The following is a 56,166-nucleotide window of genomic DNA, read 5'->3' on the forward strand; positions in this document are numbered from 1 at the left end:
CGAGTTGCGGGTAAGGTTGTTGGCGTAAGAATAACTATATACTTTTTGTAAGATTTAATTAATTTTTGTGTTAAATTATTATATTATATTTGACTTTTGTGTTTAATACTTTTCGTAAATAAAATAGCTATTTAAAAATCTTGACTTAGCGCAAATATTTAATATTCACGGTGATCTCGAAATTGTGTGTGTGTGTGTGTGTGTGTGTGCGGCTAGAGTCTAGGTTGGACTGCTGGTCCTTTAGTCAATCTTAATAATTAGTGTACGAGCTGGCTAGTGTTTGGGCTTAACCGTCCTTTAGTGGGTATAGTAAAAATTGAATTTTTTTAATGAAATAATGTTACAAAGAAAAATAAATTAAAAAAACAACAATTAAACATAGAAAAAGTAAAAAAAATTTTAGTGGCATACAAATAAAAATTTCAATTTTTTAAATATTAAGAAAATTGTTATAAAATATAAAAATAAAATATCATTCATAAAAATATTAAAAGAATAGTTGTCCAGCAATAATTTCATTTTTGTATCTTAATCTTATAAAAGGCATAAGATTTGCATTTATTGGTGTTGTATCTTCTCGAGACATTTTTTCTGCCAGCTCAACAGTAAATGGCCCACAATCATATCCATTAGTTTGTCAAGATGTCTCGCCTATTTGTAATGTCCATGTCTTTTCAGGTACATTAACCACTGTCCAATGAATCCCATGTATATTCATCGGCACAAAAAGTAATTTTATAAAAGAAAACAGAATTTACACCGACCGGGACCCCCCTACGCCGGTGAAAATTCTGTTTTCTTCGGTGGATTAGACCGGATTTCGGAAGAACAGCACCGAAACAGACAATTCTCCGGTGAAAGTTTCTGTTCTTCCGGTGTAAACAAAAATTCTGCCGGTGAAAGTAACCGGACGACCGAGGAACATCACCAGAACATACAGTTCTCCGGTGAAAATTCGAGTTCCTTCGGTCAGAAACACCACATTTTTGTTTCAAACCAAGGAATGACCGGTAATAACGGAGTAGAACGATCTGAAAGTCGTTCCCATCCGGACAATAGGACCAGGGAGCAACGACACGTTACTTTTAACGAAACGTCGCTACTGTCCCACGACAGTCTAACGTTGGCGCGTGATTCTCTGCCGGAGTTTTCCGGAAAGAAACAAGAGGACCCCAACGCTTTCATTGAAGAGGCTGAAATGGTCCTAACCGAAGCGAACGTACCACACCAGAAGTGGGTACGCGTACTGTCCCCACAGTTAAAAGCAGAGGCAGGTAACTGGTGGGGTACTATACGCTGCTTGAACCCCACATGGACAGTGTTCCGACAACAATTTTTGAGGAGGTTCAATAGCATTGCTATACTTACCCAAGTACGCAATGATCTCCACAGTGCTCACCAAGGCGAACGTCAATCCCTAGGGGAGTTTGTAATGTGGAAGAGCCAGCTAGCCTGTCGTCTCGACTCAAGGCTCACAGAGTACGAGTTGGTCGACCTAATCATAGGGCTTATGCGCAGTGACTATCGGGTCCACGCAAGAGTGAGACGCCCGAGGTCAATGGAAGATCTGCTAGAGCTGGCTAGCGACTTGGACGTTGAGGACCTTTCTCTGGAACGGCGGCCCGAAGAAAAGAAGTATTCCGCGGAAGGGAATAGCTTCAAATGGGCAAATAAGAAACCGCCACCGGAGAAAGAGGTTATTAGACCGGAAAAAAGCCCGTCCGGAGCGGCACGTTGTAAAAACTGCAACCGGACTGGGCACTGGTGGGCGAATTGCCCGGAAAGAAAAACGACGAGCACGGGAAACCGATCGGACAAGAAAAACTAGCCCGCCCAAAGAACCGTAAGCGCAAGCCCGGTACCGAAGTTTCCGACCAGGAACCCAAAAAGGCACCGGAGAAGCGCAAAAATATGCAGCTCGCCGCTATCGAATCCGGAGAAACGGAGTACACACGGAAGAAACGTACGGCAAAAAGAGAAGTTTCGNATACTTACGGAAGAAACGTACGGCAAAAAGAGAAGTTTCGGAAACACAGGAGAGTAGTGCAAAACGTCCTGACCAAGGAACACAAGCGGCTCTCTCCGAGAACAGTTTGCCGAACAAATCTCTGGAAGACCTGGAACAAGACCAGTTAACACATGAGTTGTTAACAGTTCCACAGTCTTTCCCGTTAAAACTTCCGAAGGAGTTGACTCCTATCACTGGTATTGCGCGGAACCGAAGGAAATCTGATACGGACTCACTTTATGACCTCAGGGTCCGAGCCGCAGATTTATTTACCGGAGAAAACTTTCCTAGCGAACAGGGTTATTGTTCAGCGTCCGACCAGGACCCAAAATACAATAAGTTACCCGAGAAAAAGCTGGTGAAAGAAATCTCACAAGGTAATATTACCTCTTCTAACCCAAACACGAACGGTAAAAGAGCTACAACTACCGGAGCACCGAAAAAGTACGATGTGCCACTGCCGGCCATTGAACTTGAGTTTCCGACTAAAGTTGTGGTGGCTCTACTAGATTCACAAGCAACTGGATCTTATGTTTTACCGTGGGTAGCACATGAGTTTGGTAAACCAATAAAAGGAGAGCCGAGTATGGTCACATTGGCTGACAGCCGAACTTTGCAAGTTCATGAGTACGCGGAGTTCACTGCACAGGTGTCTGACATTGAAGTTCAATTCAGAGCCGCGGTACTCGACCATCTTATCGGTGACGTGTTACTGGGCCATGACTTCTTGGTGAAACAAGAAGTGGCATGGGACTACCGAGCATGTACAATCCACATGGGTACAGAAAGAAGAGCGACGGTATGCTGGAGAAAACCGACAATCAAACGGGAAACCGAACCGAAGATGGTTATCCCGGAAGGGGAGTTTCCGGAAGATGTCCGGTTAATATTACTCAAGTACCCGAAGGTTTTCTCCGGAGAAGTCGGGAGGACCCGAGTCATTGAACATGACATCCGGTTAAAAGAGAAAACTCCGGCTACTTTAAACGCATATCCTTATAATCGTGAAAAACAGGATACCATCACACGTATGGTGCGAGAAATGGAGGAGCAAGGTTTTGTAGAACCTAGTACCTCGCCATGGGCAGCTCCCGTAGTTCTTGCCAAGAAAAAAGATGGATCCCAGCGATTATGCGTGGATTACCGGAGACTGAATCTCCAAACAGAATCCGACGCACATCCAATGCCTGACTTACACGAAATGGTCCGTGGAATGGGTGGCGCTAACGTCTTCAGCACCATCGACCTTAAGTCTGGCTATTGGCAGGTCAGTTTGACTCAGGAGTCAAGACCACTCACCGCATTCCGCACACAAATGGGCCTCTACCAATTTAAAGTAATGCCCTTTGGCCTTAAAAACGCCCCGGCTACTTTTCAACGGTTGGTAAACGAGGTTATGCGTGGATATGTCGGTAAATTTGTGTTTGTGTACCTAGACGATATCGTGGTGTACTCGGTGAATATGAAGAAACACCTCAACCACATACAACGAGTCTTGGAACGGTTACAAACACATGGGTTGACAATTCAACCGAAAAAATGCAGTTTCGGTGTAAACCGTATAAATTTCCTCGGACACATAGTTGATTCGACGGGAATTGACCGGGAACCGGAGAAACTAACTGCAATCGCCGAATTCCCCGTACCGAAGAAAGTCAAAGATTTACAAAAGTTCCTCGGAGTATGCGGTTGGTACAGTCAGTTCATGTCGAAATACACCGAACTTACCGCTCCGCTGACTAATCTTTTGGCACATGGAATTAAGTGGCGATGGACGGTACAAGAGTAAGACGCTTTCCAAAAGCTTAAAGAAGCACTTATCTCTGCGCGCCGACTCTATCCCCCACTTCAAGGACAACCGTTTTATGTTCAAACGGACGCAAGTGAAATAGGAGTCGGTGCCGTACTGTTTCAGCGGGAAGAAACCGGCCAGAGAAGGATTATCTCATATGCCAGCCGAAAACTTTCTCCCGCTCAGACACGGTATTCAGCCGTAGAACGTGAGTGTCTAGCCATTGTATGGGCCGTTGATCGCTTCCGACCATACCTAGACGGAAAATTTACTTTGCTCACGGACAGCATAGCGCTTAAGTGGTTACACCACACGCGGGACACCAACAGTAAATTGACCCGCTGGGCGTTACAGCTGGGAGCGTTCGACTTTGATATTCAGCACGTGCCTGGAGTTGAAAATCAAGCAGCAGACGCCCTATCAAGAAGCCCTGTGGAGAAAACTCCGGTAGATGAAGAGCAACTAGAAAGAAACTACCATGATCCACCATTGACCGGAGATTTATCCGAACAAAGTCAATTAGGGGCTATAAAAAAGGATATTCACCCGGAGAATATCGCTATTTCCGACATTAGAACCTGGCAAGCCGAAGATGCAACTTTGGCCCAGTATGTCCGGAAACTCCGGAGTGACAAACCAATTTACCGGCGTTTACACCAGGAATACCACTTGCAAGATGGTATTTTGCTAAAAGGCCCGGTAAATAACGGAACGGACGGAAAGATTATCGTCGTTCCGTCGGACATGTCAGATCACCTGCTATGGAGGTATCATGATCATGTTTCTGCCGGACATCCAGGATGGAAAGAAACTTACCGGAGCATCGGTAATCGTTTCTTCTGGACCGGTATGAGAGAGTCGGTACGTCAATATGTCGCAAGGTGTCACGTTTGTGCTTGCGTTAAACCGTTGAACCGGAAGCAAGACGACCCAATGCGACCAAGACAGCCCCGCCAGCCATGGGAGGTTGTTAGCATTGATCTTATGGGGCCATACCCAAGATCTCAACGCGGTAAGACTTGCCTACTTGTAGCAACTGACTGCTACAGTAGATGGGTAGAAGCATATCCCCTAGGGCAAGCCACCGCTAAGACGATTACCGACACTCTAGAAAGAGAATTTTTCTCACGTTTCGGCTATGCTAGAGTACTTCTCTCAGATAATGGAACACAGTTCGTCTCCAAAACAATGGAGAAAGCACTGGAGAAGTGGGGCACAGAAGGATGGACAACGCCAATTTACCATCCAAGAGCAAATCCTGTAGAACGCCGAAACCAGGATTTGAAAAAAGGTCTTCGGACAGCTTTGGTTGACAAACCACATAGTCACTGGGACAGCTGTATTCCGAATATACTTTTTTCAATAAGAAATCGTCGGAACAGGCTAACAGGGAGCACTCCCTCTGAGCGGGCCTTTGGGCGAGAAGCCAAAGCCCCCGGCGATTGGCTGCTGGACATTATTTCTACGGGTAAAAACCCGAAACAAATAGAAATGACCGGACAGAAAAATATTGTTACCGTAAAGACTCCGGACAATAACAATAACTCCGGTGTGATAACCGAAAACTCCGGTGTCTTCGGTAGGAAAACGAAAATTTCCGGGGGGGGAGAACAACCCTCACAAAAATTCGGGTTATCTTCCGATAAAAAAGATACTGGTCACAAATTACCCCGCGAAAATCACCGCAGACGCTTTAAAGAAGGGGATTGGGTGTATTATCGCGCGCATCCCTTATCCAGCGCTGATAAAAAGTTTCACGCCGGCTTTGCCCCTAAATGGCTGGGGCCAGTGCAACTAGCCAAAAGGCTAGGTGAGGGAGTGTTTGTGACTAAAGGAAGGCGTCAGTTAAAGCTACATGTCACCGCCATAAAATATGACGCCTCAGGAGGTAATCCTAATAAATTTTCTATTTTACAGCATGTCCAGCAACCAAAGACAGAACGCGGAGCTCCGTTCCTTTCGGCCATCTCGCCGGCTTGCGGCCGAAACCGCAAACCTCATGCGGCAACAGGCTCGCAGGTTGATGCGGCAAGCGGCGGCACTGCTGGGGGAAGAATATGAGGAACTCCCAACCTGGACCCGAGAACGAGTCCGTACGGCGGGGATTGGGGAACTTCGGTCCCAACCCCTCTTATGGGCTGCGTTCGATCGGGGTTTAACGGAACGTCGCGCGGAGCAGGGCGAACCTAGCCGGCGGTCGAACCAGCGGCGACATCGACCCGGCCAAACCTCCGCTCGACTTAATCAGCCGGCACAGGGCAGGCTGGAAACAGATCGGCCAAACCATCGCCACAGCCAACGGGACGAACATGGCCGGTTTCGACCGAAAAACACCGCGGAAGCGTCAACCACCCAGGTGACCACCGCGACACCAAGTGGCGTCGGGAGTGAGTCCCATTCCGGCGAAGGTGTGGAACGCTTTATCGGCAGCGTTCAACCAGTTGTTTTCCTTGGGGACGACCAGGTGGACCCGCAGCACATAGATGTAGAGTTCCGGTTCTCGGAGAGAATGGAGACCGAAGATGCGGTTTTGGACGCCCCGATCATCGAGGTTCCCGACTTCCCGGAGTTGGAGGACGGGCAAACGGACCAGCTGTCCTAGGCGCTCATGGGCCGACCGGCCGGACTGGGGGGGGAGTATGTCGCGGTCGCATCGCGACTCCAGCTTTACCACTGGATGGCGATCGCGGCGCTTTCCCTTTACGTCCGGCAGGTCGCGCCATACGGAGTGGCCGACGGACGGCTAGAACCGGTCCAGGCCGCCGGCCACTACCAATAACAAGACACATATAAAAAATTAATGTTTGACCATATAGAATTTTTTCTAGTGTGTTGTAATACTGTTGTTTAAGTTCTTATATATAAAAAGTTAAATATATATTAATATAAAGTTAAATACGGTGTAATTAATTATTATAATTATTAAAATATCACCTAACAACACAACATTGGCGCAGTCGAAAAAGGAATTTTTTTTGCAGACTAAGAAGTTATTAAGGTAANAAACGTTTATTATATTATTTTTTAAAAATTAATTATATTTTAAAGTTGTATACGTTTTATGACTTTTTCATCTTCTTCGGATGAATTTCTTTTTAAATTTAGTCGAGCAGTAGTATTAGAAGATATCTTAAAGTGTTGCTTTTTTATTTCGGATTTTTTGCATTGCAAGATTTTCCTATGAAAACACTTAACGGATCATAAAAATATATTTAATTATATGATAAATTTATTTAAAAAATCTGCTTTAAGTTCAAAAATAGTTTAGGGTATACCCTATAATATTTTTATTGAAAAAAAGCATAGTAAAATATACCTTTTCTAACAAATCAGCTGGTATTAATAGCGGATTGTCTTTTGAAATTGCTATATTTTTTTTTTTGTGTTAAATTTAAAATTTTATTTTTATATTTTCCAGATTTTTCATTATTAATAAGTGTTCCGAATTCTCCTCGCTGTATCAATTTCTAGGTAACCAACGAGATATTTAAATAAACAAATAAACTATATTTAATATTATATTATTATCTTCAATAAAAATTGAATTTTCCATAAAATCTTATTGAAAAAATAGCAGTCCTGAATAATATTAAACATTATTGTTAATACCAGGATGAGAAATGATATCTCGATTACCTGATGATTAATAAGAAAGGTTCTTTGTATTTAAATTTATATAGAAAGAAGACTGTGATTGTTGGTTTACATAAAAATAAGTTTATACAAAACAATAAACAATTTCGTACAAAATGACAAATTTTATAATCAATCCATCCGTGTGGTATAACAATAATCAAAATAACAATAATGAATATAATATGTGCTAATAATTTACATAAATGTAACAGTAATTGCCAAACTCACCAATCAAAATTTTATATACAATTATTATACACCAATGTTCATAGGCAAATACTTAAATCTAATGATTTGCAATTGAACGTATTAAACATAATCCGTGCAATTTAAATAAAATAATAGAAAACGTCATCCGTGTGACTACAAAATAGAAAAATGTCATCCGTGTGACTTACAAAATAAAAAAATGTCATCCGTGTGACTTACAACAAAAAATTCAACAACTGAAAACAACACAAAGAAAAAAGAACACGAACAAATGATACTAACACTTATTAAAAACACATGTCGATCGGCCATGATAACCGGCCGACGACGGCCAGCGACCGGGAGAGGAAGGGAGGACGAGTGGACCGAACTGATTAGCGCGCTATCTTGTATTTTTAAACAGCGCGTACAATTATGTTATTGCAATTATATTAAGGGGGTTGATAGTTTGTTTTACATTTTTGTATCAGACATACCCCAATTACACAGCTAAATCGAATACATTACATTTTTACAAAATTATAATTTTTAGATTTGTTAATGTATATATTAATATAATTATAATTACCAATTTTTCTGAAATCATTTTATCATTTTTATTCTTTTCTCTATACGTGCATTTTTTTGGAATAATGGAATTTTTTATAGGATAAATATTTTTGTTAATAATTACTGCAAATTGAATATCATTTTAATAGGTATTAATTAAATAATCCATTTCAAAAAAGTTTTTTAAAATTAAAATAGTTAAATTAAAGTAAAGCGACTGAATTATTGTTATATATGAATATGAGAACTTATTATTATTTTTTCTTATATTTTATATTAAAAAACTTTTTCTCTATTCGAAATATTTAGTTTAATTATAAATCTTAACAGTGTTAACAGATAATTCATCCACTTTTAGTTGAATTATTTGATATTTGTCCTTTATTTGGATTATTTAAAACGTAATTGGAATGCATGAAAAGACGATTCCATATTTCTTCAACTCTGCGTATGACCTTATGTAAGTTTTTTTCATTTGTTTGACCAAAAATATTTTTTCACTTGTCATATCAATATTTAATTAAATAAATCTTAATATTTACACAAGACGATAGTTTATTTTTCACGGGAAAAAACGAAGTGAACTCAAATGTCGATAAAATCAACATTTACATCTAATTGTCAAGGAAACTTAATTGTAAAAAACCATTAAAAAAATGTATCAGCCAATTATAAATAAATTTAGTATAAACAATAATTTTTTATTTTTATTTTATTATTGGTAAAAGAATACAATGAATTATTAAAGATAGTGATAATTCTCATGATTTTATAATATTTAGTATGATATTTTGTTATGTTAGTTTTAGTAAACTTTTATTTGTATCATCTAAACGGTTTTATTTATTTTAGAACGGTATTTAATTATTCATATAAACGGAGATTATTTATTAGCATTTGAATTTAACCTAACTTAGTATAAAATATTTTGAATTATATTTTATATAAAAACTTATAAATATAACTATAAATGTAACTTAAGATGTTTTCACATGAAAAATTATAGATTCGCTCCTCTTGTATTAGCCTTATTCGAGAATTTTATGAGTTACCTAAAAAATCGTAGTAAAACTACATATTAATGATTTAGAATCGTACAGCTGCAAGTGCAACACGTCAAGAGTTTACCTGGCGTCTAGCGAAATAAATGATTGGAAGTGTACTTTTATCGCCATCCGATAAAGACGTTATGTACATTTAATTTGTACCCGCATTTTATTTCAATATTTTATTAAACACGTTATATTACTATTGTCATTAATATATATATTATTCTATGTCGTTTCGTGTATGTGTTGAAATAACAATATTTTGAATAGTTAATGTTGTATTTTGTAATAAATGTTTGCTAATTGTATACTTAAGTTAAATCTTCAGCAAATTACAATAATCAATCATAAAATTCGTCGCCTTGGAATAAAAAGGTTTTCTAATGCAAATTTTTATATATTCAGGAAAATTATTTTTATATTTTGGTAACCTTCATTAGAAATCTTTGATATTTTTGACTGATAGAATGTAGTGAAACTTACAGAGATTACAGAGGGGTTATCCAACAGGGCCGGATAAGGCATGCTAATCAGGTTTCAGGGGGAAATATAAATAGAAAACTCTAGTGATATACGATTAATATTTCATGTTAAATTAGTTTATTTTAAATTAAAATACATTGATTTTTAATGGAGTAGGCAAAAATGAATATTGCAAGTATTCGCAAAAATGAATAAATATTTAAACTTGTAAATTTGAAAATAATAAATTTGTCATTCGAATAAAACAAATACGAATCAGAAATTAAATGTATAATAATTGACAAAGTAAAAAAGTCACCATGTACGATAATTTCTATGCATAAAATTTAAAATCTGATAAGATATTTTTTTTAATTAAAGACTTTAAAAATAATGCACACATAAAAAATTATTATTATTTTTTCAAATAAAAAAATTATTTTAAATAGGAAAACTCACGTTTCTTTATTGAACAATAATACATATAAAATAAATTCCATTCATATAATACAGTACTCAAGATATAATTTGAATACATTGATATAATAATTATTAATTAATCATCAATATTATTAGAAAAATAAACAATTGCCATGCATGAAATTTAAATTGTGATACAACAATATGTATTAAAAACACTCCGAGAGCAGACTGCACATAGTAATTGTGAAGAGTATCATTCTCCGTTGTCGAATGGCATGATTTTACGGAACTGAGGTTTGACAGGCTGAAAAGTATACAATATAAATGAAAATAAAATCCAAGATAACTAACGAAAAACTTACAGTAACATTTTGGAAAAATCACATCGTGCGAACGACAAAATTGAAAATTTTGTAGCTTTACTAGAAGCTCCGTATAATCTAAAATTTATAAATCATATTAATTAATACGGTCACAACTATAATGCGAAAAAAAAAAGATTTAAATATTTCATTTGCTGTACAATTGTCAATTACACATTTTAATAAATAATCACGTCATAGCCATTATAAATTCATCAAAAAAATATACATATCAACTACAATTGCTGCTTATGTAATAAGAGGAACTCTACGCCACACAATTCAATAAATAATCACATAACTAAACCATAGACGTGTAAATAAATAAATGTATACGTACAAAAAAATTAAAAACGCTTGGATCGTATTGGCCGCTGCAGTATCTATTATATTGTAATCAACAATAAATATAAAAAAACGGTAGCGCAGTGGAGTCGAGCACAGTGTGGACTAGGCATAGACGGGACGAATATTGATAATACCTAACAGTGATTAAAATCACTATCATAAAAAACGCTTCGATGCAAATCTATAGATAATGTTGAATTCTAAGAAATTGGTGGATAATTACAAAAGCAACTTCAAATTCTATTTCCTTAATTATATCCAGATTAGTAATTCTTTTACTTATAAACTATATAATTTTTATAATTAATTGTTTTCAAATTATTATTGATTTTAAATATGTTAAAAGTTTAATAATTTTTAATCTACTTTTGTCCTTTAAAGTGAAAGTTTATAATAAAAAAAAAAATTACAATAACTTTTAGATCAATTTGCAAGTTTGAAATTGACATCATTAAATAGAAAAAATGGTATTGTTAAGATTAATATGCAATCAGGAAATTTTATAATTACTATTTACAGTAAATTTTTTATTTCATCCATTGTTAAATTCAGGTGAAACTAAAAATCATTTTAGTTTCGATGCGAAGCTGAGAAGGTATTAATTTTACTATGATGTGTTTTTTTTTTTTTTTATGTCTGTTGCCACTTTTTTTCAACTCTTACTGGACCGATTTCTTTCAAAAATACGTCAAAAGATCACAAATCGTATCTAGTTGAAGACATTACCCTTAAAAATTGAAAAAAATTCCCTCGTTCCCCGCAAATGGGGGAAATATCCAAAAAAATTACAAATTTAAAAATCGCTAATTTTCAAAATTTTTTCACTTTTTTTTCTTAAAACTTCCATAACTTTTTGAAAAATCAACAAATCAACATAATTTTTTTTTATACTAAAACCTTAGNAAACTAAACAAATCAAAATATTTTTTTTTTATACTAAAACCTTAGATATTTTCCTTTTATTTGATATCATTTTTTTGAAAATCTAACACTTAACATGTTCATTGGGGGGGATTTAAAATAGCAACTTTTTTACAAAAATTAACTTTTTCAACTTAATTTTTGAAAATGTTCCGGAAATACTGCGTCCTTTAAACATATATCAAATTAAAGCTTTTTTTATGTACTATAAAATGAAAAAAAAAAATTTGTCCCGACACCTTATCTTCTATGTGCAAATGGCAGTCGAAATTATAAAAAAAATGTAATATTTGCGATAAAAATCACCTTTTATAACGATGTTTTTTGTACTTAAAACTGCCATAACTTTTTCAAATATTAACTAATCAAAATAATATTTCTTTATATTGAAACCTTAGGTAATTTTCTTTCATTTGATATCATTTTTTTTTGAAAATCTAACACTTATTCTGCTCACAGGGGGGATTTAAAATAGCAACTTTTTTACAAAAAATAACTTTTTCAACTTAATTTTTGAAAATGTTCCGGAAATACTGCCTCCTTCAAACATATATCAAATTAAAGCTTATTTTATGTACTATAAAATGAAAAAAAAAATTTGTCCCGACGATAGTACAGTGGGGTCGCGGCATAGTGGAGACATTACATAGTTGGATCCAGTAGATTTAATCTGACAGTGATTAAAATCACTATCATAAGAAACGCTTCGATGCAAATCTGTAGATAGTGTTTAATTTTAAAAAATTGATGGATAATTGCAAAAGTAACATCAACTTCTATTAAAATAAAATACAAAATCCATAATTTTAATACAAAAATAGCATATTTTTGAATACGGTAGCCATTTGCGCATAGAAGATAGGTTGTCGGGACAAATTTATTTTTCATTTTAGAGTACATAAAATAAGCTTTAATTTTATATATGTTTAAAGGACGCAGTATTTCCGGAACATTTTCAAAAATTAAGTTGAAAAAGTTAGTTTTTGTAAAAAATTTGCTATTTTATATCCACCTTGTAACCAGAATGAGTGTTAGATTTTCAAAAAAAGTGATATGAAACGAAAGGAAATTACCTAAGGTTTCAATATAAAAAAATATTATGTTGATTTGTTAATATTTGAAAAAGTTATGACAGTTTTAAGTACAAAAAACATCCTTATAGAAGGTGATTTTTATCGTAATTATTACATTTTTTTTAAATTTTGACAGCCATTTGCACATAGTAGATAAGATGTGCGGGACAAATTTTTTTTTTTATTTTATAGTACATAAAATAAGCTTTGATTTGATATATGTCTAAAGGACGCAGTATTTCCGGAACACTTTCAAAAGTTAAGTTAAAAAAGTTCTATTTTTTATACAATGTTTCAAGTTTTGACCCCCNAAGATCTATGTTTTTTACAATATTTTAAGTTTTGAACGCCCCCTATCTGTGGGGAAATTGTCCAATTTTAATAAAAAGTATGTCAAATGAAAGATGTACTTATAATGTATTTAGAAAAAAAAATTTGTTGCTGATATATACATTTTTCAAAAAGTTATAGCATTTTTAAGTTGAAAATTTAAAATCGAAAATCGAAAATTTTAACACAAAAATAGTGTTTTTTTAACTACGGCAGCCGTTTAAATGTAGAAGAAAAAGTGTCGGGACAAATTTTTTTTTTTCATTTTATAGTACATAAAATAAGCTTTAATTTGATATATGTTTAAAGGACGCAGTATTTCCGGAACATTTTCAAAAATTAAGTTGAAAAAGTTATTTTTTGTAAAAAAGTTACTATTTTAAATCCTCCCAGTGAGCAGAATAAGTGTTAGATTTTCAAAAAAAATTATATCAAATGAAAGGGAAATATCTAAGGTTTCAATACAAAAAAATATTATTTTTATTTGTTCATTTTTGAAAAAGTTATGGCAGTTTTAAGTACAAAAAACATCCCGATAAAATGTAATTTTTATCGCAAACATTACATTTTTTTTTAAATTTTCGACAGCCATTTGCACATAGAAGATAAGATGTCGGGACAAATTTTTTTTTTTCATTTGATAGTATATAAAATAAGCTTTGATTTGATATATGTTTAAAGGACGCAGTATTTCCGGAACACTTTCAAAAGTTAAGTTAAAAAAGTTCTATTTTTTATACAATGTTTCAAGTTTTGAACGCCCCCTATATATGGGGAAATTGTCCAATTTTAATAAAAAGTATGTCAAATGAAAGATGTACTTATAATGTATTTAGAAAAAAAAATTTGTGCTGATATATACATTTTTCAAAAAGTTATGGCATTTTTAAGTTGGAAATTTAAAATCGAAAATTTTAACAAAATTATCATTTATTCTTCTATTTTTTGCTGTACAAATGATTATAAATGAATTAATACCGCAACAAAAAATCATTATTTATTATATTGTTTTTAATTTTTCTAGACATGGAATTTGGAAATAACACCAGTAGAAGAATCTGATGCAGGCCTTTATGAATGTCGTATCGCTACACACCCAACAACAAGCATATTTATTCATCTAAAAGTTACAGGTACGTTCAATTATTTTATTTCAAAATTAATTATTAAAAAGATTTGCATACTTTTTATGTTAAAAAAGCTTCGAAAGCGTTAAAACAAATGATGATGAATTCTAAAAACGTTAATTTCAAAAATATATAATCCAATACTTTAAAAATATGTTAAAATATGATGTATGCAGAGGTGTCGTGGAGCGTATACGCGGGTATACGGCGTATACCCAAAGGCGTAAAGCATTTGAGTAAATGTATTTGAATAAAAGTATTCAAATACTTTCATTGGTATTGAATAGTATTTTTAAATACATTTAATAAAAATTATCTGAGTAGTATTTTAAATACAATTATTTAGTATTTAATACTGTTTAATATTCAATACTATTAATATACTTTTTTTTTTAATTTGCTAACCGTAACACAGCAAGCAAATTAAACTCAGTCAAAATGAAAATTGAGAATAATTTTCTGTTATTTTATATGTTACATTATAGTATAACATAATTATTGTGCTTATCTAAATGCTATTATGTATACATCTATTTTTAATACATCAGTTGAACCTACTACAATAGCCTATTGCAGGTTCAAATGATTTACTCTATTGTCAATAAGACATACTTTACAGGTTTTTACACATGTACTAATATTTATTTTTTTCACTGATTAGTCTCCAATAATTAATTTTATTTACCTTTAACAAAAAAAAATATCGAAAATAATAAATGAGTTCTCTTAATTTAAGAGTACTCAATATTTGACTCAAATTACCCTCTTGGTAATTATTTAGGTGGAACCTTTTNGACAAATTTTAAATAACTCTTATCAGTTTGTTTAATCTCTACAGTCATACCACATATAAACATATATCTGAAGTTATAAACACACAAATATGGCTCGAGACTATTATCATTTTAAAAATAGAATATAAATGTAAAACAAAATACTGTCAAAGTGTATAAATAAATAGGATAATGTTTATCATTTCACGACAATTTTATTGACAAAATTTAAAACATCGATCAGAAATTAACGATATAGCACATACTAAGTTGAAACTGAAAGTTATTGGGTTAACCTATAGCTGTTGAAATTGGTAATTTGTATTTTTCCGTAATAAACCGTTTACCGACCAATCTAGTATTTAATATATTACCTATAATGAATTAAGATAGTACTAACATGTACCTATTCACGTTTATTTCATTTATGTTTTAACGATTTGAAAACAATGATTGTAAGATTATTTTATTACTGCATAAAGTTTATTGTTTATTTATAAAAAATATAACAGTATCTAATAATACACATATCGATTATATGACTATGAAATTTAATTTATGTAAGAACTTAGAAGTGTCAGTAAAAATATTCGAGTAATAGTTTGGAAGNTCGATTGTATGACTATGAAATTTAATTTATCTAAGAACTTAGAAGTGTGAGTAAAAATATTCGAGTAATAGTTTGAAAGTTGGAAGGAGCAACTGGGAGGGTTATCTATTGATCAAATTACGACTATATCACTGTTGATAATGTATAAAATTAAAAGTTCAACAAAATAATTGTGAAATATTGTATGTAGAAAATATAAACTGCAATGGGGGGGGAGGGGCAGAGCCCCCCACGTTATTCTCTATTTATAATATAGGCGTATANTGTGGGGGGCAAAGCCCCACACGTTATTATCTATTCATAATATAGGCGTATACCCATAAACATTTTTAGGACTACACCACTGGATGTATGTTATTTAATGTTGATACTATTTATAAACACGCGCCTGTTTTTTATATTAAACCTACTGAATATGTTTAAATTAATATTGAAATAGAAAAAATTATCACATTAGTTTTTATCTAGAACAGTACTAACTTTTAATATATACATAATTTGAATTTTAAAATAAAACAAGCGTTTTAAACCAATAGAGATTTTCAACATTTCTATCACATAAATAGCAATGAATTACGATTTGTGATCTTTTGATGTATTGTTGAAAGAAATCGGTTCGGTAAGAGCTGAGAAAAAGTGGTAACAGACACAAAAAAAAAAATTATCACGGCAAAATTAATACTTTTTCAGCTTCGCATTTCGAAGCTAAAAACAATCATAAAATCAATGGCTTTTGTAACAATATATATATTTTTTTTTGCAAAAATAAAAAATTGCAACAAATTATAACTTTAAATGATATATAAGATATTTTTAATTCTAAATTGTATTTAAAAATATGTAATTATCCTTATTATTATAACAATTATCACTGATAATTCAACTAAATAGCGGATCCGAAGTATTTTCTTTAAGCATATTTAATGTAAAAATTAACAAAATATTTAATCCAAATTTATTATTAATAAAGACAGTTATTAAGTGTACCTCAAAAGAACAAAAATATGCATAACCGTAGATCAGAAATGATAAAATTCCAAACAGATAAATGATTAATCAAAACTGAATTTTTATTTTAAACAATTATTGCGATGATAGATGCATCGTTTAAGAATCAAAAAGTTTTAATTCAAAATAATATGAAACCTTTGATTCTTATTTAATTTAATTCGCTATATGATGAGTCTCCATTACAACTTATTAAAAATTTCAACTGAATCAGATTTTTTTATAAAAATGGCAGTTTTAAAATTCAGAAAAATATTTTGAAAATGTAATTATTTATGGTAGCATAATTTTAAGATTTTATTTTTTTATTTTTTAAATTGAAAGAGTTTTATCAATTTTAGATAATGGTAGGTACAATTAGATTAAAGTCGAATTTTTTTGATGTATTGATGAATAAAATGTAAACCCTGAGAATTTTCGTTGACAGATATTAAATAAATTGCACACTATCCTAAAAACAATCGAAACTAAAATGTATACACACCAGTTCCGAAAAGCCATAAAAGAAAAGGCAAGTTTAGCCGGCGTCGTAAAAAATCAAAATTACATTTCAATTGTCTCGATCATTTACGAAAAATTTATAAAAAAAATTTAGAAAAAATATGTTGCAGCGCATACAACAGAAAATTTATCTACGACTGAAGATTAATACAAATGAGCTCTGGTGATGTATAATTTCCGATAACTCGCATATCAAACTTGTTAGATGGACAGAGATGTCGAAACTTCTCAAGCCTTTAAAGTTAAGACATTGGAAATCATTGAAATTAAAGATAATGACTATGTTAATCTTTAACTGACCAATGTAATATATAATGATACATATAATGCATTAAATAGCTATAATATTTCTACATTTTGTAAAAATGGTGAAGTGGAGTGTACACAATATAATATCTGCCAACCTGGTCGCCGAAATAGCTTTTGACATAATTACGCACACAAACTTATTAATATTTTCAAAAACAAGAAAATATTAAACGCAGTCATTACACACCTATAGCTCAACAAAATAAATAAAAATGTAAAATATATATGAATACACATATAAAGTGATTTATTAATCATGAACAACTTAAATCGAAAAATAAAAATATATTGAAGTTGTGTTTTTATGGTTTCTTAGGCACATATTTTTCTTGCATTATTATTTATGATGTATTTATTATGTTCATCCTTATACCTTATAGGGTGTCTACTTTATTTTTTCAAATGTTAACTTACATAATTAAATAATTTATTTAATAGATAATGATATAATTGGCCATTCTAATGACTGATCAATAACAGCTTTGTGGCCAATATTTCGGAAGTTATTAACATCTTTAAATATGGAATGCATGAAAAGTACCACAAACAAAATTGTATTGATTTAAATAAAAAACACTGGCGTCTCGCCTCCAGTCATTAATAACTTTAGCTGTTAACATTAAATAAAACGTTAATTTATGATAAATAAACAACAATTTTTTGTATACAATAAATGAAAGGGTACCTTTTTCATTTTACAAATTTTAACATTTTATTTTGTGATATTCGCCGTTTTTTACAACAATTCTCTTATTAATTTCGTCATATTATTTTTGAAAATAATATTAACTTTATTTACCCATGTATATTAAAAACAAAAAAAAATTATTTTTTAGTGGCCAAAGCAAAAATTTTGGGTTCTCCAGATTTATACATAATGAGTGGTAGTAGCTTAAGGCTTGTTTGTCATCTTCGAGAATCTACACAAGCTCCTTCGTTCGTCTTTTGGTACCATTCAGACAGAATAATAAACTTCGATACAAATCGAGGACTCATTTCTCATATTAATAGCACTGAAAGCGATCTAATTATGCCTTATACAAATACTTCAGACAGTGGTAATTACACCTGTCAACGACAAAATATACAACCTGCTACGATTCACGTGCATGTGTTGCTATATAAGTTTTATTCCTCTACTATGATTTATCACTATTCTAGTTTAAAATTAATAAGGTATAAAAATTTACTATAGATTATATCTATTTTTTATATGCTATATTTAAAAACAAATAATTTCATTATATTTTTTACATTTTGTTACATTATAAAAATAATCTTGATTTACTTAAAGTTTAAATTATGACATGGCGAAGACATATCGAGAAAACTTCCTAATTAAAGAAATAACACTAAAATATACTCGTTAAATATAAAAATATAGTTTCATTATTTTTCAGTAATATTCCTTGGGACTTAAAATTAAAAATATTGTTATACTTTACCGTGAAAATCGACAATTTTAAAATTTTACAACCTAGTTTTTCAAATTTCCGGTCATTGCAATATTATACAATATTACTGACCTACCTAATCGTAAAACGTACAACAATCAATTCAGTAAACTCGTAAAGTTTTTATAAATTTTTTTAGTAAACATCGAAAATGTTAAAATTATTTTTAACCAATACGTAAGTGTGAGGACATTTAGAAAATAAAACGGAGTCATTGTCTCAAATGTTTGAAGGTTTTCAAAATATTGTGGACCTTACCCAACTCAATCTAATAAGCATTTATATAATTTTATTTATTTAGTTGATAACTAGGGTGAAATATGTTGAATGTTTTGTTTTATCGTTACTCTTTAATCATTTTTTTTGATTAATCATTATTTGATTTTATATTACAAATAATGTCATAAATTTATTTCTTCAAAATTATTCTTAATGAACATTTACCAAAAAAAAAATTATTTATTATTAATTTATATTTTTACTAAAAAATGTCAAGCCAGTTATTTATAATACTGACAAAATATTCCACAATTATGATTTTTCGTGCATTTTACTTTTTTATGACCCAATTAGAATATTCAGTAGTTTTTTTGATACAAAAAATAAACTTGAGTATATACTGGTATCAATACTATTTAATATTTATTTATTTTTGTTATTTTCAATATACATTTAATATTTGTTTATTCTTGTAATAGTTATTTTTGAAATCACCAACCCCTAACACAAGCAATAGCTTTATTTATTGGATAGGTTTCATGTGTTTTAATCATATTGAAAGAAAATAAATAAAGTAAATTAAATAAATATTCTTTATTAGAAACATAATAGTTTAATGGAGTAATAAAAATAAAGAAGTTTTATACTAAAATAATAACCAAAAATTATTATTTTTTTTTACTTCAGACTTAATAATTTAATTTGCAATAAAATAGAATAATTTTTATACGCCGAATTTACTTATAATTGATTAATCAAACTATTAAATTAATATTGCTAAATCGCATGTCTAATGAACGTTGTAAACGAATTAAAAAGTGTCGAATTAACCTCATGGAGAGTTCATTAACAACGCATTACTACCCATAATAATAGTAATTTTAATAACCATGCTAGGGCATTGATTTGCACGTGTATAGTATTATTTTATTACATATTTTTCAGCTGAAGCACCAGCTGCCATGCAACATGGTGTTCGTAGTACTACCTCTGGGTCATTTGCAGTATCCAATTGTGCGTAATTCACTTTAACATACATGGCAATGCAAATGTTAAGCTAAAATGGACTGATTAAAATGTAAATAGTCTTTTTTTAAATTTAAAGTATGTCATACAGATTAAATCTAGGTTATGTATAAAATGTATGTATGTTAATTTTTAATACGATGTAACACAACACGATCATTATTTAGCTTTGGGAGTTATTATCGATTAAAAAATTATTTATTGTTGAATTGAAGTTAATTTATTTAATTTATGTGTATCAGTCTGAATAAGTAAGAACTTTACCAAATTTTTTCATTAAATAAAGATTTTTTCATAAAAATGTATTCAATTAAATTAGAATTATTTTTATGAAACATAGTAAATATTAATTTCATTGTAAAAATAAATTATTTCTTAGTGTAGTTTTTAAGGGTAATATTCAAAAGTTAAATGGGAACCTATTATTTTTTTACTATTAAATAAGGAATGAATAAACTAAAATTTCAACTGGTTTAAAACCAGTTTTGTAATATTAATTTTTGAGAAGGTGGCATTTTAAATTTAGAAAAAAATGAGGTGGTGTTTACCATGACGAGTATATAACAATTTTACTTCGCTCCGCATTCCGCTCTTGTATAAATAAAAACTATATTGCATTAATTAATTTTTTTTAGTTCAGAGATTTTCTAAATTCATGAAGTATTTTTATATTTATTCCTTATACTTCATAAGAATATCAACTTCAATTTTTCTACCACATAATTAACTGACTTATTTATTAGATAGTAATCTAATTAAGAAAATTGTTAATAATGGATGATAGCAACTTTTGAAGCATTATTTCAGAAGTTATTAACAATTTAAAGTAATGAATGGAGGTGAAAAGTGGATTGTACTAGTTGTATAGCTAGAGATTTTTCATCCTAGATATAAACATTTCAATAACTTCTGAAATACTGGTTTAGAAGTTTTTATTGATCAGTCATTTTTCTAATTATATAATTATCTATAAAATAAACTAGTTAATTATGTATTTTTCCAATAAAAAAAGAAAATTGCACCCTTAAGGGATGAATATAAAAATACTTAATGATTGTTAAATTGAGAAAAATAAATAAATAAGAGAATCTAGATAGTAAATTATTAATATTATTTTTCGATTAAGTCGTTCAACATACTATACAGGAATTATCTTGAATAGTGGTGTAACTCAACCTTAAGGTGGCCCTTTCAAATTCAATATTTTTTATATTCAATATTACGTATATATATATTTTAAAAAATCTTGAAGAGCCACAAAACCTCGGAGCAACAAAGTATCACTTTGCCAGCTTTTTTATTGTTTCGCCACTGGGTTAATATTAAAAACTATTAAATAGTTACAATATAATTTGCAATATAGTACTATTACAAAAGTATTGTAATAGTACTAGTAAGTGTTATGTGACATAATTTATCTCTAGAAATATTATTAATACAAAAGAAAAACTCAGTTTTAATTTTATAACATGAAATCATTTAAAATTTTTATACTCTATGCACAGATTTTGTATTTTTAATTAAAAAATAGTAAAATAAATAAAATACAATATTTAATGTTCCATCAAATACTATAATTTTTCAAATTTATTTTTAAACTGTCCTTCATTTATTTATATTATTTAAATAATTTAGTAAAGCAAACAGACAGATGTAAGTAATATTTTTTAAAAATTAATGTACATGAATTATTTTAAGAAAACAATTGTTTCAAAAATTCCAAAAGTATAAGTTACAGTTGATTAAATTATATTTCTATAAAAGACTGCATAAATATAGTTTTTTTGTGCATAAAATGATAAATTAAAAATTTATTTAAGTAACTATGATAAACAAAATTGTTTTCTTAATTTTAATTATTTATCTAGATAAGAATGTAAATAAGTTTGCCAGTTATCAATTTGAATATTATATAATTGTCTGGAACAGAAAATTTAAATGCTATAAATTAACTACACTGATAGTTAATGTTAAAATGTTCATAAATCAACAGAAATGATTCCAACGGCATAAATTAATGCCATCAAAATAAACTAATGACATGTTATAATGAATGTATATTACAATTATTTAATATGATATGACTTAATTACAAAGTTAATTTTGAAGTATAAAAATTGTCTCGTTGAAATTTTATAAGGTTTTTACTTAATTTCAAAGTACATATGCATAAAATAATTTTTTTGTGAATATTAATTAACAATAATGTAAAACTACTTATGTTTGTTATTATGATTGACAAATATTGAATAATTTTGTTTTTATTAAAATTATTAATGTCAGTTAAATTTACTCATTATTGTAAATCAAGTATGTATAATTTATTACACTGGAAATTTACTAGTTACCAAATATGTATATAAAGTGTATATTTGTTAATAAAGAAATACTCAAAAAGCTAGAATTTTCGTGTAACTGTGTTACAAATCTTAAAAATTCATCCTTATCATAAATATTTAATTAATTTCAATTCATCATTTACTTACAAGTTAATTAGTATATTGAAGTTTTTTTTATTTTTCTATTGAGCACTTAATAATAATATTTTTACCCCCGAACAATGAGAACTTAAGCAGCACTTAATTTTTAAAAATTAAAAATTATACATAAAAAAAATAAAAGTTTTCATCTTTATAGCAAAAACTAATACCTTAATGGAATAACTATTCAGGTTCTATAAAAATTAAAATTCGGGTTAAAAATGTATTATAATAATTAGCATAATATCATATTAGAAAAAGCACATCTCCAGTTGTGCGGATGATCATACAAAATTCCATATTATTATCATCATCATCTCAGCCTCTATCCCAACTATTTGATGTTGGTACTATCTTACGATTTGACAGGTTTTTTACTAGCTGTCCACCTGATGAAATCTCATTTTAGTTGAAAGAACCACTATATGGGTAATGTGTGTTACTGTTAAAGATCCCGCGTAGTTATCCATTTAAAACGAACAGCTCAGTTAAACATCAGTACTAAATCTATGAAAGTATGATCCGCTACACTACTTAATGCTCCAGAATAATAAAATTTTAAATAATATCAATACAATTTTATTTAATACATTTTTGTCGGTAATTTAAAATAATAATTGATTTTTTTTATGAATTCAACGATTTAAAATAATTTGGGTTGGGTTTTTGAAGTGTCAAATGGTCAAAACAATTTGTTTATAATATTTTTTATTTTACGACACATTAATGAAACTATCAATCTTATTAGAATTAAATATTAGACTGGATGATTTAGTCATTTATTAAAACTTGTGATGCTTTTTTTTCTAATGAACAAATTTAACATTTAAACATTGGTATAAACTACAGTGATGGGGTTCTTGATATTCATTGAAGTTAATGAATCTAAAGGAGATAAAAATCAAGTATGTTGATTACTTTTTTTGATTCAAAATGAATAAAGTGAAAATGCAAAAAATATGATTCTTGCTCAGGGTTCGAATTTTTACCTCAAGCATTAATAACATAAGCGTTATCGATTCAGCAGCCGTACATTATATATTAGGTTGATAGATAAAAATGACAATTTAAGTTTATTGAAATTTCAAATTTATTTTTGTCCACTTAAAATTAACAAAACAATTTTTTAAAAGTTAAAATTTTCTATGCTATGTCAATTGGAATTTTTTTATATTAAAGCAAATTATATAAGCTTTAATTTTAGATATATAAAAGTGTCAGAATATTTCCTGAACATTTTCAAAAATTAGGTAGAAAAAGTTAATTATTTGTGGATAAGTTGCCATTTTAAATCGTACAAGTAGATAAAGAGTCAAATTTTTTTTAAATATATACCACATAATAGGTAAATACTTAATGTATCAATAAAATAAATTGTTTCTATTCATCTATATTTCAAACATTTATGACAGTTTTAAATAAAACGAATTGAAAAAATGTCGAAAATTATGGATTGTTTAAATTTTTAATTTTTGGGGATTTACGGGGAACGAGGGAAATTTTTTCAACTTTTGAGGGTAACAACATGGACTAGATACGATTTGTGATTATTTGACGTATTGTTAAAAAAATCGGTTCGTTGAGAGCTGAGAAAAAAAATGATAACTAATACATAAAAATAATTATAATAAACAGATCAGATATCATCTTCGTATCCAAGCTAATAAAATTTTGTTATAAATGGTTCCTGAAACTCGTATTAGACCCTCAATTTTTAATAATATTTAAAAAAAGTCGTTAAATCTCCTTCAATAGTGGTTCGGTAATATAAATAACTTTAAAATTTAGACTTTTAGATACTATGACGTGATTCTTATTATTAATTTATATCTTATGTTTATACTTATAAAATGACGGTAAATACATTTTACACATAATAAATCACTTTTAAATTGTATTAACACATTATTTTTGGAAATAAAATTGTCAATTTCATAAATTTATTATGAAAATATCTATTTAAATGAAAACATACACTAAAATATCTAATATTTATTAAATGTGTAGTTTTAAAAAAAAGTGTATTTCTTAAGAAGTCATACCAATAATAAGTAATTGAGATTATAATTATGATTTTACATCAATTTTCCACGCTAACAATATTTTTTATGATATTTATTAATATCCAATTTATAACATATTGTTATAAATCACAACCGAAAAATTTTGAAGATGAAGAACTTAAATTAGCATGGAAATTGGATACTGGGTATTTACGATTAACACAAAATTTACCATCTCGTGTGGATATAAAAGAATTTAAACGTATCATGACTAATGATGAAAACAAACCAACATCATTTAAACTACACAACAAGTCACAAATTATCTACTACAACCTTTATTGCAGTAACTTAAAGAACCTTTTACAATATATGAGCCTTATTGATTCATTTGAAAGAATTCAAATATTAAAAGAAAATGATAGTGTACTTTTAGATGAATCAATTATTAAACACATGCTAGCCCTAATGCTAAAGACAGAGTTAGCTGCACCCTTAGATCCTATATGGGCTATGTTAATGTATGCAATTTACATAAGAGAACAAAGGAATTATTTGGATGGTAACTTAGTTATACATTTTAAGGATCTTATACGAGTTATAATAGAAATTTTAAAATCACATGCAGAAATAGATTGTGACATAAATATTACCAACGCTATAAAAACAAATACAAGTGACAAATACAAAATTGGAGAAATAAAAAATGTTGTGCATGTTATGAATAAAAGAAATCAGAATAATTATTTTTATTTGAATGATATAGAAGTAGAAAATTGGATTTCACTTAATAAAATTTATCTTAACGAAGTTATAAAAAATAAAGATATTTTGAAAACTATAATAATGCATTTTGGGGGACAAAGTCAGAAAATTTATAATGATATCATAGAAGATATTAATACTGCATATAAAGCTGCAAGGGATTGTTATTGGTTTGATTTATGGATTTTAAAAATACGAGATTATCAAAAAAAAGTTTTTGACATTTTTAGAAATGTAGCTTTGTATTTTATAAGGAAACATTTATCGTATTCATTGTTTAATAAAGATAACAGCAACACTATAATTAATAATACCTATATGTACGAATTCTTGATTGATAATGATACATTAAATAATATATTTAAATTTAAATTGAGAGATATCTACTATCCTTTGTTTTTATTATCTGAAAAACCAAGTGAAACTAGATCCTATGATGATATAAATAGTGAAATTATAAAGGGTATTGATGAAAAAATTGAAATTTATTATTTCGTCAAGTCATTTAATATGAGTAATGAAGATGATGAAGATATTAAAAAATCATTAAAAGATAAATTGGAAACTAACTTTCAAAAGTTTAATCATTTTCTAGAATATTTAAATTGTGTATATCAAAAAATCGACATTAAAATCGTTCGGTCATTCATTGAGTATTCTACATTATACAGGTATGTTATGCCCCCAGAAGATCAAAAAAATGAAATAAAATACCTCGAATTTTAATATATATTTTAAATATAAAAAATTAATTATGTTTTCTATATGTTCATTAAAATTCATAATAATCCAAATTTTATTCCGAATTTCAAATATCAATAAAATAAACCATATTGAACGGTTGTATATGTATATTTTTTTTATTAGTAAAAGTTTTAAAATTTGACACTAAAGTTTTAATTTATCATCTATTGAACTTTAAATATTTGAATTATTTAAAAAAGTAAAGACTCATAAACTTGACTCATATTTAAGTTTAATCTTTTATATAGATGTAGGCCCTTAACGGATTCATATCCTTGAACTAAAGTACTACTGACTCGTCTGGGGAATGTTATATTTAGCCTATTCAAATATTTTAACATATTGCATTGCTATAACTATATTTATTTCATTTTAAAAATTAAAAACTATAAAAAAACATGTATTTTTTTTTAAATTTTAATTTAAGGAAGCCTTATGTATTTAATTACTTTAAAAAATATTAATTGTATAATAATAATGCTAATATACGTGCTTAAATATTATTAAATACAAATTTTAATAGACACTTTTTGGGCACCTGTGGAGTCCAAATATGAATTGCGTCGGTATTTTATCATGACAAATTTTATATATCTGTAAATGTTATTAAATATTGTAATGCTGTCAGACTCAATCAATATCATTATTTGTTATCTATTAAGTTATACATTGCCTTTGATATGATAATGAGCTGTTGGTCATGTAAAATGACATTATTTTTAAACGTTAAAAAATCAAAGCAATAAGAATAGTACCATAAATCTTAAACTCTGTTATATTTACAAAGAATTCATTCATTTTACACGATCCACACTGTTAACTATTTGAGCTTGTATGCAAAGCTGAGAAGGTATTAATTTTACTATAATGTGTATTTTTAATTTTAATTTATTTTTTTTTGTGTCTGTTCCGCTTTTTTCTAGCTTTCACCGAACCGATTTCTTTATTTTGCAAAAAATAAAATGTCAAAAGATCACAAATCTTATCGTATCGAAGACATTACCCTCAAAATCGAAAACATTTTCCTCGTTCCCTGTAATTGGGGGTAACCTCAAAAAAAATTACAAATTTAATAATCGCTAATTTTGATATTTTTTCAATTTTTTTTAATTAAAAAACTGTCATTACTTTTTTTAAAAATGAACAAATAAATATAGGTTTTTTTTTAGATGCATAATGTCTTTACCTATCATTTGATATATTTTTTTATAAACTTGTCCCTTTACTTGCCCACAGAAAGGATTCAAAATAACAACTTTTTCACAAAAAATTAACTTTTGAAAGTGTACCAGAAATATTGACATTTTTATATACAGAGTGATTTTTTTATCATAACCCACTCAATTACTTACAGAATAATAATAATTTAAAAATTTTTTTTTATTATTATCTTTAGTTACACATTATTCTTGAATTATTAACTATGTAATACTTTTTAAGTTCATCCCTTATGCCTGGTAAGGGTGTCAACTTTGTTTTTTTAAATGGTAACACATATTTTTAATTTAATAAAATGTTTGAGTTTTTAATTCAATAATAAATGGCATTTGAATTTTTAATAAAACTTAATTTGTTTATTAGATATAAACATTTAAAGTTTCAAATTTTTGAGTTAATATATAGGTATAATACACAAGGGATTACAAATACAGGTAGCTAATTGATTTTTTATGACATCGATATTAGCAGGTACACAGCATTGTTATTATCAATGATAGTAAGGTACATTGTTGTGAGTTTATAAATACACTAACTGACAATACAAAAAGTATATATTATATATTGATAGTCATAATTGATAATAAACAATCCGTGACTAAGATAACAATGTCATAAAAATCCAATTAGCTACCTGTATTTACAATCCCATGTGTATTATACATGTATATTAACTCAACATTTTGAAACTTTAAATGTTTATATCTAATAAGCTAATAAAGTTATATTAAAAATTCAAATGCCATTTATTATTGAATTAAAAACTCGAACATTTTATTAAATTAAAAATATGTGTTACCATTTAAAAAAACAAAGTTGACACCCTTACCAGGCATAAGGGATGAACTTAAGAAGTATTACATAGTTAATAATTCAAGAATAATGTGTAACTAAAGATAATAATAAAAAAAAATTTTAAATTATGATTATTCTGTAAGTAATTGAGTGGGTTATGATAAAAAAATCACTTTATATACCTTAAATTAAAGCTTATGTAATATACTTTATTATGAAAAAAAAATATATTCAAAACTTTATTTTGTCTTCACAGTGAAAATGGCTACCGTATTCTATTTTTGTCTTAAAATTCTCGATCTTATATTTTACATTTTTAAATTTAAAATGATATAACTTTTTGAAAAATGATTCGATCAATACAGTTATATACTTTTTTCATTCGACATAGTTTTTTTTAAATAAAAAAATATTTTCCCTTTATATATTTATATATTATATGTATATATTTATGTATTACACTTATAAATCATAAAACATGTAATCAGAATGTAAATAAGTAAATAGGAGATCATGTAGCTTTTGGACTAATCCACCAATTTCTTAAAATTAAACGATATCAACAGATTTGTATCGAAGCGTTCCTTATGATAGTGATTTTAATCACTGTTAGATATCATTATACTTGACCCAACTATGCCACGTCTCCACTGAGCTGCGACCTTTCTGTGCTGGGTTTTTTATTTATAGAAATATAAATAAACAATTCGAATAAATTGTCTGCAAATAGGCACAAGTCGATAATACTGATAATAGATTCGAAAATGTTAAAGTTTAATTTATTAAAAATTTATATAATAAGAGTTCAAATATATTGATAAATTATGAATAAAAATCTTAACTCTTAAATGCATATAGTTTTATTCGTGCAATTTTATATAATTTCGTAATAAATCATAGACAATTTTACATAAACTCGTTATATTTATATTATTACTATTATATTTTGCTAAACTGATTTTATTTTATTGGGGAGTTATATCCCCAATAAAATATTGTTATACCATGAATTATATCTGTAAATAATCACAAAAAAACATAACGCATCTGTGCAACTAATAATTTTGCCACTTGTATTATATTATGGGTTGAAAAAAATTTTAAATTTAAATATAATTGAAGATGGCTTTCACTCATTAAAAAATATATAAGTAAATTTCTGTAATTTTATGGTGGATTAGGTCTAGATGTGTTAGTTTGACTATTTGTGTATGTTACACGGTCTATTGCAAAGAATCATTAGACTGTAGATATTGAAAGAGACATCCCATTCAAAATTTTTGAGTAAAATTTATTGTTGAGGGGTGAGCGAGAATATTATTAAATATATAAAAATTATTCGTACGATCAATGTTTTTTTGTTATTATAATTTATTATTAATAACACAAAATTTATCAATAATAGAAAGTGATGTAATTAATATGTAAATCGTAACGCACCGAACAGCTTGGTGTATAGCGGTGTACTGGTCTAAGATAAAAAATACAAAAATGCGATAAGAGCCGTTTATTCTAGCGGCCGTTAAATATAACATAGGCCGCAACATTTATAATGTATACATTAAAATAGTCTGTTACGCTTGTAATTGAAAGATAAAATATAAGGGTAAACAAAATTCAAATGACCACAGCTGTTTAAAAAGTTTTGTTAAGAAAATACGACACCACGGAAAACTAAAATAAATATTGCACGTTTTATAAAGTTTTCATTTTTAGTTAAAATGATTCAATATCAATATTTTTTTAATTGGTTTAGTTAGTGACATTAAGTCATCAGTTATAGACTAAAAATCATTTTCTGAAGAAACTATTTTTCAATTTAAATTTGTTTAAAAACTTTTAACTTTTAATCTTTGAAAAAATGTTTTACTGTTTGTTGATTACATTATTTAAATATATTTAGTCGTTGGAAACACTGTTCTTACTATAAATTTACGATCGTAAATTAAAATAAAATTTAAAAAATATGGCTCACAATAGTGTTCCAAGGATCTGAAAGGGATAGAGAATTTCTTAAGTGATGCTGTAAAACTTAACATATGAAAATAATTAATTTATATAAAATAGCACAAAATTATTCAAAATCACAGAGCATTTCAAATTAGAGCTAATAAACCCTCTATAAAACTCAATTTAGAAAACCAATTAAACGTTGAATTAAATTAAGCAAAATTTAATAACAATATAATAATTTGATTTAAAATTGTACAAATAAACAATTATCATAAATAAAATCGTTGTCATAAAAATAAAATTTCATAATTCCAATAAACTTTCTACGGACTCGTTTTGAATTTTAAAATCAATTACAAAAAAATAAAAATTATAAAACCAACAACAATATACAATTTTTGGGTATAGCAAATATTTTATATATTGAATTTTTATTAATAATATAATGAATATGAAGTATAAAATATGTTATCGAATAAATTAATTTAAACACTATGTGTAAAGTAAAACATTGGATTGGTTCTTAAATTAAATAAAAACAAGCAATTTTATTTTATTTGTCACTTGTCGTTTGTTAATCGAAAAGCAACACCAATTAATTGTTCACTTAGGGGTGAATAATAACATAATTTTATAAAAATTGGCGCCTTCGCGCAATTAATACGTACACGAAAGAAAAATTGCTGTATTATTTGTTAATATGAGGTTAAAATCTCTTTTAATAAAGAAAATGTAAGTAAATTATTTGATTTTTAAATAAATTTAAAATTCCTAGAATTAAATGGCTTCTTTAAAGAACCATTTAATATATTTAGAATATTATTTTGTTGATATTCATATAAATATTTGCATTCAACTTATTGAATTAACAAGTTTCAACTTAATTTTAATTTAAATGTTGAACGCCACAATATACAAAAATAATATAGTAAAATTAATATAACTGTAATTTTGTTATTTTAAATTATAACAAAATTAATGTATTGTTGTATACATAATATTATTTTAATAATAACCAATTTTGTTTTTACTTAATCTGAGATATGGGAAAGACTGAAGTAAATTTTAAAGTACATAATTATTTTATATCATTTAAATATTATTATTAGAAAGAAAATTTAAAAAAAAACCAATAAATTATTACAATAATTTTTATATTAGACGTTCTTATAACTACAACAAAAGTAAATTTATTGAAGAAAAATAAAAATTGATTCTTAGAGATATTTTAAGAAAACCTCCTTTTTTTGTTTAAGAATTTTTCAAAAATTGAGAATTAAAATATTATACTGTTAGACTTAAAATGTTATATTGTATTATTAATGAGTGAACCTTATTTCATAAAATTGGAAATACTTAGATCTAAACTCTTAATCATGTGTAATTAGATTTATAAAGAAACTATACAATTTTTCAGGTTGATTATACATGTTTAATTTTTACCGACATAGAGTTACAAACAGTTCAATAATGATAAATTTTTAGTTTTTCGTAAAAATTGCTCAATGAAAAATTAAATCATAGAATATAAATTTCAGATCCAATTATTTTATACAAAATTAAGATTTAAATTTTTTATCGTAAACCTATAATTATCTTGCAAAATTACAATGCACACAATTTTGTTCAAGTAAATAAAATGTTCATATTTACAAATGTTCTGTTATATTTGTTGAATGATCAAATATACAACGTAATGTTAAACATTAAATTTTCTAAATTCATGATCCGTATTTAAAACCTTATATACCAATTGTATTACTACTCTTATTTTAGCTGTAATAATATATTATCTACTTATTATTATATAAATAAGTAGGTAGTTTTTTAATTATTATAGCAATACAGTTTTCTTATGTATGTTATGCGTTAATCAATGAGGCTTAAGGATAAGTTCGTTAAGATGGTAGTAAAACCAGCTATGATGTATAGTACAGAGTGTAGGACAATTGACAAGAGAATAGAGCTGAGAATGAGTGTAGCAGAGATGAGAATTCTTAGATGGATAAATGGAGTAACTAGAGAAGATAGGATAAGGATATAGATTTAGATGACTTAGATGGCTTGGTTTGCTGCAAGAACAGCTGTGGAAATGAATGTTGAGAAAAGAAGAGATAGAAGTAAACCAAAAAGAAGATGGAGAGATGTTATTGAATACTATATAAGGCTGGCTGATATGTACGTAGATGATGTGACAGATCGTGTCAAGTGGTAGTTGAGAATAAGGGTAACCAACCTCACGAAGTTGGGATAAAAGTGAGGTCAAATAAGAAGAACATAATAATAAAGTTTTCTATTAAAAATATTAATTACACTTTAAAAAAAATGTGTTGTCTATTGTTTACTAAGTAAACTTGTAATTTGGTAGTAAACTTTATTGCTAAATACAAAAAAAACATACTTATATAATCAGCAACGGATTCTGTTACAACCTCTGACAAAGTTAAGATTTATTGAGTTGGACAGGTAACTCAATTTAGAAAAAGTCAATTTACATAGAACTTAAGGAAGAGTCAGAATATTTTCGAACACTTGTAGTTGCAGTGGCGTAACCAAAATTCTTGCATAAGGAGCTATGAGCTTTGCTTTTGTCTTTTCATATACACTTATAGAGTCAAATTCATACATCTATAATAAAAATAATTTACCAATGTGCAGGTACTGTCCCGTATAGTGATGAGCAAAACAAGAACAAGACCAAGACTGTCAAAGTCTTGGTCATAGTCTTGTTCTTGATAGCTCAGTCTTGGTCTTGGTCTTGCTTTGCTAACTCAGTCTTGGTCTTGGTTTTGGTCTTGCAAATCTAGTCTTGTTCTTGTTCTTGGTCTTGCTTATTTAGTCTTGTTCTTGTTCTTGGTCTTGCCCATAAAATCTTGTTCTTGTTGTGAGTCTTGTCACAATACTCTTGCAAAATCTTGCATTCATTTATATTTGTAAAAATTTTCTACTTAAAAGGTTTAAATAACGAAGTTATATACTTCAGTTTGTATATTAAAATTTAATTTATATGCCATAGGATTTTAAAGTTAGAACTTAATATTAGCATAAACAATATGGATGATTTTTTTATGAATAGTTTGGGGTATTAAAAAAAAATAAACAAATAAATTAAATTATAAAAAAATAAGACGTTATTGAAACAAAGTATTTTTTCACTTTAAACTGATGGCGTAATATTGTCCGAATGGTAACGCAGCGGATGTGCGGTCGGGGAGGACGCGATTTCGATTCTCCTAGTCGGATAATTTTTTTTGCATTTTAATTAATTTTTTTCATTGAATAATGAACATGAATATATTTATTTTATGAGTTTACCAGTCGCCGGTTTTATGTATCGATTTTTAAAACCGGTTTTAAATAATAATCGCTTTCTGTTCATAGACACAGTTTTTAAAAATTATTGGTTTTGATTAACAAAACCGAAAAAAACTGTTATAACCAGTTTTTATAAAACCAGTTTCAGTCTCCGCTTTAGAAGTAAACAAAAATTTTATCTAATTTTATCATAATGTTTGAAGCACGGAATATTTATTTTTAATCTTCTTTAATTATTTAAAATTAATTAATTACAATTGAATGACAATAAATTTTGAAACATGATTGTAAAATTTTAAGTTAATCGGTAACATCAGCTCATAGGTAATATTTAATTTGAACAATACGCGTAATGAATAAAAATCAAAGTAAAATTTAATATTGTCGAATCTGTCATTAATAATCTTAACGATTTTAACCAACAACAATTTTTTTTTTTTTTGCAAGAGTGCAATACTCTTGCAGTTTTATTCTTGTTGTTGCAAGATTCTTGCATTTTGAGTCTTGGTCTTGGTCTTGTTCTTGCAAGGCTAGTCTTGTTCTTGTTCTTGGTCTTGCTAAAAAAGTCTTGGTCTTGTTCTTGTCAATTGAGTACAGTCTTGATGTTGGTCTTGCTGATATTATTACAGTCTTGGTCTTGTTCTTGGTTTCGTAGAAATGCAAGACCGAGCCAAGACCGCAAGAACAAGAGTAATTCTGCTCATCACTAGTCCCGTAAAACCAATTATGACTGGTTGTGTACATTCTCCAAGATACATTAAAGACTTTAAATTGTAATTCAGGGCCGGATTTGACGGAGGGTTTTAAGGGCACTTGCCCCGGGCAGCAGATGTGTTGGGGACATCCGGATGCCGAATACTATAAAAAAAATTTTAAAATTTTTAACCCTCGGCTTATGAAAAAATCAACTTTAAAAAATAAATATTGTTTTGTATTTATAATAATTTGGTCTGCAAAATTAATACCGATATACGTCACATGATAACAAAATGACATTGGGGCATACTGCAAATACAATATAATACCACAGAATAGATAAAACCAGAAGTGACACTCTTAGTTTTTGCTGATAACAAGCTTATGTCGCTCAGTGTAGCCACTTAAGAAAAAAAAATGTATTCCCTTTTTTCTTTACATACGGTCACATTGTTCAACACCATTATTAATGGTTTGTTTGTAAACACAATGTTTATAAACATGGTTTATTGGTAAATATGAAAAATATATGGTAAATATTGGTATTAATGAATTAGAAAATATTTTTATTAATAACTTTTCCACACTTGCTATTGTAGATGGAGTTGGAGCCGAATTAAAAAATTATTTTTGTAATGTACCTTTTAACCACCCTTGTAAATGTTTTGATAAATTGTATTTAATTAATTTGTTTACAAGATTTAGAATATTTACAGCTATAAAACTTTTAAATAAAAATTTAATGTCTAAGAAAAAAATTAAAAATAGGAAATTGTCTATTTTAACTCATCTATAAATTATTTATTTATGTATATGATATTTGTAAATTATTGTAATATATGTTTTAAATAAATTTAATATTATGTGGATATTGAATAATTTTTTTTTCCTAAATAAGTCTTTATTAAATATACATAAAATAAAAAATATATTAAACAAACTAATTACACATAATGAAAACATTAATTGAAAGTTTTAAAATGGTGTTATATGTTTAGAAATAATAATAAAATAAATCCAAAAAATTTACTATGCAAATTTTCTAAAATAATTAGCATGTAAATAATACATTTAGAGTTCAAATCAACCGCCGATGTACAATTATTGTACAGTACAATGAATTATATGCATATAATTATTTATTTTATTGTTTTTATGGTAACACTGAGCGACATAAGCTCAAAATTACCGTACTCCCATAAGAATACATGTAATTTTTTTATCAGTGTCCATTCTGGTTTAATCTATTCTGTGATAATACTTTAGTAAATTGGTATATGTTCGAGTAATTATGTCATTTATTATTAAATAGCGTGGTGGTAGTGCCCGGAAACCCCAGGTTTGATAAGACGTGACTTTGACTTCTACGAATCGCGATACCATATTATAATAGCGATTAGCGCAGGCCGTTCGTCGTTGTGTTATTTTGTTTTCACATATCTTGGTTATCCTTTTTATTATAAACATCTTAGTACCTATCAAAGTTGGAATAAAGGAATAAACACACTACAAACAGCTAATTCAAACGTTCAGTGACCAGTGATCGAACTACTGCGTTTTGCATACATGTGTGTTAAGTTTCGTGTAATCGTGTGCGTAATTTTGTTGGGTTTTAGCTTCGATGCGAAGCTGAGAAGGTATTAATTTTACTATGATGTTTTTTTTTGTGCCTGTTACCACTCTTTCTCAGCTCTCACTGAACCGATTTCTATTAATGATACGTCAAAAGATCACAAATCGTATCTAGACATTACCCTCAAAAATTTTAAAAATTTCCCTCGTTCCCCGTAAATGGGGGAAACCTACAAAAAAATTACAAATTTAAAAATCGCTAATTTTCGAAATTTTTTCAATTTTTTTTACTTAAAACTGCAATAACTTTTTCAAAAATGAACATATCAATATAATTTTTTTTTATAGATACTTGATATCTTTACTTATCATTTGGTATATTTTTTTTGTAAATTTAACCCTTTATCCGCCCACGGGGGGGGATTTAAAATGACAACTTTTTCACAAAAAATTTACTTTTTCAACTTAACTTTTGAAAATGTTCCGGAAGGTCTGACTTTTATATATATCTTAAATTAAACTTTATGTAATATTCTTTATTATGAAAAAAAAAAAATTTTGGACTTAATTTTATCTTCACGATGAAAATGGCCCCCTAATGCTATTTTTGTGTGAAAATTCTCGATTTTGTATTTTACATTTTCATGATCAACACAATTTTTTTATGAGAAATAATATTTTTTAATATTCCCTTTTTCATTCGACATATTTTATCTTAATCAGGAAATTAATAAGAAACTAGCAGATCATAATAATTTGAAAACAATTAATTTTATAAATTATATAATATGTGTAGTGTTTTGGTGTTTATATTTATTACAAAATACTACAATTAAAATTTATAATAATTAATACTTTTTAATAATGAAAAATGATTTTATACATACATAAAAAAAGAGTACAAAATAAAAAGTGTCACTGGATTGACGAACAGCGCGAGAATAAAAAAAATACACGGAGTGTTATCGTACTGCAGTACATCTAAGATAAAACATATAAACATATATAAACGCATTCATTGTGACATGTTATTTAACATCTTTGTTAATCCCTACATTACCCCCTTTCCAGTGAAAACGATAATTTTACGTTAAACATACATAGTTACAAATATCAAATATAAAAATACAAATACAAATATAAAAGTGATACAATTCACAATTTACAAAAACCTTACGGGGAGGCGGATGGTTCTTCCTGACTTGGTTTGTTTTGTTTGTATTATTGTTGGTCTTGTAGTTGTATTTCTCTGGTTTTGCTGGTTCGTTGTTATTGATAGATTTGTGTTATTATCTTCATTTTCGTTGAAACATGGCTTCAGTCTGTCTATTGATATGATACATTCTTTTTGCCTAATTAATAATTTAAAGGTTTTTTCGTATCGTTGAACAATTTTGTACGGCCCTTCATATGGTTGTTCTAGCGGTTTCTTGACCCGGTCGACCCGAACGAAAACGTGTGAACAGGATGCTAGATCTTTATATATAAAAACTTTTTTACTTCCGTGGTTTGAAGTTGACACTGGGCGTATGGTTTCCATTGTTTTCTTTAGTGTTTCAGCAAAGGAACAAGGGTCTGTCGCCACTGATGACTGCATAAAAAACTCATTAGGTAATCTAATCGTACTTCCAAATACAATTTCTGCAGGTGTTAAACCTAGATCTTCTTTAATCACTGATCTAAGGCCCATAAGAACTGAGGGGAGTACATCTGTCCAGTGCTCAGTTTCGTAACACTTTATTGCCGTTTTAAGTGATCGGTGGAATCGTTCAACTAAACCATTGGCTGGTGGATGATATGCTGATGTACGTATTCTTCTAAACCCTAAAATTTGCGTTACTGCGGTGAACAGAGTAGACTCAAATTGCCGTCCTTGATCTGTTGTCAATCTCTCCATAACTCCATATCGAGCTATCCAGCCTTCAAATAACGTACGAGCTATGGTTTCAGCCGAAATATCCTGAATTGGAAAAACTTCTGGCCATCTAGAAAATCTGTCTATAGCGGTTAAACAGTAAGTACAACCACGTGACATGACCATAGGACCGATTATATCGATGTGTACATGTGAAAAACGATCACTCGGCACATTAAAAATACCACACGGACTTATAACATGTCGCGTTATTTTTGACTTTTGACACGCTAAACACGCACGAGTCCATTTCGCACAATCACTGTTCATCGACGGCCACACGAAACGACTACTCACTAATTTTATTGTTGACCGTATACCTGGGTGAGCGAGATTATGTAGACAATTGAACACATTGCGGCGAAATTGTTTGGTAAGATACGGTCGTTGTCTACCATTAGAAGTATCGCAGTAAATATTTGTGTTCGTAGTGGGCATATTTACGAGCTCTAGTTTTATCGATAATTCCGGTTTTGACAATAACGACAATAGTTCTGCGTCTGCTAACTGGTCGTAAGCTAACTTGTCATAATCTAGCGGTGGCGGTGCATTTATAGTTTCTATTCTCGATAACGCATCGGCCACTGTATTCTGTGTACCTGTTACGTGCCGTATTGATGTTGTAAACTGACTAATAAAATCAAGTTGTCGTGCACGTCGAGGTGGTAATTTATCTGAGTGTTGTGTGAATGCGTATACTAACGGCTTATGGTCCGTAATTATTTCAAATTCACGGGCTTCCAGCATATAGCGAAAATGCTTAATGGCTTCATATACCGCAAGAAGTTCACGATCGTATGCACAGTATTTTTTTTGTGTTTGGTCAAGTTTGCGAGAGAAAAAAGCAAGTGGTTGCCAAACGCCGTTTTTAAATTGTTCTATTACTGCGCCTATCGCCATATCTGACGCGTCACATCGTAATTGAATATTCGCGGCCGGATCTAGATACGATAATGTTGTGGCTCGCTTTAAGTCTTCTTTAGTTTTCTCGAACGCTCCCGTTGATTGATCGGTCCATACAATTGGTGTTTTGTCGTTTTTTTTGCTGTTTTTAAGATAATCGTGAAGAATAGCTTGTGTACTTGCTGCGTTTGGGATACAACGGCGGTAAAAATTGCACATAGCCAAAAAACGTCGAAGCTCTTGTACATTATTCGGCCGTGGATATTTGTCTATCGCTTCCAGTTTTTCAGGATTTGGTCTAAGACCGTTACCCGATATGATGTATCCTAAAAATAGTACCTCTTCTTTTCCAAATATACATTTATTCGTATTTATCACAATGCCGTACTCACTGAGTCGTTGTAATACACGTTCGAGGTGACTCAAATGCTCTTGTGTTGAAGACGATGCAATTAAAATATCGTCCAAATACACTTCACAAAAATCTAAGTCTTTTAAAACACCATGTATGAAACGCTGAAATGTTTGAGCTGCATTTTTAAAACCGTATCCCATCCGAACAAACTCAAATAACCCAAAAGGTGTTGTAATAGCTGTTTTTGGAATATCGGACGGTTCTATTGGTATATGGTTAAAAGCTTTAACCAAATCGATTTTTGAAAAAATACTTTTATTTTGCAATCGCTGTGTGATGTCTTGAATGTGTGGAATGGGGTATCTGTCCGGTAATGTGACTGCGTTTAACCTACGGTAGTCGCCGCATGGTCTCCATTCACCGTTCTTCTTTTTTACTAGTTGTAATGGGATGGCCCACGGACTATTTGAAGGTTGGCATATGCCCTGTTCCACTAAATATGCAAATTCTTTTTTTGCGATCTCTAGTCGATCCGGAGGAAGGCGTCTTGGTTTAGCGAAGAGTGGTGGTCCTTTAGTGATGATATGATGTGTAACGTTATGTTTACAATCCATTGGGATCATGTTTGTTCTTAATACTTGCGGAAATTTTTTGAGTAACTTAATGTATGCTGAATCGTCTTTAAAAGCGAAGATGCCCGAGGATATCGTCTTTTTAACTTTTCCGGCGGTGGCTAAATTGGTATTTTCATCAATTAGGCGTTTACTTCTTAAGTCCACTAATAAGCCGAAGTAGTGGAGAAAGTCAGCACTTATAATTGGTTTACTGACTGCTGCGACAATAAATTTCCATTTAAAAACACGTCTTAAACCTAAATTTACAGCAATTAATTTGTCACCGTATGTTTTTATTATTGACCCGTTGGCTGCGAATAAAGTAGGGTTACCATCTTTTATTTTATTGCGTTTCTGCTTAGGATCTGCTGGCCAAACCGAAAAGTCCGCACCAGTATCAATTAAGTATTGAGTTTTTGTTATTTTATCAACAATAAATAGACGACGAGATTGAAACTCACTACCGTCGGTCGTCTCGACAGTAGATCGTTTATAGTTTTCCGACGTGTGCTGGTATTTACACGGTGGTTTGCATTTAGTAGCCTTATCTTTGAATCGGTAATGATAATAACACGTATCATATCGTGGTCGTGAATTGTCTCGGCGCATAGGTGATTTTGAGTGACGCCTATTGTAGCTACGAGAGTTGCTGTTGCTAAGTCGCTCTACTGCTTGTGCGAGTGCTGCGATCTGGTGTTCCAATTTTCTTATTGTCGTTGCATCGTCAGCTTGTTCATGTGACTGACGGTTTGTGACCTTGTCACTAATGTTGGCAATGGAAAAACCATCATTTCGGCTGTCCGATACTTCGATAATTTTATCTGCCATCGAAGCTAAGTTATCCAACTTGTCGTTGCTAGCTGAAATGATAGTTTTTACCTGATGTGGTAACCTTTGTATCCATAGTATTTTGAGTATTTCATCAGTTACTTTTCCATTAGCTAGTTGACGCATTTCTGAAAGAAAATGGGATGGTTTCCGATCACCGAGTTCGACTTCGGTCAGTAATTTTTTAAGCCGACATTGTTCAGATTCGGAAAATCTTTCGATGAGCCGGGTTTTTAATGCTTCGTACATTTTCGTTTCTGGTGGATTGAGTATTATGTCACTAACTTGAGCAAGAATTTCACTTTCCATAGAAGAAACAACATGATGAAATTTACTTGCGTCAGCTGTAATTCTGGTTGTATAAAAAACGGATTCAATTTGTTTGAACCAAAGTTCTGGGTTGGTACGCCAGAAAGTTGGGATTTTAAACGCTCGCGTTGAATTCATATTGGGCTCGCCGTATTCGATATGGTCTCGGCCATCATTACCGGTCGCGTCGTCACGCACACTTACTATCGCACTATCGGATTTGTTGTTCATTTTAGAGGTCACCAATTTGTAGTGTTTTGGTGTTTATATTTATTACAAAATACTACAATTAAAATTTATAATAATTAATACTTTTTAATAATGAAAAATGATTTTATACATACATAAAAAAAGAGTACAAAATAAAAAGTGTCACTGGATTGACGAACAGCGCGAGAATAAAAAAAATACACGGAGTGTTATCGTACTGCAGTACATCTAAGATAAAACATATAAACATATATAAACGCATTCATTGTGACATGTTATTTAACATCTTTGTTAATCCCTACATATGTTATTAAAAGAATTACTAAGCTGGGTATAATTAAGGAAATAGAAGTTGATGTTGTACTTTTACTATTAAATAACTTAATAAGTGTTTATTTCTGTACTTTACATAATATGGACTAATATTTGTTACCATAGGAAAATTGTATAAAAACTAAAAATTCAACAAACTTCAAAATGTTGTATAAACGTAACTACTGAATTAAAATAAGAGTTTTTGGTATCAAATTTGTTCTTTAAAACTTATACATAAAATGGCTATCATCAAATCTTAAAAAAAATTTTAATAAAACAATTAATTTTTAAAATAATTTTTTTAAAATTGTAAAAAATAACATAAAACATATTTTAAATATAGTTCTGTATTGTAAACATTGATTAAAAAAAAAGTATAAAATGTTATGTAGTTTATAAGTTATATGAGTTGTTATTTAGATCCATTTCACTCTGAATATATTCATATATTACACTTATAAATCATAAAACTTGTAATCAGGATATTAAAAGGAAATAGGAGATTATGTAGCTTTTGGAATAATCCACCAATTTTTTTAAATTAAACATTATCTACAGATTCGCATCGATGCGTTTTTCTTTTTGATAGTTATTTTAATCACTGTCAGATATCATTATACTTGATCCAACTATGCCACGTCACTACTGTGCCGCGATCCCCCTGTACTGCCTTTTTTTATTTTTGGTTTTTTTAATTTAAAATGCGCTGCGCAGTGGAGGCTGAAAACTCCGAAGACTGAATACTACCGAAATAAATATTGTAAGTTCCATTCAATGAAGGTAAAAAATGTGTTATAATTGTGTAGTATTGTTCAGTTTATGTGATAGTGGCTTGTGGAATGATATTTTTTTAGGCGATGTATAGGTAATTTTTCCAGTTTAATTGATTAATTAATTTTAAATTTGGTGTCAATATTTTTTTCCCCTTGATTTTCATTTAAAAATTGATTTTATTTTTACAATTGTATGGTACAGAATACCTTTAGAAGGATCTAGTTGACCAGTTAACCCTTAAATTTAAGATACTCTCTGAGGAATTTCTAGTATAAAGAGTGATTTTTATATCATAACCCACTCAATTACTGATAGAATAAATATATTTAAAGATTTTTTTTTTTTGTTATCTTTTGTTACACAGTATTCTCGAATTATTATCTATGTAATACTTTTTAAGTTCATCCCTTATGCCTTGGAGGGGGGTCAACTTTGTTTTTTTAAATGGAAACACATATTTTTATTTTAATAAAATGTTTGAGTATTTAATTAAATAGTAGATACCATTGTAATTTTTAAGATAACTTTATTCGTTTATTATAAACAAGTTTCAAATTTTTTAGTTAATATACATGTATGATTTTTATGACATAGCTATCACAGTCACGGATTGTTTATTATAAATTATGACTATCAATAGATATACTTTTTTATTGTTAGTTAGTGTATTTATAAACTCACAACAATGTGCCTTACCACCATAGATAATAACAATGCTGTGTACCTGCTAATATCGATGTCATAAAAAACCAATTAGCTACCTGTATTTGTAATGTCTTATGTATTATACATGTATATTAAATAAAAAATTTGATACTTTAAATGTTTATACAGAGTGTTCAGTAAGTCAGGAAACGGGTTTCTATTGTCCTCATTGTTTGTAACAAGAGAACAATAGAAACCCGTTTCCTGACTTACTGAATACCCTGTATATAATTTATATACCAAATTTATAAAAATATATTTTTATTTAACATTTTTGATTTAAATAATTTTAATTGTACTATTTACTACCTACTGCCAATAAAAATTTTATAGTATTAAATTTAATTAATCTTTTATTATAATTTATAATTAATGTAGCTGCTATGGTGGTTGAATTTAAAAATTGTAATAAATTAAATTGTAAGATTATTATATTTATTTTTACTCTTCAAATTATGAAGGTTTAATAAATTTATGTAATATTATTATCTTTAAATGAATTTTGAAATTTGTGTTACATGAACATCAGTGTTTCAAACTTGAAATAAACACGTTTTAGGTAAATAGTTATAAAGTGCAAATTTGAAAATTTTAAAACTTTTATCCTTAACTACGTCGATAATGAGTATTTTTTTATTATTTTACTGTTAGGGGCCTCAAAAATAAATTTGCCCCGGGCATCCAAAAGTCTAAATCCGGCCCTGATTGTAATATTGACGTTAATGTTATCAATGTATAAAACTTGAAATAAACATCAACAAGAACGTCTTCAACGTGTTGTACAAAATTTGAATTATTACTGCGAAGCCAAATGTGGTTTTACATTAAAGTACATATATATATAGCATATATCAGTTCAATTGAGATATTTTAACTCTTTGGATAAATGTTTTTAATTTCCTATAATAATTTTTAGTAATAATATTCTCAAGTTATAAAAATTGATAATATTCAGTTATTTAAATTTTTTCAGGTTAGAAAATGACAAGTAGTTCAATGCTCATCATTACATGTACTAGCATATAAATTGTATACACAATTTAATTACATTAACAATTAAATATATTCAAAAATTAAAATAATTATTTCATGTTTACAAATTGATAAATGTAGTGAACTGTATTAACGAGATTTCTGATCACTTGGTAAACAGTTACTACAATATAAAAAAGTCATAAAATAATCTTCGTATTTATAGTATTTAAATAAACATATTCAATCAAAAATAACATTACTTATAATTTGAAAACAAGATTTTAATTTTAGAACAAAAAATTAGATACCGAGGTAAAAATTAAATATTTTTTTGTCATTAATTATATTTGAATTTATTTTGTTATCACAGTATTTTAAATTCATTAAAAACTAAGCTTATCATTAATAATGCGGAATCGTTTAAATTTTTATTAATGTCCTTATCTTAAAAATCATTATCATAATTTTAGTATAATTTTTTAATATAAAATTCGTTGCGCATATTTAATTAATCAAAATAAAATTATAATTTTGTAAAAAATATTATTTCATTGATATTTCTAAGTAAGGTACAACAAATAATATTATAAAAATTAAGTTTTTTTCTATTCATTTACAAAAATACTAAATTTTATGCCATTTAAACTTTTTAACAAACTTTTCTTAATATAATTGTGAGTAAAAAATGTGAATAACATTTTGAATATAAATTTGATTTACATATATTTATTTATTTAGTTGTAAGTAATTTAACTTTGAAATATTTGTAAAAAATTTTGTTTAAAAAGAAATAAAATATTAAAATAAATTATTTATTATAAAAAATTTCAAGTAAGAGAAATAACATGAATAACATTTTTCCATTAATATATTCAATTTTCGTAAGTATTAGTAAAATAAATTTTTTTAATTTAGCCATCAATAATATGTAAAATTACTTTTAGCGTAAATTTGAAGCTTTGAAAAAATGTTAGACAGGTTAATTAACTTTTTTTCTGTTTACAAAACTCTTCTATAAAAAGATAAAACTTAATTATTAAATTATTCATGTAATACTTTTAAGTAATACATGTTTTTTCTCTTAAGGGACTGAATGTAAATGGAATTTTTTTCAATATTATATCATATATTATTATTTTTATTTTTTAATAAAGTTTATATTAAAAACCCAGGACAGGGGGGTCACTTCACAGTGGTGACGTGGCATAGTTGGATCAAGTATAATGATATCTGACAGTGATTAAAATCACTATATAAATATAGTTTAAAAAAAATAAAAAACACGCTTTTGAAGCACATCGAACTAAAAAGTTCAAAATAATTTATAAAATAAGCTTAAAACAAAAACGAACGAAAAGTACTAGTATTATTGTGATTAAAGCGTCGGACGCTCAATATACGAAAAATATGGCACAAAGCACCCACGCTTTAATCACAATAATACTAGTACTTTTCGTTCGTTATTGTTATAAACTTATTTTAAAAATTATTTTGAATTTTTTAGTTTGATGTGCTTTAAAAGCGTGTTTTTTTAGTTTTTTGAAATCTATTTATTTTTCACTTTTAAGTTTCATGTTATGATAGTAGTTACAATCAATATTGTAACGGGTAAAGGGGAATTAGGGTTCGATTCCGGAGATGGAGTCTGAGAAACGGCTACCACATCCAAGGAAAGCAGTAGGCGCGCAACATGGAGGTAGTGACGAAAAATGACGATACGGAAATCATTCCCCGTAATCGGAATAAATACACTATAAATCTCTTAATGAAAATAAAGCGTATTAATATATAAGTTTTAATAGTAATTAGAATATATATATACATGTAAAGCGACTTAAAAACGTAAACGTATTATGCACAAGGTATAGCCGTGTTTTGTGGGCGGGGGAACTTTATACACGAGGTATACAGAGTGATTTTTTTATCATAACCCACTCAATTACTTGCAGAATAATAATAATTTAAACATTTTTTTTTTTTATTATCTTTAGTTACACATTATTCTTGAATTTCTAACTATGTAATACTTTTTAAGTTCATCCCTTATGCCTTGGAGGGGGGTCAACATTGTTTTTTTAAATGGTAACACATATTTTTAATTTAATAAAATGTTCGAGTTTTTAATTAAATAATAAATGGCATTTGAATTTTTAATATAACTTTATTAGCTTATTAGATATAAACATTTAAAGTTTCAAAATGTTGAGTTAATATACATGTATAATACACATGGGATTGTAAATACAGGTAGCTAATTGGATTTTTATGACATTGCTATCTTAGTCACGGATTGTTTATTATCAATTATGACTATCAATATATAATATATACTTTTTGTATTGTCAGTTAGTGTATTTATAAACTCACAACAATGTACCTTACTATCATTGATAATAACAATGCTGTGTACCTGCTAATATCGATGTCATAAAAAATCAATTAGCTACCTGTATTTGTAATCCNTGATGACACGCACGCGTATATTGATACGAAAACCAAAAATAAAATTATACAGGAAAATAGTGTTAGCGGTGAGTGGTGAGCGGGGTGGGGTGAATGTGTTACGACAGTCTAGTCTCAAGGTCATAGACGACGGGATAGGCGACATAATAACACGTGCCGCGTGTCAGACCTTCCGGAAAACTTTCAAAAGTTAATTTTTTATGAAAAAGTTGTCATTTTATATCGCCTCTGTGGACCTGCCCACAGAGTCGATATATAATTATATAAAACGGTTAAATTCATAAAAAAAATATATCAAATAATAGGTAAAGACATCAATCATCTATAATAAAAATTATATTGATTTGTTCATTTTTGAAAAAGTTATATCAGTTTAAGAAAAAAAAAATATGACACTGCTATTAGTTAAAATTATGAATAAACTATTTTAGTTACAATGCGAAGCTGAGAAGGTATTGGTTTTAATACTTATGTGTTTTTTGTGTCTGTTACCACTTTTTCTCAGCTCTCACTGAACCGATTTCTTTCAACGATACGTCAAAAGATCACAAATCGTATCTAGTCGAAGACATTACCCTCAAAAATTTCTCTAGTTCCCCGTAAATGGGGGAAACCTCCAAAAAAATTACAAATATAAAATTCGCTAATTTTCGAAATTTTTTCAATTTTTTTTACTAAAAACTGGCGTAACTTTTTCAAAAATGAACATATCAATATAATTTTTTTTTTATATATGATTGATATCTTTACCTATCATTTCAAAACTTTTTTACAAAAAATTGACTTTTCAACTTAACTTTTGAAAATGTTCCGGAAAGTCTGAAACTTTTATATATATCTTAAATTAAATCTAATGTAATTTACTTTATTATGAAAAAAAAAAATTTCGGATTTTATTTTATCTTCACGGTGAAAATGGCTACCGAGTGCAATTTTTGTGTGAAAATTCTGGATTTTATATTTTACATTTTTTACTTTAAAATGCTATAATTTATTGAAAAGTGTATGGATCAACACAATTTTATTATGAGAAATAATATTTTTTAATAATCCCTTTTTCATTCGACATACTTTATCTTAATCAGGATATTAATAAGGAACTAGCAGATCATGTACCTTTTGGAATGATACACCAATTTTTTAATATTAAACACTATCTAAAGATTTGCATCGTAGCGTTTTTTTTTATAGTGATTATAATCACTGTCAGATATCAATATACTTGATCCAATTATGCCATGTCTCCACTGTGCCGCGACCCCTCTGTGCTGGGTTTTACTGTAATTGAAACATCGATATTATTTTCTAAATATACAGAATAGTATCATTATTTTAATAAAATCTTTCAAAATAAGTTATGTAATATATATATATATATATATGTATATAAAAAAATTTAAGAATTAGCGATTTTTAAATTTGTAATTTTTTTGAAGGTTTCCCCCATTTACGGGGAACGAGGGAATTTTTTTCAATTTTTGAGGGTAATGTCTTCGACTAGATAAGATTTGTAATCTTTTAACGTATTGTTAANATGTGATCTTTTGACGTATCGTTGAAAGAAATTGGTTCGGTGAGAGCTGCAAAAGTGGTAACAGACACAAAAAAAAAACACATAGTAATAAAACCAATACCTTCTCAGCTTCGCATTGAAGCTAAAATTAACATTAAGATTTTGTAGAATCCTTTTCTTGTATATAAATGTGTCAATTTTTTTTCAAGGTTACGACGCGTGCATTAGCAGGTACGCAACACAGCATACAAAACAACCCAATCAAAACCGCGTTGGATTTAGTGTCAGCGAATAAAATAAATGCAATAGTAGAAACAATATCATGTTATTCCAAACAGTATTTTATTACTACTGATATTAAAAATGGTAATATTATAATTTATACACAAAAAATATTTCTATTAATTTTAGATACTTTCTTGAATTATATTTGAGTTTATTTTATAACTACTTTATTGGTAAATTTATGAACTACCAAAATTCAACTGTTTCTCGACATCATTTATATTTTGTGTAACTTTTTACATTTCACAGGGCAAGTAATATTTTATTTCATGCTAATAGCCAGCAAAGTAATTTTTCTAGCATACACCACTCAGTGGAAAATAAAACTACACCGATTTTTCACAACGATCCGTCAAAAGATCACAAATCGTATCTAATTGAAGACATTATCCTTAAAAAATGACAAAAATTTCCTCGTTCACCGTTAACGGTATAAATCCCCACAAAAATTACAAATTTCAAAATCCATAATTTTCGACATTTTTTCAAAGGGAATTTAAAATATTAATTTCTGAGCAAAAATTTTATTTATTCAGCCTAAGTTTTAAGAATGTTCCGGAAATACTCCGAGCTTCAAATTGTCCCGACGACCTATTTTTTATAAGCAAATGGATGCCGTAGTTAAAAAACATGGTCAAATAATATTTATTTTAGTTCATTTTAAAATACCTTACAAGGTTTTGCCATATTAATGAGTGCACCCGTTTTATAAAATTTACATGTATCTAACTTACATTAAATATAAATTTAAACTTACTTTGATTATTTTGCCTCCTCAAAGTTAAAATAGCTGCTTTGAATTTTTTAACTATCTTAAATTGTCATTTATAGCTAGTATGTGAGTAATTCACGGTTGCTGCGTATAATATACAAGTTTTGTACGCTTGATGTACGATGTTCGAACCCCCTTCGTCAAACTAATTTTTTTTGCATTTTTTCTTAATTTTTTTCTGAGGTGAAAAAAATTCAAAGTTCGTTTGATCTTTATCTCATTATCAATAATTTCAATAAATATCAAGAATCCCATCACTGTAGTTTACCATCGTGAGAAAAAATTTCTTATTCATTATAAATATTTTATTATATGGTGGTTTTTGTATCTATTGTTAATTTTTATCATTGGACTAATTTTAATGACCAATGCGTTAAAATAACATGATTTTAATCTTGTTGAACTTATAATCCCTAAATATTGGTAAAAACCCTTTAATTTTAGAAATTCAGACAAATACCTCAAAATTACACTATTATAAAAAATGGCCACTTCAAAAAAACCTTATTGTAATTAAATATCTCCAAATTAATAGGAGTATAAAATTTGTTTTTATACTAAATTATACAGTAAAATAAAATATTTTTTAATGATTATAGACTAAAATATACTTTTGCCTTCTCAGAGTTCAAAAATAAATCTGCTTTGAATTTTTGAATTAGTTTAAATTGTCATTTTTATTTACAGTTTCTTATAATGCACGGTGGCTACGTTATATATAATATAGTCTTACATGCTCGGAATTTGAGGTCAAACCCCTGTTGAAAGAACTTTTATATATTTTTTTCTTAATCCTTTTTAAGATGGAAATAAAATTCAAAGATTGTTTGATTTATATCTCATGTTTTACTTCAATGAATATCAAGGACCCCATCACTGTAGTCTCCCCTCTTGAATAGAAATTTCTTATTCATATTAAAATTATTTTACTATGTTGATTTTTAACATCGATGCGAAGCTGAGAAGGTATTGGTTTTACTAAGATGTGTTTATTTATTTATTTATTTTTTTTTGTCTGTTACCACTTTTTCTCAGCTCTCACCGAACGGATTTCTTTCAATGATACGTCAAAAGATCACAAATCGTATCTAGTCGAAGACATTACCCTCAAAAATTTCCCTAGTAGCCCGTAAATGGGGTAAATCTACAAAAAAATTACAAATTTAAAAATCGATATTTCTCGAAATTTTTTACAATATTTTTTACTTAAAATTGCCATAACTTTTTCAAAAATTAACAAATCAATATAATTTTTTTTAATAGATGCATAGTGTTCTTACCTATATTTGGTATAATTTTTGAAAAATCTGACTCTTTACCTGCCTACAGGGAGGGATTCAAAATGACAACTTTTTCACAAAAAATTTACTTTTTCAACTTAAATTTTGAAAGTGTTCCGGAAAGTCTAACACTTTTATATATATCTTAAATTAAAGCTAATGTAATTTACTTTATTATGAAAAAAAAAAAATTTCGGACTTTATTTTATCTTCACGGTGAAAATGGCTACCAAGTGCTATTTTTGTGTGAAAATTCTCGATTTTATATTTTACATTTTTTACTTTAAAATGCTATAATTTATTGAAAAGTGTATGGATCAACACAATTTTATTATGAGAAATAATATTTTTTAATAATCCCTTTTCATTCGACATTCATTATCTTAATCAGGATATTAATAAGGAACTAGCAGATCATGTAGCTTTTGTAATTATCCACCAATTTCTTATAATTAAACACTATTTACAGATTTGCATCGAAGCGTTTTTTTTTTTTTGATAGTGATTTTAATCACTGTCAGATATCATTAGACTTGAACCCACTATGCCACGCTCCACTGTGCCTTGACCACCTTGTGCTAGGTTTTTTGTATCTGTCATTCATTTTTTCAGCTCTCACTTAACCAATTTTTTAAACAATACATCAAATGATCACAAATAGTGTCTAGTTATAGGTATTACCCTTCTTTCTTTTGAAATAATCCACCAATTTCTTAAAATTAAACGCTATCAACAGATTTGCATCGAAGTGTTTTTTATGATGGTGATTTTAATCACTGTCAGATATCATCTATACTTGTCCCAATTATGCCACGTCCACATTGTGCTATCGTTTCTTTTAGTTTCACGCTTTTCTTAATTTTTTAATCATTAAGTATTTTTTATGTTCATCCATTATACCTTATAATAGTAACAACTTTATTTTTCCAAATGACAACATGCATAGTCAACTTGATTATTTAATTATCTAAGAAGAACAACGTTAGACCAGTATTTCAGAAGTTAACTACTTAAAGTTATGTTTAAATGTAAAGGGGGTGCTTCTATTTTTATCAATAGGTATTTCTTGACTTAACTCCTTCCTCCCGCCTAGGTATAATAATGTGAATAACTTTTGAAATAATAGTCCAATAGTTGTTGTCGACCAATCATTTACTTAATTATGTCGTATGCCAACAAATACAATAGAGCCCAAGCAGACATTTTTGTTAAGAATCAGTATTGACAACGAACGCAGTACTACATCAGAAACAGCATTGGCTTTCCCGTATTGGTGTTGATCCGGATAACATCTTGTTTAATTACTGATTCAATACTGGCAGTTAATACTTATCAGAATACTAACATAATACGGGAAATACAAAACTTACAGTACTTGTCTACCTGCAAGAAAAAGCGTTTTCACACTAGATATATGCACACTAGATATATAACACTGGCAACCGCTACTACCCAGTAATAGCGCAGTACTGGTAGTTCTGCTGTAGTAGTGGCAACCAGTTATCAATCAATCAATACTGGCATGTGTCTGAGATAATAACGTTTTTCTGCACTGACAGATTGGTAATGAAGGTTTTGTATAACCAGTATTACGCCAGTACTGTGATTGCAAAGACAGTCAAGTACTGTTCACCAACATTGGATCAGTACTTATATAAAACACCAGCCTGTACTACACGAGTACAGACTAGTCAATGGTCAGTTACCAGTACTAGTGAAATACTTCGGCTGTTGTCAATGTTCATCGTACTTTTACTATTCGTAATTAATTAAAACGAAACATTTAATTTTGAAAACATTAACCTAATTTTATTTCTTAATAACTTGGCCTTTTTTTTAGGAAGCCATGAATTGTGGGATGATTGTGAGTAATTTCTTTTGTTATTTTAATTTTCATTATTTGTAGATGATTTTATTCATTATAATGAATAAAATTATTACACTAAATTATTTTTTTTACTCTTAGTTCTTGGTTTTGAAATAGATACATTAATTGAAATATTTTGAATTATGTTCTATATCCTATAGTATTCTATAATATACTGATATTCAGAAAAATTACAAATTTAAAAATCGATATTTCTCGAAATTTTTTCAATTTTTTTTTTTTTTTAACTGCCATAACTTTTTCAAAAATGAACAAATTAATATATTTTTTTTTATAGATGCTTGATGTATTTACCTATCATTTGGTATATTTTTTTATAAATTTAACCTTTTACTTGCCCACAGGGAGGATTTAAAATTACAACTTTTTCACAAAAAATTAATTTTTTCAACTTAACTTTTGAAAGTGTTACGGAAGGTCTGGCACTTATATATATATATATTAAATTAAAGATAATGTAATATATTTTATTATAGAAAAAAAAATTGACCTCTGGACTTGTCTTCGTGATGAAAATAGACATCAAAATAATAAGAAAATACGATTTTTGTAAAATAATTCTTTTTTATATTTTTAACTTAGCAATGCTATAACTTATTGAAAAGTATATGGATCAACATCATTGTGTTGATGAGAAATAATATTTTTTAATTATCCCTTTTTCATTCGACATACTTTATCTGTATCATACTTTATCTTAATCAGGATATAAATAAGAAAATAGGAGTTTATTTCTCTCTTGGGATAAACAAACAATTTATTTTATAAATTAAATACTACCTACAGATTTGTATCGAAGCGTTTCTTTTATAGTAATTTTATCACTGTCAGATATCATCTATACTGGTTCCAGTTATGTCATATCCACACTGTGCTACAACTCCACTTTTTTACCGATTTTTTATTTATTTATTTTTATGAAAACATACAAATTAGTAGTTATTTTTCTCTATTATCTATAATAATAATACAAAACTGCCTATCGACTAATGTAAATTTTATTTAGCCAATTTTCCATTTAATAGTAAAAAATAATAATATATTATTTTTATGATATTAATGTAATATGAATATGTTTCTCATTTTAATTAAAAATGAATGTGAGTCTAGTAGTCGCTAATGTAGAAATAATCATTGACAATATTTTCACAAAAGAATACAATATGTCAGAAGAATGTGAAAAATTGGGTACGATTTTATGCGATAACGCAGAAAAAAAGGATTCCTGTTTCAAAGATATTAAGTTATGTACAGCGGATGTTTACAAAAGATTGTTTAACATCAGTGAAACAAATACAAGAAATATTTGGGTAAGTAAAATTTACAATTGATTGTATTTACGTCAATTATTAAATTCTTATTTAAATTTAATTTCAATCGCGTTTATTAACTTATAAATTAACTATTTTTGTAATAATTACTTATTAACAGAGAATGTATGATAAATTTATTTATTATCAATCATATATTAAAATAAAATTTTGTTTTAATTACTAGAAAGTAGTAACTAGAGATATTTCACACTATGATTTTAATAGGACTCATAAATCGAAATTCATAATATTTAACATTTTTGTATAACTCAATATAGTTTATTATTGTCTATCTAAGTAGAGGAGCTACTTTTAACAATTTTAATGGAATTTTAATATAAATAAGAAATACAAAATAAAATACAATACAACTTTTATCAAAAATGTATTTTAATTTTTATAGTTTATACTTATTTTTTGTGGAATGTATCATTTAGGTTTATTATTGGTTATAAATTACTCGGCAAACTTATTTTATAAGCCACAAAAATCGTCTGCATGTAACAATAACAGTGTCTTTTTAAGCGCTAGTGTGTATAAATATGGTGTTGTATTTTATTTTTAATGATATTTTGAAGAATTTCAATAGGTTTTTTTGTCTTAGAAATCAATGATAGAATCAGAGAAGAAATTGATAAGAAATGCTGTGGAGTATTTTAAAAATACTTGGTCTTTAGAAGGATTAATTAAGAATGATTTATTTGAAGAACGAAAAGATTACATAATTAAAAATTTTAAACATATTGCACTAAAATATTTTAAACAGGCAACTGTAAATGAATCTATTGATATGGAGGACATTAGAAAATCTTTACGCCTTACGTTAAATTCAAAATAAAAACTAAAACCATTAAAAACCATTGTTTTTTCTTTTTACTAAGCTTAAAAGAGTTATTACTATAATTAGTTGTAATAATATACAAATTATAAAATAAATATCTCTATTGTTTTATTAACCTTGAATCACTCTTAAAAAATGCTTTGTTTTTTTTTTACAAACTAAAATTTGATTAACCCTTTGACAAGATTAATTAAGTATTCTGTTGGATAGAGAATGATAATTTTTATCATCTGATCTTCTCTTACCATTCGATTACGAATGGTTTAGTCGTGTCCATTTATCATTGACTGAGAATCTTCATAATAGTCATCTATCACTTCGCCTACATTTCGTCTATTCATTATGTTTTCAATATTCTCTTGCATCTAAAACACCAATCGTTCACGTCCCGAACTGCTTACAGTTCTTCTTTTATCTGCCATGATAATTTATATTTTGTAACGTTCCTAATGGTAGCCCACATTTGTTTGTATATTTTACAAATGTTTTATTAATATTTTACTTTGGTTGAGTTGACTGCATGTTGCAAAGACGTTTATTATCTACAGAACTATGATAAGGTGAAGTGATTTGCTTGTGCGCGTGCAAGATAATCAGCTGTGTACTACTTCAAATTGGCTCATGAACTGTCGAACCAAACCTATGTTCTTAGCCATTGGGGATTGATAGTGGATACATATAATGTTTTAAGCCAGAACATTAAATACAGTTTTATTATTTTTATAATATATAAATAATATTTAGGTAACTTGTCTCGTGAAAAGACAAAAGACGAAACTGAGACAGTTTGAATAATTTCGCATTATTAATATACCATCACTGTTAGTTGATGATCACTGGGTAACATACAAATTAGTTTCTTTGAAATGATTTCGAACATAAAGCTGATCTTCTTTTTGAAAGCATACCTCCACCGATTTTAACTGAGCTTTTTACATCTTTATCACCACTTTGATTATATTTGCAGCACCACCGGCAAACGATCTGAGAACAGAAAGACCGGCGAAAATATGAATCAAGCTCCACCGAATTTTGGTATTTTTATAGTGCGAGGAGTAGTACGTTTACGGACTGAGTCTTTAAATGTATTTTTAGCCTCTGAGAGTGCAATGATACTCGCTTTTTTTGCACTTTAACCTTCATTTTACGTATCGCTTTTCGACTCAAATTGACAAACGAGTTGAAATTTATTCCCCTTTCGAGTTTACGTTTCGCTTTTATTATATTGGTAGTTGCATATCCCACTAGTTCTTCTCCAAACATACTTTCTTTTGCCTTAATATTTTCCCAAGCTCGGTTTTGTAAATTATAATCGACTTTATCTCGATTTTTAATATGTTGTATGCTATATCGTGATAGCAAGTTGTTGAATCCAACGGATTTTTCCGGGAAGGCCACGAGTCAATCGTTTTTCCAATCGCGTACCGGGTCCTAGGTATTGATACTTTGGCGAATAAACTTCTACAGGGAGATTATTTATAAGAGAATTAACTAAACCGTAACCGCGTTTATTATTGTTTGATCGTCGACGTCGAATCATTGTTTAAATAAAAACTATATTTTTATTCTCACTGTAATAGACATGTGTAAAAAATAGGCATGTTGTGTACCATTAATAAGTAAAACTCGTAGAACAGTGATTGTAGCATTTAAATCAATAATAAGTAATTGAAATAGATATCCATTATACTTAACAACAGACAGGGGTTTAGAATTTTTCAATAGAGCTGAAAACTTTTCTAATACAGAGAGGTATTCATCATTTCTCTACATATTCTGCAATGAAGGCATGCGTAAACGAACGTTTTAACCATACGCTTAAAGAATGCATTTGGAAAAAATTTATAGCTTCGAGATCTCATTAATGGTGGACTATATTACAAAAAAAGTTATAGCAACATAATGTTAAAAAAAAACCCAGCACAGGGGGGTCGCGGCACAGTGGTGACGTGGCATAGTTGGATCAAGTATAATGATATCTGACAGTGATTAACATCACTATCAAAAATAAACGCTTCGATGCAAATCTTTAGATAGTGTTTAATTTAAAAAAAAATGGTGTTTTATTACAAAAGCTACTTGATCTGCTGGTTCCTTATTAATATCTCGATTAAGATAAAGTATGTCGAATGAAAAAAGGTTTATTAAAAAATATTATTTCTCATAAAAAAATTGTG

General features: G+C 28.7%; 2 protein-coding genes across 6 annotated transcripts; both read left to right on the forward strand.

Annotated features, from left to right (window-relative positions):
• Nucleotides 1–12,784: 12,784 nt before the first annotated feature.
• LOC126909021 (carcinoembryonic antigen-related cell adhesion molecule 1-like) lies at nt 12,785–20,358 on the forward strand. Its single transcript, XM_050691407.1, has 4 exons — nt 12,785–12,790; nt 14,188–14,296; nt 18,328–18,667; nt 20,110–20,358. Exons 1-4 carry the CDS (start codon nt 12,785–12,787, stop codon nt 20,111–20,113), a joined length of 459 nt encoding a protein of 152 aa, XP_050547364.1. The 3' UTR covers nt 20,114–20,358.
• Nucleotides 20,359–43,836: 23,478 nt separating this feature from the next.
• LOC126896841 (uncharacterized) lies at nt 43,837–54,107 on the forward strand. 5 transcript variants are annotated; one of them, XR_007701969.1, is made up of 5 exons: nt 43,837–43,946; nt 47,820–47,976; nt 51,788–51,811; nt 52,946–53,145; nt 53,753–54,107. XR_007701969.1 is itself a non-coding variant. In XM_050669971.1 (5 exons), the coding sequence occupies exons 1-5, from the start codon at nt 44,480–44,482 to the stop codon at nt 53,984–53,986; spliced, it is 651 nt and encodes a 216-aa protein (XP_050525928.1). In that variant the 5' UTR covers nt 44,378–44,479; the 3' UTR covers nt 53,987–54,106. The 5 variants fall into 5 exon arrangements, 1 of the variants encoding a protein (XP_050525928.1); XR_007701967.1 differs by lacking the exon at nt 43,837–43,946 and adding an exon at nt 44,095–44,198; XR_007701968.1 differs by lacking the exon at nt 43,837–43,946 and adding an exon at nt 44,222–44,308.
• Nucleotides 54,108–56,166: the final 2,059 nt, after the last annotated feature.

The sequence above is a fragment of the Daktulosphaira vitifoliae genome, unplaced genomic scaffold, assembly GCF_025091365.1.
Source record: "Daktulosphaira vitifoliae isolate Bord-2020 unplaced genomic scaffold, ASM2509136v1 Scaffold_1, whole genome shotgun sequence".
Lineage (NCBI taxonomy): Eukaryota > Metazoa > Arthropoda > Insecta > Hemiptera > Phylloxeridae > Daktulosphaira > Daktulosphaira vitifoliae.

Coding starts and splice junctions, on each gene's coding strand:
- LOC126909021 (XM_050691407.1), top strand. Junction 14,297..18,327: donor TATTCATCTAAAAGTTACAG/GTACGTTCAATT, acceptor ATTATTTTTTAG/TGGCCAAAGCAAAAATTTTG.
- LOC126896841 (XM_050669971.1), top strand. CDS start 44,480: ATGAATAACATTTTTCCATTAATATATTCAATTTTC. Junction 51,812..52,945: donor CCATGAATTGTGGGATGATT/GTGAGTAATTTC, acceptor ATGTGAGTCTAG/TAGTCGCTAATGTAGAAATA. Junction 53,146..53,752: donor CAAATACAAGAAATATTTGG/GTAAGTAAAATT, acceptor TTTTTGTCTTAG/AAATCAATGATAGAATCAGA.